Here is a 72,089-nt window from a genome sequence, read left to right on the forward strand (position 1 = left end):
CGACCTACTTGTCAAATATACAAGAAACCCGTGCATACTGCTGAGTTTTGCTAGCAACGGTATGATCAACATTCTTCCACTATAGCTCACACAAAATTGACTCAACTGCAAGACACTGAGTCCAAGCTCCTTCTCTGTTGGGTGTTCCTTCTACTGTTGACGACCCTCTGTGGTACCTAGATAGTGGAGCCACACACCATATCACGAACAACTCCTCTGCTTACACTAACAAGAATTCTTATGATGACACTGACACAGTAAATATGGGTAACGGCACAGGTTTGAAAATCTCTGCTATTGGTTTTGCTCATCTTCGTTATTCTACTTCCAATAACACTCTTGTTTTAAAAGATCTTCTTCATGTTCCTGAAATCACTAAGAATCTTATCAACATTTCTAAATTTTGTCGTGATAATAACATTTTCTTCGAATTTCATTCTAACACATGCTATGTTGTTCATCAGGTTACAAAAAGAGTTATGCTTCACAGAATGTTGAACCAAGTGGTGTTCAAGCTTTGAAGAATCCAAATCCTTTGAAGGATGTTGAAGCCTCTGCTGTGTTTGATGTTGCTGTGATGGTTTAAGCTTTGTTCTGGGGTAGTTTATATGTTGTAATCCACCCTGTAATTAAATCTAAAGCATTAGCATTCTTAATCTTTGTGAAAACAAAATGATTTCAAACTAAGTAAAAACAACCGATTGTTTTGTCGAAACAACCGATTGTTTGTACTTAGGTGTTTTGAGAAAAAAGTTTGAAAAACTGTTTTGAATGGTTAAACTGTTAAGTACCAAAATAACCGATTGATTCGAGGAAACAACCGATTGTTTGTTTTGGGACCATAACAGAAAAACTGTTTTCTTTGACTGAGCTTTAAATGATTTAACTGTTTACGCTCCAGTCATTAAATGCTTTGACCAATCTTTTAATGCAATTTAAGAGTTTGTTAAGATTTGATAACAAACTACATCTTTGAATATATTCAGAAAAACAGATTTAAGAATTAAGAATCTTTGACAAAGTTTTTCTAAGAGAGTTTTTCAAAGTGTTGAGATTGCTAAGAGTTTGTGATTGATCAAAGTGCTGGAATAGGATTCTGCTTGTATTGATTTCAGATTAATCTTCTGTAACAAGTGTAATCCTTGTACTCTGTTGAACAATTTCGTTTCTGTGTTTACTGAGATTGGCTGTGTGTTCTTGAGGTGTTCAAGATCAGCAATCTTAGTGTTGGCCAAGGAGAGTGTGTTTCTTGAGGTGTTCAAGGTCATTCTCTTGGTTGTTGTGTAAGTGATCAAGTGGTGATTGCTTAGTGGGTATCCTCAGGGTTTCTGAGAAGACTGGATGTAGCTCAGGATTTGGAGTGAACCAGTATAAACAACTGCGTACAATTTCTCTATCCCCATCTCTTTAAATTTAGTTTTGTCAATTAATCACTGGTATAAATAACCGATTGTTTCGGTAAAACAACCGATTGTTTTTCCAATTTTGTGCTTTTGCTTTATGTTTTGAAAAACTGAATTCTTAATCAAGGTTTTCTTGAAGTATTTTTCATTCTAAGTTTAAAAGTTTACTAAAATCTTTCTTAAACAATTCACCCCCCTCTCGTTTAAGGCCATGTATTCTAACAAAGAATTCTTAAAAATGGCTTGTATATCTTTTCTGCCTTACAATTTGCTTCTCAGTGTTCTATAAATTCTCTATCTTTCACTGCTGATAAAATCAATGTAAACACATGGCATGAACGTTTTGGCCACTGCAGTTATAAAGTTCTTAAACAAATTCTTTCACACTATAATATACGTGTTTATGATAATATTTAATTTTGCTCTACATGTGTACATGGAAAAAGTCATCAGTTACCTTTCTATACTTCTTTGCATACTTATACTAAGCCTCTTGAACTGATTTACACTGATATCTGGGGATCCTCCCCTGTCATGGCTTCCAATGGTGCTCACTATTATGTTTCTTTTTTAGATGCCTACACTAAATTTACTTAGATTTACATCATGCATAAAAAAAGTCATAAATATTTTTAAAACCTTTAAAGATATTGTTGAAAAACAAACGGGGTACACGATTTGTGCTCTTCAAACTGACAATGCCAGAGAGTATCTTTCTCTCACTCCTTTATTGCATCTCCATAAGATACAACATCGTCTTACCTGTCCCTATACTTATGAGCAAAACGACTTTGTAGAGCGCAAACATCATCACATTGTTGTTGATATGGGATTGACGTTGCTTGCGGCTGCCTCTCTCCCACTCTGTTTCTGGGCTGAAGCGTTCATAACATTCATTCATATTATAAAAATTCTTCCCATAAACGTTTTAAAAGGTGATATTCCATATCATCAATTGTTTCAACATCAACCAGATTATACAAAATTTAAGATTTTTTATTGTGTTTGTTATTTTAGTTTAAGATCAATATAAATTTGTGTTTTGTTCTGCATGTTGTTTGTTTCTTAGATATAGTATTCCACATGGAGGTTATATCTGTCCTACTCCTGAAGGTAAAACCATTATTTTGTGTCATGTGGTTTTCAATGAAACAACGTTTCCTTACTATGCTCATGCGATTAGTATAAAATTGACTCATGCACCTCCCAGGTACATTGTTATGCAACAATGCAATCAACCCTCTTCCACCTTTGTTTTAGATACTGCCTCTCCTTCCAATCTTTCATCCCCTCAAACTCACTCTGATACTCTCATTCCTCCCTCTCCCTCTCCCACTCCTACCGCTCATGCTAACACTCATCCAATGATTACCCATGCCAAAGTTGGTGTTTTAAAACCCAAAGCTTATCATACATCTCTAATTGCTATTCCTTCCCCTCTTATCTTGGTCAAAGCTGTTGTTGCTTCTGCCATGTATGACCGAAGAATATAATGCTTTACTTTCAAATAAAACTTGGACTTTAACCTCTCTTCCTCAAGGAGCCCCATTAGTTGGTTGCAAGTGGATTATAAAACTAAGCTTAATGCAGATGGTTCTCTACAACAATGCAAAGCAAGACTTGTGGCTAAAGGATTCAACCAAACGGAAGGAATTGACTATGTAGAGACTTTCAGCCTTGTCGTTCCTCACACTACCATTCATTTGGTTCTTGTTCATGTTGTTGTCTCTCGCTAGCTCATTCATCAAATTGATATCAATAATGTGTTTCTTAATGGTGACTTCACTGAATGTGTTTACATGCAACAACCTCCTGACTTTACGTCCATGAATCTGCATCTTGTTTGTCACCTTCACAAAGCAATTTATGGCCTGAAGCAAGCTCCTCGTTCTTGGTTTCTTAAGTTAAGTAATACCTTAAAACATCTTGGTTTTCGTTCAACTATAAGTGATAGTTCTCTCTTTGTTAAGTTTTCCTTTACTAACACTCTTTACATTCTAGTCTATGTAGACGACATTTGCACTACAGGTTCTTTTGAGACTGCAGTAAATGGTCTTATTGCTAGTCTCAAATCTTTCTTTGCGCTCAAAGACCTGGGTCCTCTTCATCATTTTCTAGGTATTAAAGTTTCTCGCATTGCAACTAGGAACATGCACCTCTCTCATACTCAATATATCCGTGAGCTTCTTCGCAAGACCAACATGTTGGACTCCAATCCCCAACCAACTCCCATGATTTACTCTATTCATCTTCAACAATCTTCTTCAGAAGTTTTCTCTGATCCTATGTTGTACAAATTTGTTGTAGGTGCTTTGCAGTACCTTCTTGTCACTCGTCCCAAGTTATCATACTCTGTCAACAAAGTTGCGCAATTCATGCATGATCCTCATGTTCATCATTGGCAAGTTGTCAAACGTATACTTCACTATCTTATGGGTATTGTTGATCATGGTCTCATGTTTCATCAGAATTCCTCCTCCTCCATTATTGCTTTCTCCGATGCCGATTGGGGTGTGAATGTTGATGACAAAAAATCCACAACCGGTTACTGTGTCTATTTTGGTTCCAATCTCATCTCTTGGTCCTCTCACAAACAGAAAATTGTTTCACATAGCAGTACAAAAGCTGAATATCGTGCCATAGCTGCTGTTATGATTGCAATCCTATGGCTTCAATCCCTTCTTCATGAGTTACACATTCCCACCCCTGCTCCAAAGCTTTTTTCTGACAATCTTGGTGTTGTTCTACTCAGTACCAATCCTATTATGCACTCCAAATCAAAATATTTTGAGCTTGACTTACACTTTGTTAGAGATCACATTCAACAACAACACATCACGCTTTTGCATATACCTGCTCGTTACCAAGTGGTCGATCCTCTCACTAAACCAATCTCTAGATCCAGTTTTCTATCACTCAGGAATAAACTCACGGTTGTTGTCAAATCACCATGAGTTTACCGGAAGTGTTAACACGGTTGTTAACTTACCGTTATGCAAGGTTATCGTTATGTAACCACTCTTTTTATCTATATATATTTTCCTATCTCACCATTGTAACGTACACTTTTTTGAATACATAGTAAAGAAGTATTTTTTTTCCTTTCTCATTGCATGGCTATCTCTATACTGTAATAAAGAAAATAAAAATAAAAAAATACTAAATAGAAAATAAAAGTAAAAATAATGTTATCGAGAAAAAGTCGCATCGACACTTCAATAACCTCACAAAATCGTTTTCTTAAAAAAAAATATTAAAAATTCCAAACAAAGATGAAATAAGAGTATTTACATGTTAAAAACAAAAAGAAAAAGCAAAGAAGAAAGGAAATTGAAGAAGGAGGAACACAATCACATGTGGCACCGTTGGAGAAAAGAGAACATGGCACGATAATAAGTAATAACTGATCATAATACTTTTCTGTCTTATTCCAGTAATATAGGACCCATCCCCTCACTCAAAGGCCAAGCCATACAATTTTCAACTCAGATTAAAATCAAATATTATATAGGTAAGTTGCATCGTTTGAAGTCGACACATTATTATTCAAGTTGAAAAGGGTCAAAACAAATCCCTATAGTTCCTTCAATTCATCATGTTCAAGACCTTATGCTATAATTTTACCATTTCTAATTCTTATTTCGTTGACCATCCCCTTTTATTTAAATTTTCAAACCAAAAAGGAGAAAGAAAAAACATGTTTCTTGTGCCTAATAAAACTATAAAAGGTGTCTTGTTTTTCAGTTGTCAAATATATTGAAAAAAACACAAAAATTTCACTAAAAATAAGATAAAATTTATACATTTTTATGTATTTAAACTTAACGGATAACATTTGATAGGATAAACTTAATAAATTTTATAACTTTGATATTATATTATTTTGATATTATATTAAGAAAATGAAGTTCACATATACTTATATAATATAAATTGTTTTTGAGGTGAACCAACACTTTTTAATCTTATACTTAAAATGCAATAGCAAACAATACTACTATATTAAAATCTTTTGTCCATTAAAATGTGCATGAAATTTATTTGCAATTATGAGATTCGTCTCTGAAGTACATTGGTTAGAAATCTCAACGATCAAGCTAGGATATAGCTCCTATGGGCACAAACAGCCTTAGCAAAATGAGATGGGTATGTATATAGGTTAATACATCATAAACATATCGAAGAAGCATGAATTGGAAATGTGGTTTGAACACTGATGTTGCTTTTGCTGATTAGGTTGTCGTCATTGATTGAAAATCATAGGGGTGGTTGAACACAAGAAGCAGTGTCTTTTCAACTTTCACAAGCTCTAAGAATTTAGCACTCCATTTATTTTGTGTTGTGTGTGAGAAAAGAAGAAGAATACAAAAGAAAGGTCAGAAAAGAAAAGAAAGTGAGTGATTGCAAAACGCGAAGTTCCTTTAGTAGTAATTTTATTTATAAAAATGGTATTTTTTTTGGCATAGCTAATGAAAGTGTTGTTTATTAAGTGAGGAAAGGGGTATAATTTTGTCCCCTTCAGCCACCACACGCTTCATTATGGCTGTTCGGTGCCATCATAACCAATCCAAAAGTTCTACTCATTTTACCATCTAAAATCAAATTATTTATTATTCAAATGTTTGTTAACATTATCAAAGATTCTAGATATGATGTAAACTCTTCCTCACTCCATTATTTTTCACATAAAAATTTATTTTTTCTGCTATGTATATAATGAATTAGATCACTAGTTTATAATTATTTATTCTACTATTGCATTTTTTTTTTTTTGAAATGAACAAATTCTATTTGTCATAAAGATAGTATATATTTTTAGTATACACAAAAGTGGCACAAATGAATGATATCTTAGGGATGAGTTTCTCTAAAAAAATTAGAAAATAAAAGGTTTATCATTAAATTCAAATTTTAATTTTATACATAAACTAATTTTAATTTAGAGGTTTTTTTTTTATAGTTTATTCTTCTAAGATTTCTACTAAAAAAATTGTTCAAACATGTCTTTAGACTTTTTAAACATATATGATAGATTTTGAATTTCTTATACAAATATGAAGTAGGTATTTTTATAACTTCTAAGTCACTTTAGCTCTCTACTAAAAATATATTACTTTATCTTTTGTTTATAAAGACAATTGGTAAACCATGTTACATAATTAGATATTACCATGTAAATTTTAAATTCAAAATATCTTTCAACAATACAAATTTTGATTAACATGAAATAATAACAGCTAATGGAAACTTTGTTGACTTGAAGGTGAGAACATTTTTTTATATTATTACATATAATCGCATTTAAGATGATTTTTATTGATTTTTTTTTTCTGTTAAAATCTTTATAACAGTAATGAATGACATGTACCAGGTTGTGTACTAGAACCATTAGAACAACACTATCAGTTCTCAAAGATGAATTAGCATCACATATTTGTCAAAGATAGCCCATTTTTTCAAAAGAAAAATTTAGAGATTGAATTTCACATATAAGTTCATCTTTTACTTCATTAATGAAAGTTTATCACCGACATATAGCTCACTTGATACAAAATAATTTATAATTAATCTTAAGTATATAAATATATTAAGTATTTTAAAAAAATTATCATTTACAATAATCTTATTCAGTTTAAACAAAAATTACATGCAGAAATATATAATCTAAAAGAAATAGAGTGAAGTTTAGACTCCAAATAAAATTATGGCCACCCCTAGTAAATTGCAATTGCTATAATAGAAAAATGAAGTGGAGAATATTTTTGGCGAGGAACGAGGAGAGAAGAAGATGAACCCTTTTTGTCTTGGAACTAGGAAAGGACAGTAACAGTACCACTGATCCCAGATTCAAGTACGAAAAATATTACAGAAGTATTTTTAGTTATGATATTTATAAAATTTCTTATATTATTCCCCTATTAATTCTCTTTAATATTTGATAAGATAATATTAAATACTTTAATCTTTAAGATGTCAAATACATTGAATTTTTCATTTAATGTTTTTATGACATATTATAAAGGTTTATAGAGAAAGTTAAAGTAAAAGGAGTATTAATTATTCTATTTAAACACTTGTTTAGAAAATATCTGAATAATTTTTTTTGGGTTCAAATATTAATTTATGTATAGTTAAAAACTAAAAAATTCATCTAATCTCTATAGTTATGTTTTTTTTTTTCTTTTAGCATATGATTAACATATATACCTTTTTAGTTTATAGGCATACTATTTTTCTTTTCTCTTAGTCTTTCGTACAACTAAAGGAATAAAATTACACGCATAAAGGATTACAAGTGCTAAATTTTTTGTCACCATAATATATGATATTAACAAAAGATTGAATAATAGCACAATTATATTTTGTGAAATTTTGGAAGAGTTCTGTTTTCTAGAATCCCGTTTTTAAGAAAATAGTTTAGTTGGAAAAATAGAATTTCTATAAATTTTTAATTTCTTGTATAATTTTCTAATATTTTTTAATTTCAAATTTTCAGCTTGCGGATTAGTCCATTAACTTGTGAGCTAAGTGATTGAAATCCCTTTAATTATTGAGATCCAGCAGGTCAGTTTTTAATGCAGAACATTGTTGATCAAGCTAAATACCATACTAATGTGTATACTCCCACCTATGGATAAAAACACATATTTTTTTATTCCAAAAATTATTTTAAATCTATTATTTTTGTCTGTTTAGAAATAATTAATTTAGCGAGTGAAAGACAATATTTGCATAAATTTGTTTTAAAAAATAACATATTTATTGTTGTTCTTAATCTATAAAAAAAACTTTAAAGTGTGTGGGAGAAAAGTAATGTATAATTTTGAGATAAAGAAAGTATTTTGAAATTAACATGACACACATACCAGGATTCTTGTTCTTGCTTAGAACCAGTGTTTTGTGAATGTAGCAAGAGCGCGGGGCGCAAGATACTTTTACAGATGTATATAATATTGTCTATTACTTCATTATGATGTGGTAGCTAGTATGCATGGTATCACCAACTTTTTTACAATATCATAAGATTCTGAAATTCAATGCTCCTAAATTATAATTATTCCCATCCATTAGTGTTAATCATTAACAATTATGATATAATCAGGACGAAATATTTATTCTCATCTAAACTTCAAATCCTACAATACATGCGTATCTCTATGCCAATTATGGCCACACCTCTTCTCTAAATTTCAGGATATTATATTATATTATGTAATATTAAAAATGATGAAGATTGACGTCATATGATTATTATTAACATGAATATATATAAAAAAATATATTAGATGAGATGAAGAATGAAGGTGAAGTTTGGGAATATTTGTGGGCGGTGGTGGGGAAGTTGATGTTCTAAGGTGTGTTGGAAATTGGAAGCCAGGGAAGAGGAAAGAGAGTAAGGTTAATTGATGTTGTTGGTTTTTTTGTCCCTAAACAAACATGTCACTCTAGCTACTACTACAACATTACTATAATATATATTCCAGTAAATACATGTCTATATTATGCTTTCAGATTTGATTGAAAGTGAGAATAGGCCAAACCTGACAACATTTCTGTTCAGACTTTGTCTTTCCTTTTTCTTCCTGTGTTTGACACATACACATTTCTAAGCTTGTTGAGTGAATATTCGCTTTTGCTGCCTCTTCTGCTATATATTCTACACTTTACTTCTTCATGCATTGGTAATAACCAACCCCTTTAGTTAATGCCAATCAAAATGCCTCTTACTCTAAGGAACAAGCTCAAGACTCTTTGTTCTTCTGTTCATGCCTGGTCTTATGCTATTTTCTGGCGTTTTCATCCACGCAATTCCTTGTAAGCATTTTTTTGACTTCTCTTCTCTTCTATTGTATCACTTGTGTTTGGATATTTACTAGGAAGCACAAACGTTTGACACTCCAAATTATTCATCTGTCACATCTTGGCAAAGAGTGCTTTCACATTTCACTGTTATTTATTTGATCTTTCTCATCGTGGATTGCGGTGCATGTTTGAAATTCTTGTAGGTTGTTGACTGTTGAAGAAGCATACTATGAAGAGCATCTGGGAGAAGAGATTGCCAACATGCATCCACAGGTCCACTTGCTGGGTCAAGGGTATGCTCAAATTATTGTTGTGTTTAGTTTCACTTTTCCAAAATTACATATTTTTCACGAAACCAGTGAGATGAAAGTGGAGATTCGTTTCAATTGCAAAGCCTAAAACAAAGGGCTGATACAGTTTACTTGTCCTATCCAGAATTGTAGGTGAAGCCGCTTTCACGGGAAAACACAGTTGGGTGCATTCAGATGGTCAAACTCATTATTGGAATCTGTCTGGGCAAGATATTTGTGAGGTATTGCTTTCAACTGTTGAGTTTGTGCCATTTATTTCAATTCAGCTTTCGATTGCTCTTGTTTCTTTTTTACCATTTACCACTAAAGATTTTTCTTTCTTTTTGCAGGATGATTCTTGTTTGCTTCAACAGTTTTGCTCTGGAATAAAGGTATTACAAGGAAGAAAATGTATTTCTTAGTTGTAGTTTCAGATTCCATATTTTCCCTCTTTTCCTCCCTTTCAACATTCTTCCAATCTAAAATATAATTATTTTTGCTAAAGTTACCACGATAAATCAAGGCCATACGAAGTATGTTTGTTTGGTTATCTTTGTTCTTCAAAGCCATGATCAATGTATATTGATAATCATTTCTGCTTTGTAGACTATTGTGGTCATACCTGTCAAAGCATTAGGAGTGATACAGTTTGGATCCAGAAATAAGGTTAGTATCATGAAAGAACATGAATTTGTGATATAATGCATAAATGAATTTGTGCTGGCAAGTTTTATTATGATAAAACAAGAACATGGCGCACAATGTGTGCTGGTTTCTGTACTAAATTTAAGTGATAGATGTCGATTTATCAGAAAGTTTTACATGTGAATTTTATTTGAAATAGGAAGTATGCTCTTGATAGTAACATTTTTTGGTCATTGTTAGTTTAATAATTAATATTAATATAGAAATTGTTGTTTCAGCAACAGAGAACATTAAATCTGCCCTTCTCTACACATTATTTAGGTTTACCTATTTAAACCTTGTGAGTCTTGTAACTGTAATCAAAATTATGACATTCCACAATGTCAAAGCTTGACCCCATTGACAATGTATGAGGGTAGTTCTTCATCTGAAAGACTGGAAAGTAGAAGTTTATACTCATGTTTTCACCTGGAAGAGTATCTTAGCATGAGATCCAAATTTTGAACAAACAAAACCGTAGAACTGCATGCCCATATTGTTATGATAGGATGTTACTCGTGTTCAATGCTTTTTACTCATTTCACTCTACCCGTTGAGTGCAGAAATATTCTTGTGGAATAGCAATTTCTTATTCTTATGTGAGCTTCCAGATTCGACATACTATGTAACATTAGCCATTTCGTTGCTAAGTAATGTGCTAGTGGTCATGCCCAATTCACTATACGTGTTCTATTGGTTCAGTATTTGTCTGCATAGTGTGCGCCTTCTCAAATTTTACTAGCTCACTTTATGTTATTTTCATCGTGGCTAATAAATAATTAGTGATCTTGAACATTTATCTACACTAGTTTGTATCTGAGTGCTAATGGATTGTAGCATAAATACTTTCATTACTGCAGATTTTGGAAAGAGTGGAATTTTTGGAGCAAACACAAAGCATGCTCACAGAAATAGATGATGATGATATGGGTATGTTTGACATGTCAGAAAATGCAGTTTTACCACTACTCTACCAAAGTAATGATTTAAATGGGATGTTGGCTTCCGTTTCTTCTGCTAGTCCCAACGATCCCTTCCCTACTCATTATAAAAACTATGAAGATGCAGTGGCTTCATTTCAAGGAGATTCTTCGTATCTTGGTGACCAATTGAAAGGTACCATGGAAGCACAAGTTGTATTGTCAGAAAGGAATAGTACTGATGTTCTTTTGAAGCCTAACACTTCTACAGACAACTTAATTGCCAAAACCCCTTATCTTGGTGTATGTGATGGTGAATTATCTTCTTTTGATTTATTGGAGCAACAATTGGTTTCCAGTGTAAGGGCACAAGATGTTGCAGATGCGTGTTTTACGAATGAAAATGTATTTGCTACCTGCAAACTTCCAGTTCAGGATTCGACATTGGTCCCATTGTGCAGTACGGATGGAGGGTCATTTCAAGGAAAATTACAATATTCAAATCAGTCTAGTGTTGTGACAGACGTTGAATTTTCCTCTAGTTCACATGCATTGCATGGACACTCTGAGAACATAGAGCCAGTTGACATGTCAGAAGAAATTTTGAAGTTCAGCTCCATGGATGATCTTTGCCACTGGTTTGGTCCTTCTTCAGAGGATAGCATCTGCAAAGCAGTAATGACATTGGATAACACCTTTTCTGAATCAAGAGAATTTAATCCCACTTCCTTTGATCTGGTCGGAAGTAGTACTTTAAATGATGTTTTATTGACAGGCCTAGCTGTGTATAATTCAAACTCAGATGGGAATGAAACATCTGTGGTTATGCATAACGCTGAAAAAGGTACCTTGGATGTCATGGAAACTGATTTTAGCTATGACCAAGCCGATGAATGGTGGAGGAATACGCTTACACCAGTGGTGAGTGGTGTTACTGATACTGGCTTTTCTGAATGCATATCACAGTTGAATTCTGATACTCTGCCAGGCACCCGGAAGAGATTATTCTCACAGTTAGGAATTGAAGAGCTTTTGAGGAGTGGAGCAAACTACAATCCCATCAATAGTTCTGTATTTGAGTGTTGGTTGTCACCCAATAAGAGGCAGACAGTAGAATCTTCATCTGTGAATGGAAGTACAATACATTTCACCAACCTTGATAGATCTGGGACGAGATCAGACTTGATGCAACCTCTTTGTGACTTAGGCAGCACAAACAATCTTCCAAGCAAGAAAGATACATTCTCAAAATTACAAGCAACCACTTTGGTTGATGATAGCCATAGCATTAATGTTGGAAAGGCTGTTCCACAACACCCTCAAAAGCCAGAGGAACAAGCAAAGCCCACCAATAAGAGGGCTAGGCCAGGGGAGAGTACTCGACCACGGCCAAAAGATCATCAGCAAATCCAAGACTGTATTAAAGAGTTGAGAGGAATCATCCCCAATGGTGGAAAGGTAATGAAGCTTTAACTGACCTATGCTAAGAATAATCTAATATGGTTTCCAAGAGGACTGTAATTATAAGAACAACACAACATTATATTTTCCTCTGCACAAGATGCAAAATTTGAAATTTCTAAAACTTCCTCCATTTAGCCTTTGTGATTTTAGACATACATTTATAATCTCAGCTACAATCTTTTTGTTGTGCTGCAGACTGTTTTGATACTGACATAGGTTTTCTTGATTTGACAGTGTAGCATTGATTCTTTGTTAGACCGCACCATCAGATACATGCTTTTCTTACAAAGTGTCCTCAAGTATACAGACAAGCTACAAGAACCAAGTGAGCCGAAGGTAACTAATCAAACCAAATTTCTAAAACATTTTATTTGATAAGACTTAAACATGTCAGAATCAGATATGATTGGCCTTGTTTGGATGTTTAGCTTATTGAACAGGAAAATGAAGTGGTTCTAAAAGACAGTGGTGTGGCTGACAGCAAAAACTGTGGCATTACATGGGCATATGAAGTGGGGCACGAAACAATGCTATGCCCCATTATAGTTGAGGACATGAGTCCACCAGGCCAAATGCTTATAGAGGTATGATAGAATTGAGAGTGAATGTTTTACATATCTATCAATATTAATGCTTTGCAAAATTGAATTCATTGGCATTGCTTGGTTGCAGATGCTTTGTGAGGTGCAGGGTATATTCCTTGAGATAATTGATATCATTCGGGGTTTTGGACTGAATATCTTGAAAGCCAAGATGGAAAGAAAGAAGAACAAACTATGGGCACGCTTTATTGTTGAGGTAGATCCAATATTTGACTGCAATATTAGAGTACAAATTACAGCATTTAGATGCTGACATATGAGGTTGCAGTTTTCTTTCTCATTTGTAAGCTTTTATAAAATATGAACACTGCTTTACTTTGTGCAACAGGCAAACAGACACGTGACAAGGATAGACGTGTTTTGGTCCCTTGTCCATCTTCTACAACAAACAAACACCTCTGGCATTGATTCTTCTAATAAGCATTGGGATGCTCTTCATGCCAATAGCCTCAGGTCCTAGAAACAGGATCTGTTTCTGTACATAAATTGTAGATTAGGATACACATAACAAAAACTTAGTTTCCAAGGACATGTTAGTGAAGAATATAATCCAATCAGTCTAAGCATTAATTCTCCAGTTTTTACTCAGTTTCCTTTAATAATTATAATACTCCAATAGAACATTGTCTCCATAACTTGTTGAAATTGTTTACATGGTTGGTTCCTTGTTATTTTGTTTACTCCAGAGAGATTCAAAGCTTTATCTTGTCAACTTTGTGTTTCTAGGGGCCAAAAGTTAGAGTGATCAAAATGAGAATATTTGGATTCTCTTCTACACCTAGGATTTATTGTTGATAAGATTCCTATGTGTCCATGAAGATGTTTAATAAACATACTACGCTACTTTGACAACTTCACAATGAAAGAATCTAGTTTATAATTATAATGTGATAAAATACAATCTCGAAATTGTTTCATCTTTTTATATGGAGTTCACATTTCAACAAAACATTATTTTTCTAAGTTGTAATCTGGTGCAGAATTGTCACTGTATCAATAGTCTTTAATAAATTAGTTGGAACCTATCTCAATTAAGAGCCAAATATAACCAACTTTAAGGGCATATACCTAAAATGATTTGGTGATGCAGTCGTACATATCAGGCAGTAGTTAGATTTATTTACTATTAGAGTTTAATTACTAAGTACTCTTAATATAAAAAAAATTAGAGTGTTAATCAGTAATAAATTATAATTAAAAAATTATTATGTATGATAGTTTGTTGGACGATACTATAAAAGTGTTTTACAGTGAGTTATTTTCCTTTACAAACACCCCTTGTCTTGCAGAAGTAGTTATAGAAAAAAGTTAGACAAAAGATCACATGATTAATGATATGGTTTTTTAGGTAGTGGTTAAATCCTTTTACGAAAAAGCTAAACAATATGCAATGATGAGATGACGAATCATCCAAACATTCTGACACAAACATTGCGAATAGTTAACTAAAAGAGGCAGCATAATATTGGTTAAGAGTAAAGACCAATATTTGGACTTGTTGTAGAAAATGCTGACTCGATAAAGTTCTTTAAAGCTCCTTTGGATCGTTGGTTTGTCTTTCCAAATGGAATTTAGAATTAGAATGTGGATTAAGTGCTCTACAATGTTATGGACCCACATGCATCTCAAGACCTCTGAAAGCTTTGGTTTAAAATGGAAGTTGTACTCATGACCTAATTCATTCACTGAACCTTTTTGTTAACTAAGGAATCTAAGGTATATCCCGTTAGATTGTGTTTCTATTATATATCCATTAGTTAACACGAACAAATTACATTGATCTACTTTGATTTCATTGGATTATTTGAGGAGATATATTAGAGAGAGTTAATTGAGGAGATTTTAATTTTATGAGTTATGAGTCAACTTCTAAAAAAACATGACAATATTTTTAATAAAAACCTTTTAACACACGAGTTTATAGATATTTTTATTTATATATTATCTATTTTGATTGTCTTCACTTAATGCAAGACTCTCAAATATATACTTTAACTTTTACCATCTTTCTCTTAAGTGTGAGTTCTTATTACACATTTCAAACTCTATCGAAATCCAAATATTCTACCAAAAGTCCCTTACTTATATAATAGTTTGAACAAATGATGCTAATTGTTGGGATAACTCAACATTTACGGTTGTAAAAAGGTGTTTAAACACGATTTTTCAAGCAGTACAACAACAATTTTAAAATTGATGTCTATGAAGTCATGATTAAAACAAATTACAATTGCCTATAATTTTGAATATAGTCGACAATTTTTAGGAATAACCATTGTCTATTTTTGTCTTGATAGACGATGTTTTCATCGAAATCATCATCCTTATTCTCTCGATAGGTAAAAATAAAAATAAAAACCTGACACACATAAACAACAATTTTGGTTCCAACCATTGCTTAAGATGTGACATAATTGAACAAATACAAAAAGTGACAATATAGACAATGGTTTTTGTATAGACGACGATTTTGGTATGAACCGTGGTTTATGTGGCGAATTGTTTTTAGTTCAATTTGACTATTTCATTTCATATTTTTGTTAACCTGTATTAACTAAACCTCAGGAAGATCCACGAATATAATAGAAAAACATAGAAATACTCATAAAGTAATAGAAAATTAACCACATCAAATGAAATTATATGTTAATTATATAAAGTGAAAAATTTTATACACTAAAAGCATATAAACTAAAACTAACACTAAACAACATAAGATTTAACAATTCTAATGATCTTCATATCCTCCCAACTGTTTATTGCACTACAATTCAATCACTACAAGAAAAATTGGAATTACATACAGTCAAAATCCGTATGTAATGTAAAAAAAAAAATTTAATTTTTTCATTATTACAAATTATTATTTATATCACTATCTATATTTTTTATTAATCCTAGAGGCATTTTGCACTGGCTAGGACTCGAACCCAAGCCCATAGGACTCGAAACCAAGCCCCAAATAATGTTACAAGCAAACTGCAGCAGCCCAGATTCAAACCCAAGTCTTTCCAGTGACCCAAGAAAGCATTGACCACTAAACCAGACAAGTTCTTTAGTCATATTATCATTTTTATTATACTTATACATATTAATATAATTTATACATGTTAATATAATTTATACATGTTAATATAATTTATACATGTTAATATAATTTATACATGTTAATATAATTTATACATGTTAATATAATTTATACATATTAATATAATTTATACATATTAATATAATTTATACATATTAATATAATTTATACATATTAATAATAATAAAATAAATTATATTTATATTATTATTATTATTAATATTATTCATATTATTAATATTTATTAATGTTATAATTAATATTATTATTAACATTATATTCATATTATTAATATTATTATTAATATTTATTAATATTATTATTAATATTATTAATATTATTATTAACATTATATTCATATTATTAATATTTATTAATATTATTATTAATATTATTATTAACATTATTATTAATATTAATATTATTAATATTATTATTATTAGTATTAATATTCATATTATTATTAATATTTATTAATATTATTAGTATTAATATTCATATTATTAATATTATATTCATATTATCAATATTATATTCATATTATTAATATTAATTTTGATATAAATATACATTTAGATATTTATTGTGTGTGTATAGTAGTTTTATTTGACTTGAGTAATATTACTTTTATCCGGATATAGATAGATAGAGAGAAAAAGGAAGAAATTATATAATATTAATATAACTTTAATACTATAAATACATATATATATTGATTAATATATTTCTTTATTTAATCATTAATTTTTTAAAACTCATGGTTAAATTCAAAATTTACTTTCATATTATATATATATATATATTAATATAAAATTATTTGATATCTTATTTTCAAATATAGGTTATTATAGGTAGTTGTGAAGTTTTTGTTAGATGACTATATAGGTGCTTGTATCTTACACTTCTTTTCTGATTTGAGATTCTTGTATAAGGATTGAAATATCCTTAAAATGTTTTGTTTAATTTTTTTTATTCTTTGTCGATAAAAAAAATCTTATTTTCAAATATTTACTTACATAGATTAAAATTGATATAATATATAATTTTTAAAATATTTTAAATTATAAATTATTTAATCACTTTGTCATTATGATTTATATATTAGTAGAAAGGGTTATTTAGTAACAACTTTTTACATAGATTTATGGAATAATTAATATAGTTTAAACTATAATGATATGCTAACTAGTAATCTGTATTAGAGATTTAATTAATAGTTAATGTAAAAGTCATCATTTTATGTTAAAAGATAATATTGTTTGTTGACAATATTCTTTACTATATATAACACACAAGTAAAACCAACTACCTATAATGAACTTAATTAAGTCAATATGATCGTAAAATAATAATTAATATGATAGTTGATTTTAATGTAATAGGTAATATGATGACTATGAGTATGACATATATTAAATTTGATTCATACTAATAGATAATATAATAAATTATGTTTAGATTCAAGTAGATTATAGATAAATTAAATGTGATTCATATGTTAATATTGTTAGTATCATTAATATTGTTAGTATTATTATTATTATTAGTATTATTAATATTTTTAGTATTAATATTGTTAGTATTATTAATATTATTAGTATTATTAATATTGTTAATATTGTTAGTATTATTAATATTGTTAGTATTGTTACTATTGTTAGTATTATTACTTGTTAGTATTATTAATATTATTAATATTGTTGGTATTATTAATATTATTAATATTGTTAGTATTATTAATATTATTAATATTGTTAGTATTATTAATATTATTAATATTGTTAGTATTATTAATATTATTAATATTGTTAGTATTATTAATATTGTTAGTATTATTAATAATAATAAGTATAATAAAAATCATAATAAAACTAAAGAATTTGTTTAGTGTAGTGGTTAAATTTTCGAATCCCATTCACTGCTAATTTTATTTTATGGTGCTAATATTTACATACGGATTATATCCGTATGTAATTACATACAGAAAAAATCCGTATGTAAACCTGTATATACGGAAAAAATCCGTATGTAAACAGTTTACATACGGATTTTGATTCCCGCTCCATGGCGCCAAAAATTACATACGGATATAATCCGTATGTAATTACATACGGAAAAAATCCGTATGTAATACCTGTTTACATACGGAATTTAATTCGTATGTAAAAATCCGTATGTAATGTTGATTTTACATACGGATTTTGATCCGTATGTAATAATCTGTATGTAATTCGCGTTTTTCTTGTAGTGAATATTAATGAAGACTTAATAAAGATATTTATTTCACACACAACAGAAGATAAGAAATTAATTAATGAATAAATAACTGATGACTCCTTAATTCGGCAAGTGTACCAAGTCAGAAGTAATAAATTGTCCCTAAGGACAAATATTATCGAACCCATAAGGAAATTTCCTAAATTCTCAAGTATAATATTCACTAAATATCAAAAGATGTGCAAAAGTTTGATGGTATCATGAATTTATGTAAGAAGTTAAATAAAAACAAAGTAAACGATTTAGACAATTCAATTGAGAAAATTGGGATTAGGGTTAATCCTTCTCACTCGTCTGTATTTTCAAATGAATAAAAATATATAACATTCCTACTAGATTGACATTGATGCACATAGAAAAATCATTCATATCGATTCCTCGCATACAAAATTATTAAGACTGTCTTCTAAATATCGATTCCTCGCATATTTATAAAAAAATTATTATCATTACAAACATATGTTATAAAACAATTAACATTTCAAATCTATTTCTAGCATTCAAATATGTTAAGCATTATAATTTAGGTCAAATACTTAAAAGTACTTTCCAGTCAAATCTAAGGATCAAAATCATGAATAAAGATTCAAACTTTAAGAATAAAATGATAATATCAATTTCAATTAAGAAAAAAAAAATTATAAATAAGTATCACCTCAATACATAAGAGTTTGAACAAATTACTCCCAATCCAATTCCAAAGGGAAGACTTAGCCACTCATATTGGCAATTACAAGCATGGAAAGAAAGAAAAGAAGATCCAAGGTGTTTCTCCTTAACATCTGCCTCATTTAGGGTTTCTATGTTTGACTATCCTCCCTCTTGTTGAAGATGGATGAAGCTTCTTCTCTACCATGTCTTAGTGTGTGTTTGATGAAGAAAATAGCTAGTTTGCTTTGAAGGTTGTAATGTGTTTTTAGGTTATCTTGTTTTAGGTTAGTGTGAGTTTAATGTTGGCTTTTGCTACATGACCTATCCTAGATGCCTAATCAAGGGGGTAAGATCAAACACATGAAGTGATTAAATGTTTTCCAAAAGATTTTTAAAGTTTTCTCAAGAATCAAGTTATTGCACAGGAATAAATCTGTTTGTTTGGAAAACAATAGGTTTATTTTTGTTTTGCTGAAAGGTTTTTCGAAATTTTGTTAGGGCACCAAAAGTGCAGTTCATTTAGTTATTTCAGTTAAGCTGAGCTGACAGTTTTTCCTGAAAGATAATTTGTTAGTTTTAAATTTAATCTGTTGTTTTTATAACAACTTTTTAACTATTTTTTGAAAAGTTGTTAGAAACTGATTTCTATATAATGAAAGGCTTTTCTCACATGAAATGGTGTTGAGCAATCACGGTTTTAACAAAGATTAAACGTTTTATGTGCGAGAAGAAGTATTGGAATGAGTTTTTGAAAGGTTTTTCAAAAAGATCTTCAAGTGTGCTTGTTCTAAGAGAGCCTTGATCTTGGTGAAGGTGCTGGTGCTGTTCTGCTGTAATTGAGCTACTGTTTTTGAGTTCTTGCATATTCTTTCAGGTGTTATATTTCCTTTATTCATTCTTGTAAAAGGTGTTATGTGTAAGTCACTCCTTGATAGGGTTTTTTGGAGTGCAAGGAATGCTGAAATAGAGTTTTTCAGCTTTAGTTGTATTGTTCTTGTAGAGTTCAAGAACTGTTGTGTGTTGTAATTGATTGCAGCTGGTTTTTAGTGAATTCCACATTGGAGTAAGGTGAAACTAGATGTAGCTCATTATGAGTGAACCAGTATAAAGTGTGCTTGCCTTATTCTTCTCTTCCCCGCACTCATTTATGATATTTTGAATAATCTGTCAAGAAAGAAAACTGTTCATTTAAAATTGAACCTGTTATTTCTAGGTTTACTCAAATTGTTCTTCTTGATCTGGAAAATCTCTTTAATCATAAACAAAGCCTTTTGAATATGAGTTTTTAATTGGTTTAAGGACAAACAATTTCTTCATTAAATCTTGGTTAAAAATTCATTCTCTTTGAAGATTTATGGTGAAAGAACTTGGCTGATCTTTTGGTAAAAATTGTGTTCTTCAAGCTGTTTGAATATCAACCAATCTAGTTCTATTAACTTTCTCTGTTTGATCTCAATTCTAATCTGAACAAGTTTTGATTTTGTTAAAGTGTATTGAAAAATTAATCTGTTCTTTTTAGAATCAATTTGTTCTTTTTCTTCTGATATATTGTAAACCAATTTGTGTTTGCGAAAATTTTATAACTTCAATTCACCCCTCCCCTCTTGAACTTAGGCACTAATAAACCCAACACCTCTGTCCTCTAGGGTTTTGCCTCACGCCTTCTATTTAACCTAATTTGATGTAGGTTAAGTGACATATGACTCAAGCGAGATATTGCTTGCTTAAGCGTGTTTCACGAGAAAACCCAACTTCACTGGAGTGAACTCGCTTGACCGAGTTTGAGAGAGAGCTCTTGATGAGTTTTCAATGTTCCAACTTTGTCTTTTCTCCTTGTCTTTTACTTGTGCATTCCTTCTTTAGCTCTTTATCTCCATATTCCCCTAGATTCTTGAAATTAGCACAAACTTGGGAATAAATAATTCTTATTCATCTCATAATCCAAAACTATGTAAAAAGGTTCAAATTCATAAATTAGAGTGCCTATCTTTTTTGCATGAAATATCACTAAATTATGGAACTTATCAATAACCTTTAGGTACAACCATGTAAGCTTATCAGACTCTGCACTTGGTCGACCTCTCAAAATGTTATATCCATTATATGAGGTAATTAATAAAAAAATACAAGTTAGAGAACATTTAAGTAATTTACATATGTAATTACCAATCCACTATTTGCTTGAGATATGTGAGTGACTTCTTATGCAATAAGTAGAACCACGTAGTAGCGTGATCATTTAGGGATATCACAAGTAACTTCTAGTTATGCCATCATTGAAAAAACCATTACTATAACTACAAGTGATGAAGTAGTAATAATTGACAACTTAAAAATTGTACTTACTCATTAATATAAGGTGAAATATATATGTTTCCCCTTGTAACAAAGCAATTTGTGATGTATGTTTGAGTTTCAATTTTCTTATTTTCCAAAAGATTAATTGATTGGGGATCCATGAATCCATAGACATCCTCTTTTCCCTCATTGATACATACTCTTGACATATAGCTACAAGTATAATTAGTTAAAACATAATCAATGATTTAATTATAAAGTAAAATGAAATAATGTATAAGAGTTTTACATCGTCAATAACTGAATGACCGATATATTAAGCTCCTGGTTGCCAGCTGCAAGCTCTAACACATCATACATATGCATATATAATGGGATGTCCTTTTTTCTTCCAAAAACAATAACATCCCACAGAACCTTCGTTGGGTTTGTACCTATGACCACAACAACATGTAAAAATGCGGCTATAGGATTGTCGGTAGAAATAACTTGCCTATTTCTTTGAGGACTTGGTTTCTGACATTGTTGTTGCAAAAGAAACAATATTTTCAATAAATTAAAAGTACAAATATATTAATACATAAATAGAAATTAATATTTACAATTTATTTTCTTACCGAGGTTTTTGAATACGTAGAACGAAGTTTCTAGGCTAGACTACGAATGTCTGAAATGCTTGTAGCACAGTAAATACCTCATTTGTTGGCACATGAATTGCAGCATTAGCAATGGGTACTTTCTCGACCATGATCTTCACCATATTAGGAGAGAGAACCACATTATGCAATAAGAATACTCTAGAGAGAACTTTGAACAAGTAGAATTGTCTCAAAATTTGGACAACATTTCATTACATAATTCAAAGTTTAAAAATGCATGTACAAGAGACTCCTATTTATAGGAGAAAGTCTCTCAAAACCTCTCAAATAAGAGTGTGACAAGTGTCAGATCCTTATTAGTGCAAATTCTCTCCATTAGGAGAGTGACAAGTGACACGTCTTCATTGGAGTAAACTCCTCTCCATTGAGGGCCGAACATGTGAACCTTCATGTCATTATTGTCTATATTTCTATTTACACCCTTTTTTGTTGTCTATTTTACACCTCCTCTCTCTTCTATTTACGCCCCACTCTACTTTGACCTAAAATACAAGGCCTAAAACTTCCTAACTACTTTGTAAAATTTTTACAAATAGAGGTCTTGTATTCTTGATTCCCCAAAATATCTAGAGTGATCTCTCTAATTTTGAACTTGGGTCAAAAGATCGTTTGGAGGCCCAAATAGACTCAAATAAGCCCAAACTCATAGTAAAGTCTTGATCAAGTGATGAAGACCTGAGAGATAGAGCATTCCCTGACCAAGCCCAACTCTTCAGAAGGATGACCCAGAGCACTAGTCATTACTTCAGAGCCTATCATTTCTCAGAGGATTACTAGGAGCAGAGCCCAAGCCATGGGAGTTGAGCACCAACTAGTCTCTTTGTTTTCAATTTTAGTAGAGTGGGGTCCATATAGCATAATAGGGGGGTGTTTTTATCATTTTAGCTTGTGCCTAGTCCATTAGGGTTAGAAGGTAGCCCTAACAGCTAAAAGCTAGGACTAAGGGGCGACATTCACCTAGGTTAAACCCCTAGGCCGCTCCCCTTTTATGTCTTTTCTACCCCTTCCTCATCTTGCCCCCTAAGGCACCCATTCCTATAAATAGAGTGTCTTGCCTCATGTATTTTCACTTTGAATATAGTAAAGAAAATTTGCTTGAGTGATTAGTGAACTTTGTCTCCTAAATATTTTGGGTCTTATCTTGAGTGTATGAGCATTAAAAGTGACGACTCTTCCTTCACTTATCTTGGAGTTTCCCACCCTCAAAGTGGCGTGATCATCTTCATCTTTCTTCACCATAAGCTTCCTTCATCTCACCTTTTTTTCCATCCTTCCTTGTACCATTTATGTTACTTGTTTATGTTCTTTTTTGTGCCATTTTCTTTTGGTTATCTTCATTCATCCTTTACTTCCATTGTTCTTAATTTTCGCCCTTTGCATCATAATCACCTTATTCTTGTGTTTTTCTCTTTTCCCTTCTGAAGTGAACCTTCACACTTACTTAACCACTTGGTTAAATTCGTGTCCAGTGAGAATCTTCTTAGGGTTCTCACCTTATATTGCTAATCTCAAAATCATAAACAAGAGCAACCAATTAAAATGTGCAATCCTAAAATCAACTCACAGCATCAAGTCTCTAGCTTTGTGACCTCTTTATTCTTGATAAATGGGTTTGCATCATACCCTCCATTTTGAAAGAAGATACGTCCCCAGATCTTGCATGAAGCTCATTGGCTACAACCTTTATTCGTTGTTTTCTTTCCTTTAGGATCAAAAATCCATCTGCAGAAAACAAAAAACAGTATTTGAATAATTTTCTTTATTTAAAGGCAAATGCATTGAGAGAAAAAAATAATTGTGTTGAATTAATCCAATCTCGATCCATGTGCATGTTCTATAATTATCATTGAGGTATTGACTAAATGCATGTCAAATCTCACATTTTTTATTAAAGGTATGACCATATCCCATTTGAGAAGATTCACTTATATTATTACTTCAATAATACATACACTTTAATCATCATCCCTTATATTTCACAATATTTTGCATTGGTCTGTAGGTGACACGAAATGAAAGTGGTGACACAAAATCTCCACAATCAAATATGCACCGAAGATAATACAAAGTGCAATGAACCAAAATTACGTAAAATATATGAAATGTAGATTACAAATTATGGATTAATGAACTAATAAAAAATGACTACTCTTCTCAAAATGTACAACTACAATTCAAGATTCAATATATTTCTTACCGGTACAACTCCTTTGCTTTTTATAAAATATTTGAAAAAACATTTACAGTTGGAGAAGTAGATAAATGTATTAAATATCAAATGGAAAACTAAGGATCTTTCAATGAAAGAATACTAAATATGGATAGTGTTATACTTAAAACAAGAAGTTTCCAAAATATTCTAATTATACATCCAATTCAAAATTAATCAATTCTAATTTTAAAATTAAACTACAATTTGTTAATAATATTAGTATCATAAATAATTTAAATAATAATCTAACCAATTAATCACTTTTAATTTTACAAATTAAACTAATAATTTAAATAAAAATATATTTAATAATTTAATTAATAATCTAACTTCTAATTTAAATAATAATTTAAATAATAATCAAACTAATACTTTAAATGATGATCTAACTAATAATTTAATTAACAATCTAACTAATTAACCAAATTTAAATTTATAATTATAACTAAAATATTATTAATAATAAATATTATCTAATATATATTAAATTCATTAAAAAAATATAATAATGACAAAGAATAAATTAAAAAATTATACTAAAAATCCTAAAAAACTAACTAATCTGGTGGAGGAGGTGGTGAGAGCTGCGAAGGTGTGGAGCATGTGACTGGAGTGCGGAGGAACAACACCCAAAAAAGACAATCAAGACAACAAATAAAACGCAAAAGAAAAACTAAATGAACACAAAACAAAGATAATAAGCAATAAAGGCATTGGAGAGCATAGATAACACACAACGAATACAGTGGAGAAGAAAATGCCAAGGGAGAAAAGTTGAGAAAAACATGTAAATAATTTCATAGACAACAATTCTTAGATCATAAATATCATTATAATTTTTTTTTTTTAACTTAAACGACGATTTTCTTCAAAACCATCACTTATTTTTAGTATATAGATTACGATTCTCGAATAAAATCATCGTTTATATATTACGTTTTTTTTTATAGGTGACCGTTGTTATCATAACTATTATCTATATGTTACCTTAATCCACAAAATTGTCAGTGTTTTTTCAGATAAACTTTGAACCCGTGTTTATAGACGTGGTCAAATAGATATTTTACACTAGTGATTATGTCCATGAAATTAGGAACACAAGATAATAGTGGGAGGTATCTTATATGTCAATTACAATTGATTTGATCAACACTGCAAAATCAAAGTGGTTTTTCCTTATAGTGAGTTGCATTTTTAGGCATAGTAGCTTGTTTGTTTGCAATACGTCTGCAGAAGTTCGAACTGACAAATGGCAAATAAAAGATTACACTAATGGTATTATAATATGGTGTATATATTGTAATAAGTCTTTTAGTAGCTGTATCTTTGAACCCCTTTATTAGAAAAATTTAAAATTATAGATCTAACATGCATGATGTGATATCTATGATTCCCACAAATATCCGGACGCATGCTTTGTACGAATACTTAACTAAAAGTAGGCAAATACATTTATGTTGCTGCAACTCACAATTTTAAAACTTGATTAATTAAGAACAAATTAGGACATGAAGAGAATGGTGACAATAGTAAAACATATATATTTATATAAGCAACTTTTGATAGTTGGATTGACTTTTCAAAAATAGTGCGCAAACACCAAAAAGGAGTTAGATAAGGGCTCTCCCATATATATATTTATACATACCTGTCATTTCAAAAGGCTAAGAGAAGATACGACCAATATGGTGTCCCCATATATTGTAAATTCCCAGAATCCTAATTGGCCAGAAAATTGTTTTAAGGTACAAAGTCCTACTCATGACCTAATTCATTCCGTGTTGCTTCCTATAATTCCTAATTTTGTTATCCATATTTAGACAGCAGAAAAAATGATCTGATAACCGTGCCACTGAGAATCAGGTGACGCCTGTGTGCGGTACAACAGGCAAGCAATGCTAGAGATGGTGGACCAAGTCACTATGCTACTATTAGATTGGATATCAAAGGTGCTACCCCATATTCTGGTTTTAATTAGGTCACCTAAAGAAAATAACTTCATGTGAACATGGCCTAAAATATGTGGAAGTGCATGCCTATGTAAATCAGGGGTGGAAGTCACACCATATGTTTAATACGTTTTTAAATTCATCAAAAAATACTAATGCTTGCATCCACAACTTGTGGCAGACAGCACATAAAAGTTGAACAAAAAAATATCAATTTTGAGTTTTCTTTTTCTGATCAAAATAATTAAGAAAGAAAACCATCTATGTATATATAGAATCTTGTAGCTTTTCTTTTACTATTTGGCGATCAAATATCCTTTGTTAAACAATACGTAGTTGTTTGTATAACAGCAATAATACTCAAATACGCAACATATTGCCCGTTTATAACATACATGTACGTAAAAAAAATTATTCTTGAAGAAACTGAGTAAGTTAATGTGTATGTATATATATATATATATATATATATATATATATATATATATAAATTTTGAAGAAACTGTAAACATGAACATATGTAAAAGTATTCTGACATAGTGACTCTTTGATCATACGTAAAAAAATGCTTAATTAGTGTTGATTGTATTAATTTGATGAGTGTCAGATACACAGTTTTCTGACATAGGACCCATGACTTCTCAAGACAATATTATTCCATTTTGATGTAAGTAATGGCATATTAACTTTACTATTCACCATTACATCGTCAACACTGACAGGATGAGCTGAAAAACCCTTTAAGTTGAGATAATGCATTATCTTGGTTAGGTCAAGTCCTAGCTATTTTTGTTTGATTGATACAACTTGCATTAAGTTACGTGCTTTCTGTTTTTCTGCAGGCACGTGCATAGTATAAATACATTAAAACATGGCCATCTATGCATATATTAGGCACAACAATTTGAATTGGAACATTTTAGTACTGAAAAAGATAGAACAATAGACTTGAGTGGGATAGTGTCAGTGTGCTCTTACACATCAGTTACGTCTTAAGAATAGAATATAAGTCTACCAGCTTATAGAAAGTTAATGGACTCAAGCCCTCCTTTTTTCACTGCAATTAAAAATATTTTTTATTTTATATCAAATTGAGGCATCCAACACTTGTCCTCTTTTATAAATGCAGGGTTACTTCTCTAGCTCTAACAAAGTTTTTGTGTGGCATAAGGCATTTGATTAAAGCCTTAGTCACTGATCTTGGTCTAACAATATTTTCCAGAACCCTTGCTGATTTAAGAGATACACAGCATTAGTGTCAAGAAGATGGCTCGTGGCAAGGAAGCGACAAAAGAAGTAGAATGGAGGATCAAGGTAGAAGAAGATGACACATTGAAGAGCAAGGTGGTTGGTTGCATGTGGGCAGTTACAGCAGGTTTGGCTTTGAAGCTGTGCAAGTTTGTGAAGAAAGCATGGGAGTTGGGTGTGAATGACCCAAGAAAATTCATCCATTGCTTGAAAGTAGGGATGGCTCTTTCAGCTGTCTCTCTCTTCTACTATTGGAAGCCTTTGTATGATGGCGTTGGAGGAAATGCTATGTGGGCTGTCATGACTGTGGTTGTAGTGTTTGAATACACAGCCGGTAGGTACAAATTTATCTGTAACACTTCTTATGACATATATTTCCTTCGTGATATGTAAGCAGTGAGAATCAAATTGCAGGTGCAACGATATATAAAACTGTTAACCGAATGTGTGGAACTTCCCTTGCTGGATTTCTAGGCATTGGTGTACATTGGGTAGCTAGTAGAGCAGGAGAACAATTTGAACCAATAATTGTAGGAGTCTCTCTCTTTCTTTTAGGTATATTCATCAACAAAATAAAGTTTTATGTGCATACATACACAATTAATATTGAATGTGTTACACACTTGATGGTAGCTAATTAATTTCCGTGTGCTTGTTCAGCTTCAGCAGCAACATTCTCCAGATTCATCCCTACCATAAAGGCTCGTTTTGATTATGGTGCTATGATATTCATCCTCACTTTCTGCTTGGTGTCAATATCGGGTTATCGGGTTGATGAATTGCTGGTTATGGCACAGTACAGGATGTTCACCATTATAATTGGCAGCATATTGTGCATAATTGTTAGCCTCGTCATTCGCCCCATCTGGGCTGGTTTTGAGCTCTTTGTTTTAGTCACGGGGAACCTCGACAAACTCGCCAACTCCTTACAATGTCAGTTCTCAATCTTGACTTGCATATTACAATCATGTTATTTTCTTCCACTCACAGAGAATAGAAATTCTTAAAATTTCCCAGTCCCATGAATAATGTATAATTGTGTCGCATGTGTTCCAGGTTGTGTGGCTCAGTACTTTGATGGCAGTGAAACCCCGGATGAAGACAGTGATAAACAGTTGCTAGGCTACAAGTGTGTGCTAAGTTCCAAAGCAACAGAAGAATCTATGGTATACATATACTTGTAACTCTGACTTTTTTCTTTGTAAATTTTTTTATTTATTTTACTTAGATAGTTTTTACATACATGAATAAAAAGAGGTGCAAAGCTTTAAATTACCCTGGTATCTATAGTGTGACTAAACAATAATGGTTACTGTAGGCAAACTTGGCTAGATGGGAGCCTACTCATGGTCGCTTCAACTTTCGTCACCCATGGAGGCAATATGTTAAAATTGGAGCATCAATGCGTAGTTGTGCTTCTTGCTTAGATGCTCTTATTGGATGCATAAACTCAGACAACAAGGTAATATATACCTAAATATCTACGAGTAATGTCTTGTTATTTTTCATTTTCTTCTGTCTTTTGCATTCCTTTATTTATACTATTTTCTTAACAGTAGTGTATGTAATTTATATCTATCAAATCTTCGGAAAAATCTCAAGGAAACCATTCAATTGCAAATCTGGTTTTTTCATATGTAATTGATGTGGTAACCATGTTAATTAACTCAGATTGCTATATGAGTATATACTATTAAAAAATTTGATACATTTACACGAGCTTCATTAGTTTACTTGATTAATTTGAGCAGGCTTCGGATGAAATGAAGAAGAACATGAGAAGCATCTCCTTGAAAGTGGGTGCAGACTGTGCGAGTGTCATAAGAGAGGTAGCAAATACAATGAGGAAGATGAGAAAATCCTCAAAACTTGATATTCGGGTTACAGAGATGAATAGTGCTGCACAAGAGCTTCGAAGTTTATTAAGTTGTTACCCAAACTTGGTTCATAATGCAAAACGCAGTACACAAACAGAAACAGCTCCATCTGATATTCCTCTACCTGCAAAAGTAGAAATCTCACTTATGCAAATTGTTCAAGTTGTAACAGTAGCTTCTTTGCTTATTGAAATTGTTGCACGAGTGGAAGGCATTGTTGAAGCTGTTGAAGAACTATCAGATTTAGCTAATTTCCAACCAGAAATGTGTGTGAAATCCAAACAACATTCACCGGACAGCAAGATCTCCCCAGACCAACAGAATGATGAGGAAACCGAGAGAACACTCCAAATGGTGTGAAGACACATGACGCCATTTGCACATTCTTTGATCCATGAATATATATGAATAGTGTATATGAGATCAGAGACCTAGTCAACACGTGTAAATTTACCCTTCAAAATCCAAATCTACCCTCCTTGTAATTTTGTTTGTCAATCATACATGTGTTCCTAACCATTATGGACCCGGATTTGTATTATATGTTCTTGTTTAATAAGCAATGCCACTTTTATAAGCATCGTTCACAAATCACAAATATCAAAACATTTGCTACGTACGTCAAGATGTTGCATGCAGTGTGTGAAGAGGGATTAGATTCATCAAATTATATCATAAGAAAAAACATAAACTAAAGTCAAAATGATACCATTATTCTCCACATTCTAGCATTTTTGTTTTACCAATTTAGACTCTTAACACCTTTTTTAATTTTTTGAATTTATTAATGTTTAATTATATTACATCAATTTTTTTTTCAGAAAAAAATGATTGAATATATACACACACCTATATACAAGAGACACTAAGGATGTCTTGACCTATTAGTTTGAAAAAGTAAGTTTTGGAGAGAGGAGAGAGGAGAGAGAGCGTGTTTGGTAGTTTCTTGTGGCACATAACGTGCATGCTCCGGTGAAGGAGGGGAGTGATGGCGGATACCTCTTTTTTCTTCACAAACTTTCCTGAACATTTTATGGAGAGAGATCTTTGGAAGGTCTTTCAAAGGTGGGGAAGGGTTCTGGACGTGTTTGTTTCAAGAAAACTCAATGCAAGGAATCAGAAGTTTGGTTTTGTAAGGTTTCAGGGAGTGAATGATGTTCATTCTCTGGAAAGAGAGTTGGATGCAATTTGGATTGGCACCTGGAAGCTGCAGGTGAACCTTCCCAAGTATCAGAGGAAGGATGGACCAAGGAAGCAGAGGAATGAAGGGTTTAGACTCGGGTGGAATCCAAAGCCGAGCACAACGCATCCTAGGGAAGTGGGGAGCATGAAGGGAAAGCAGACGAAACATTTTTCATTCGCTCAAGTCGTTTCTGAGGGCGTAGCCAAGAACGAAACTAGTGAGAAGGTAAGCAGTTCTGTAGGGGACGAGTTAGTTTATCAGATTACAGTGGAGGTAGATCAGGAGTCGTGGCTAGAAGGAAGCTTTGTTGGATGTTTCAAGGAGATTCCTCGCCTGCAAACGATTAAGGAGAGCTTTGTGATGGGAGGTTTTAGCTTAGTCAAACTGAGATATCTTGGAGGAAGATTTGTTCTGCTTTCATGTGATGAAGGAGGGAGTTTGCGAAAGATCTTAGCAGATAATAGATCTTGGTTCGATGAAGTCTTCCCGACGGTTACGCCTTGGGATGGTTCGTTCGTTCCGAAAGAACGTTGTGCATGGATACGCTGCAGAGGGATCCCGTTACAGTTCTGGTGCAACCAGAGCTTTTCCAAAGTAGGGGCTGTGGTGGGGGAGGTGTTGGAGATTGACGAAGCAACGGAGAAAAGAGAAACAATGGAGTTTGCTCGCTTTAGAGTTAAAACAATGGTAAGCACCGCAGTCAACGTGGAGAAGGAGTTGTGCATCAATGGTTGTTCGTGCAAGGTCACCTTCGTGGAGGAGGTGAGTTTCCCGGAGATGTATCTTGGCAAATGGGATGGCGGTACTTATGAAGTTGATACTGAAGCAAGCCCCGATGAAGGAAGTCTAGGGGCTAGCTTATGCGATTCTGTGGGGTCGGAGGACGGGGCTGCCGGAGAAGGAGGAGCGGGCGCCGCTGGGGAAGGAAGGATGGGGTTTGAAGACACCGTCCAGGGCAAGTTGGTTTTGGAGTGCCTTGGGAAGGAGCGCCAGCTGCACGAGGGAGTGGCTCAAGTTTAATTAAGAGGGTCATTGAATGTGCACGATTCCCTTAGTCAGTCTAAGAAAGAGAAAGCGGAATCATTGATTGAGCACGGCTCTTTTAGTTATGCTAAGAAAGAGAAAGTGGAATCATCTTTAAATGATGTGGCAGACATTTCCAAGGAGACCAAGTCAGCAGCTGAAAAGGCAACAAGTGTTTCTGATGCAGGTGTGATTAAATGCAATAAGAATACTCCAATGGGGAGTGACTCCGAAAGGGTAGGAGCGCAGTTTCATGAAGATGGTGTGCAAGGAGTTTATGACCGTGGGCTCTCTTCACCCTTAAAGGTAAACTCACCTTTGAAGGGGTGCTTGGATAGCAGTGCATTGAGTGGGAGTGAAGAGGCGCGGGTTTTTCAAAGTGCACTTCCGAGTTCTTTGAGAAATAGAGGGGAGTTGAATACGTGCTCCCAGGAAGGCGGTTACGAGGGTGTTGTAGATGGATGTGATTCGATACAAACAAGTTTTGTGAGTAGGGTTGAAGATTCCTTAGGTACAAGACCTTCTTTGGATGAAGTGGAACAGTCTGGGGTCAGGGTGGTTGAAGAAGGAGATGTTGGGTGCCTGAGAACACTTGTAAATGTTCATCCAAAGATTTCAGTAATCCACGGACTGTTAGATAACAGAGATTTTGATATGTTAGATGAAATGGAGGAGGCAAGGGGGCTCGAGGTCCCAGCCTCGGGAGAGTGTGGGAGAGCTTGTCCCCCCGGAAGTTTGTCAGCAGGGTTGGGGGCGGGCTTGGAAGGTGGTGCGGAAGGTGGGGGAAATAATGTTTTTTTGAAGGGTAGGTCGGCGGGCTGGGCTGGTGAAGTAGAAGAAAAACATCCCTCAGTGGATCAAGTTTTTTTTGGTTCATCAAACAGGCAGTTCGTCGAATTCTTTATTCACTTCTAACAGTGCCATTGAGAATTGTAACCGGATTTTCTGGGTGAAGACTGATAAGAACGTGGCTACAAGAGTCTGGGGAGTAGGGAAAGAAGCAGGGTTTTCGTTCCCTGGACGTGAAGGCGTAGTGGTAAAGGACATTTATTCGTTATCTAATCAAGGCGGAGTGACTACGAGGAGAATGTGGAAAGAAAGGAGTAAGTTTGTCAATGAAGATTCTTAGTCTGAATATCAGAGGGGTAGGAGGGGCGGTAAAAAGGAATTACGTCAGGGATTTGATCAGCAGGGAGCAGGTGGACATGCTGTGCTTACAAGAGACGAAGTGTTCGGATTTTAGTAGGGAAAAGGTGTGCCTCCTTTGGGGAACCAATGAGGTGGAATGGGTGGAAAACAAAGCGGTTAACAGTGCAGGCGGGGTAATTACGATGTGGAACAACAAGGCGTTTCAGTTGTTCAGTTTTGTGAATGGTAGGAACTTTTCAGTGTTAGAAGGGGTTTGGAAGAGGGGCATGGGGACCCAAGTTACTATTGTAAATATCTATTGTTCTGGTTCTCTACGGGAAAAGAGAGAGATGTGGAATAAGATCAGCGGTCTCAGACAGGGTCAATTAACAAAGGCTTGGTGCATCATTGGAGATTTCAATTCTATAAGAAGGCAGGAGGAAAGGAAGAGCTTGGTTTCGTCTTCTGATTATTCTAGAGAAATAAAGGGCTTCAACGATTTCATTGATAGCTCAGAGTTGGTAGATATTCCGTTGGTGGGCAGGAAGTTTACTTGGTTCAAGCCCAATGGTCTGGTAAAAAGCAGATTGACAGGGTGTTGGTCTCTAAGGAGTGGTTGGAGCATTGGCCAAACAGTCAACAACTGGTCCTAAATAGATCAATATCGATCATTGTGCAATTATTTTGAAGGAAGTCTCAGTGGACTGGGGTCCGAAGCCTTTTAGATGTTTGGATGTGTGGTTGAAGGATAGTAGGTTTAAGAAGTTCGTGAGTTCGAGTTGGTCTGCTTACAAGGTGTCAGGAGGGGGGATTTTTGTGTTTAAAGAAAAGTTGAAAAAGCTAAAAGCAGACTTAAAGGTGTGGAACAGGGATGTCTTCGGAGACGTGAATCAGGCTAGTAAGGAAATCCAGGAAATGTTAGATGAATTAGACTCTCGGGATGATGAGGACGGGTTAGTGGAGTCAGAAAGGGATGAAAGAAAGTCTCTCTTTGCTAAACTTTCTGAGACTAAGTCCAAACAAGAGGCGATTTTATTTCAGAAAGCACGACAGAGTTGGTTAAAGCAGGGGGATCTCAATACAAAGTTCTTTCATTCAGTGGTAAAATGGAGGAGGGCAAGGAACCAATTACATGGAGTTTTCGACAATAAAAAATGGTGTGATAATAAGGAGGAGGTAAAGGCTAAGGTTTGTAAGTTTTTTGAAGAAAGGTTCGCCAGGAACGATGCGTGTCAGGTCAGAATGAATAAGGTTAGTTTCAATACCATTTCGGAGGCGGACAATGATTGGTTAGTAAGAGATTTCTCTAAAGAAGAGGTTAGAGCTGCGATCTGGGGGTGTGATAGTTCAAAAAGTCCAGGCCCCGACGGGTTTAACTTTGGTTTTATAAAATATTGTTGGGACATTTTGAAGAAGGATGTGATGTCGGCAGCAAAAGATTTTGCTGGTTTTGGATGTTGGCCAAAAGGATCAAATGTGTCGTTTATTTGCTTGATACCAAAAGTTGAAAATCCTCAACAGCTGGGAGAGTTTAGACCTATTTCTCTAGTAGGTTGTTTGTACAAAATCATATCTAAGGCGCTTTCCTTGCGTTTAAAAAAGGTGATTGGAAAAATTATTGATATACGACAGTCGGCTTTTATTGAAGGAAGAGGTATGTTGGATAGTGTGCCTATTGCAAATGAGGTTATTGAGGATTACAAGAGAAAGGGAAATCGTTGTATATTTTTTAAAGTAGACTATGAGAAGGCTTATGATTATGTGAATTGGGATTTTTTATATTACATGCTAAGGAGGTTAGGATTCTGTGATCGCTGGATTCGGTGGATAAAGGGATGCTTGGAGTCAGCTTCGGTGTCTGTCTTGGTTAACGGGAGTCCAACTAAAGAGTTCTTTCCTAGAAAGGGTCTTCGTCAGGGCGACCCGCTTGCCCCTTTTCTCTTTCTTATTGTGGCAGAAGGGTTAGAAGGAGTGACAAGGGTAGCAGAAGAGAAGAAGTTGATTGACAGTTTGGAGGTCGGAAATGATAAAGTAAAGGTAAATATGTTACAATACGCGGACGACACCTTGTTCTTTTGTGAAGCAAATACCAAAAGCGTTTTTAATATCAAGGCGATTTTGCAGTGTTTCGAGCTCTCTTCTGGGTTAAGGGTTAAGTTTGCGAAGAGTAGGATCGGAGGAACGGGGATGGACCAGGTCATACTTCAGCGTTTCGCAGCGATTCTTAACTGTGGTACGATGGTTTCTCCTTTCATTTATTTGGGTTTGCCAGTTGGAGGAAGTCATAAGCGCGGTGCTTTTTGGAACGGAGTGATTGAGAAAGTGCAGGCCAGATTAAGCAGGTGGAAGGGAAGAATTTTGTCGATGGCTGGGAGGATTTGTCTGATAAGGTCTGTGCTTTCTGCTATTCCGTTATTCTTTATGTCGTTATTCAAATTGCCTTCTGGGGTGGAAAGGAAGTTGATCAAGATTCAAAGGGATTTTCTCTGGGGATGGGGGCAGACGGAAGGAAGATTGTTTGGGCTTCCTGGAACTTGGTTTGTAAGCCTCGTGAGTTCCGGGGGCTTGGAATCATACATCCAAAGCAGTTCAACTTGGCTTTGTTGGGGAAGTGGATTTGGAGATTGGGTTCGGTTGAGGTAGGCCTTTGGAAGGAAGTCCTTTTTTCTAAGTACGGCGGTTGGAGAGGTTTGGGAGAGGAAGGTAAAGGTAGAAACTGCTCTCTTTGGTGGAAAGATCTGAAGGAAGTTTGGTCTTCAGAGGGTTGAGGGAGAAGTTTCGAAGACAATTTTGAGTGGAAAGTAGGCGATGGGAAGGATATCTTTTTCTGGAAGGATAGATTGTTGAAGGGGGAGGCGCTGAAGAGTGTATATCCTAGACTTTTCTCCATCAGCTCTAACAAAGACTCAAATTTGCAGGAGGTGGGGTCTTGGACTAACGGAAGATGGGTTTGGCAGCTCGATTGGAGGAGGTCGTTTTTCGAATGGGAGAATCCGATGGCGGATCAGTTGAGCCAGCTCCTGCTTGGGGTTGAGGTTGTCCCAGGTGAGGTTGATAAATGGATTTGGAAGGTTGGGGGTCTCCAATTTTTTACAGTCAGCTCTGCGTATAACCTTATTAGGAAGGATAATGAGGTGGTTTCTTCGCCGGTTTTCCGTAATTTATGGGGGTCCAAGGCAATTCCTTCAGCAGGGCTTTTGGCTTGGAGGGTGTTGGAAAACAAGCTTGCTACTAGGGTTAATCTTAGTAGAAGAGGGGTGCAGTTAGAAAGTTTGTGGTGCGTATTTTGCAGGAAAGAGGAAGAGTCTGGTAGTCACTTGTTCTTTGGATGCAGTTTTGCTTGGCGAGTTTGGTGTTTATTGATGGCAAATTCATGAAGTTCTTCTTGAATCATGTAAGAGATGGTGCGGAAGCCATGGATGTGTGTGTGCAAGATCCTCCTAAGAGTGATGTTGATCTTGAAAGTGCATGGTGTGTATGAACATTGGGAGGTTCGGCCAGCCCAAGAAAAGGTGAAGGATGTGAAGTTTAGAGCCTAGAATTCTAGGGAGAAGCAAAGCTTGGCACAAAATGGCACCATAACTTTACTCACAATAAACTTGAAAATACAAGGTGTAGGCTCCTCTTTTTATAGGCTAAAGAGGACCATAATGCAACCCTAATGCTAATCAAAACGAAATGCAAATTTACATCACATGGAGCACATGGCCATGTGGAGAATCCTTCTAGAAAGTGACCAAATCTTTAGCAAATCTAGGTCAAGTCTCATGGAATCAAGTTTATGCTATTTACACCACAACTAATACTAAGCTACCCCTAATGGGCCTTCATGTAGCATAAACAAATCTGCATGGATTCGCTTGGCCATGGGCTTAGCAATTTGGTCCTAGACGCTCCTTTCATTGGCCTAGACGCTCTCCACCTTGAGCTAGACGCTCCTCCCCTTTGGCCTAGACGCTCCTCCCTTAGCCCTAGACGTTATTGACTTGGCTCTTGCCTTTCATGGAAGGGTGTTCTTGGACCTCTTCCATCATCCCCTCCCTCTTGAAAAGGATTTGTCCTCAACTCCAATGCTTTTTGCTTCCTAGGGGAATGATTGTGGCTGGATGGTGTCCATCATCTCCTCCTTCTTGAGAAGATCTATCCTCAGATCTACAGACTTGATCTCGAATAGCAACCTTTTGCTTCGCCAAAGCTTGTCCTCCTGGATCAAACGTCCACCTATAGAAATAATCAAATAAGGCATAAGTGTTAGTTTGCAAATTAATTTTACTAGGTTGCCATTTTTGTTTTTCTTTTGGTTTTGGCAACCTTGGACAAAGTTTCTCTTTTATTGGTTGTGTGTGGTCTCTAATCATCTTATGTATTTTAAAATGTTCATTTGTGGTTACTTTCTCTTTAGGCATAAATCCTATAGGAGATGGTAACAACTTAAAAGGAGAAAGATGATTTAGGCCACTCATAACTTTAAAAGTAGAAAAATAAGTAGTTTTGTGAACTACTTTATGGTATGTTTGCTCATCTCTAGAGTTGTGTGTGCACTTTATGATTATACTAGGCATATTAGAAAGAGCTAGATTTTCAAATGTATTTTGACCATGCGTTTGAGGATGATAAGAATTTAAAGTGTGCAACTTAGTTGCAAGTTTTCCAAAGGAAATCCTCAAATCATGATTTGCGAAATTTGAAGCTCTATTCAACACTATGCTTGAGGATAAACCATGAAGATGTAGCACTTCTCTAGAGAAGAGTTTATCCATAACCATGAAAATTGAATCAAAACCTTTTGTTGTCCTAAGGAGTTTTAATATGAAATTTGTATCTTCCCAAAGATCATTTGCAAAAGGTGAAGGAGTATAGAGTTCATGAGACATTGCCTTGGGTGTAGTTTGAAAACAAGAATTGTACCTAAGGTAATGTCTTTGAACTTCTTTTCTCATGGGGGACAAAAGTTTTCCTTTTAAAAGCTCTAGAGTTTTATCAACTCTAATTTGTCCCATGAGTTCTCCTTCATGAAGACTTTCTCTCTTATGTGTAAGGATAGTCTCGTTGTGACAACCATTGTTTGTAAGGATTTGTACACTTTGCAATGGTTGTCTCAATAAGACATGACAAGTTTCTTTAGGCCCTACTTCACATAAAAATTTGTTTTTGTAGATGCTTATAAAAAACTTGACATTCACTTGGTGATATCCTAGCACATATGAGAAATAATCTATTTCATTTTTATCTATGCAAGCTTCTTTTAAAGACTCTTCTTTTTCACTTAGGCTTGCAAGTGTTCCTTTACAAAAGGTAAGGCTTTGAGGTTTTTCAACAAGACACATATTTTCAAAGGTATTTTTAAATCTTTGGTCTTGTTGAATGACCTTGTGGGAAGAAACACTCTTTTCCCACGCCTTTTGTTCTTCAAGGGTCTTCTCATGCTTTTCTTTTTCTTAAGCTTCCCTTTCGACTTCCTCTCTCTTCTTTTGTATTTTTCTTTCCTTTCTTTCTTTATGGGAAGCAAACAATTTTTCTACCCTCATTTCCCAATCTAGGCAAGCTTCTATATTTTCTTTTCCATGGAAATGTGGTTGGTCTACCCTAACCTCTCTTGTGTTTTCTTGTTCTTTTCTATCTCTTCTATGTCTTTTAGGGGATGCTTGATAATAATCATTTACTCTAATGCTTCCCTCCCCAAAAGAATCATGATCTTTAGAGATATATGCATGAGAAGGTAATTTTTTTAGAATGTGAGACTTCTCATCCTTTGCTTTAGTCAAAATATTAAGTTTAGTCTCACTCTCCAATTGTCTATATGCAATTGATTGCACAGTTTGTGAAACTTCTTTCAAAAGAGTTTTTAAAGATTTTAATTCACTTCCAATAGACTTTGTAGAATGAGAAGAAGAAGATATGGCTAAAGCTTTGTGTATACAAGTATTTTACCTTGAGAAAATTTAGGAAAGTCAAAGAAGGTAGTTTTCCAGGTAAGGGAGGTGAGTCACAAAGGACTACTTAAATACCAAGCCTTTGCCTTAGCCAAAAACTATCCCTCAATGTCTTCACACAAAGCTTTCTCTTAGTAAATCACTTAGAACACAATTAAGTTGAGAAATCAAATGCAAGAAAACAATGCAAGCTAACTAATTAACAAAGCTAGACGAATTAACAAAGCTTAAACAAGACAACCACACATGCAAAGCGTAACTAATTAAGCAAGTAATGTAATTAAAAACAATTAACAATTGCTAATTAAAAACTCTACACTAGTCGGCCTTAGGTGAGGCTTCTTGGACACTTGGAGCCCTTGAAGACACACTCACCGTCTAATCACGTAATTAAAGAAGTAATTAACACAAACTAAGTTGCCAAGAAATTAAGATAACTCCCTTTGTTGATCCTCTTTTTGCTATTGGCACTTCCTTGGTTGTCTTTGCTTGTTGGGCCCTCCAAGTGTTTGTGGTGTTTTGAGAAGTGTTTGATTCTGCCTTTGTCTTTGTTCCCCTTAGAATGAAGGTCTTAATTCTCCAATTCCAGCACCTATCAAGAAGACTAGACCTTACCCAAGTCAAATTTCCACTCAATTAAGCACCAAAAGAGAATAAATTCCAGCACCAAATTTAGAGGCCAAAGAATAAAAGCAAGAAACAATTTAATTGAAGAAAACAGTACCACACAAATGGAGTTAGATTGTGACAACTAGAAAGAGTTCCAAGAATATTAGACAAGCAAATAAAGGTACTCAAATAAAGGTAGGCACACAAAAGAATCCTAAGAATAGCACTAGAATTAGATTACAAAATAAAAAACAGCACCACTGGAAAATTGTTGTGGGCCAGAGAACGTGTTTTTCCAAAATTTATTTTGAGTTGCCCTTTTGGAATTTGCCTCTGAAAATTGATATGCATAATATTCAACATCTTAACTAAAATCTGGATTTGGAATCACTCCAAACGCATGAGCCATTTTCTTTTAATAATATTTTCAATTTCAATGTTCAGTTACGCCAACTGTAGCGCCCAGATTTGCACACTGATTTTAAAATATTTATCATTTTTTTTCTATTGACTCTTTTGAGCTGATTATTTTTTTGTCTTTTCTGTAACAGCCTAATATTGCATATTCCAGAGAATCAAAAATTTCCTATGAGTGAAAATAATTTTCTGGAACAAAACAGCCAGCACAGAGAATGTAAAACAGGAGATTCTGGAAAAAAACTGGAAACAAAAACAGCAAGAGACAAAAATTTAAACACAATGGAGTTTGTGAAATAGAATTTGTGTAGGATCTAAACACAAATATGAACTCAAACTAAAAATAAAAGGCACCAAAAGATCAATATCACAGCAGTTTCAAAGTAAGCAAAAATACCCAAAATCAAGAAACAATCAAGCCAAACAAAGGACTACTATGAATTGATGACATTGTGGATGAACATGACTTGACAAAACATATATGGATTCAGAAATTAAGAGACTCAAGAGCATAATATGAACCAAAATAAAAGTGCAATAAAGACTCAAAAACCTAAAATAAAAACAGCAACTCAAAGGTGTATGGAATCCTATCACAAATTGCACAAGGATTGTTCAAGATCAATTGAACAAAGTGCACCGGTTGGATCTTCCAAATAGCACACCAAAACAAATTAAAATTTAAAAAACAGCAATACAATTATGGAAACAAGATGAACAACATGAAATAAAGAAGAACTAAAAATGAAAAGACCAAGAACAACTCATCTTTGAAGAACCTATGCTCATGATACCAAATGATGGCAAATTCATGAAGTTCTTCTTGAATCATGTAAGAGATGGTGCGGAAGCCATGGATGTGTGTGTGCAAGATCCTCCTAAGAGTGATGTTGATCTTGAAGGTGCATGGTGTGTATGAACATTGGGAGGTTCGGCCAGCCCAAGGAAAGGTGAAGGATGTGAAGTTTAGAGCCTAGAATTCTAGGGAGAAGCAAAGCTTGGCACAAAATGGCACCATAACTTTACTCACAATAAACTTGAAAATACAAGGTGTAGGCTCCTCTTTTTATAGGCTAAAGAGGACCATAATGCAACCCTAATGCTAATCAAAATGAAATGCAAATTTACATCACATGGAGCACATGGCCATGTGGAGAATCCTTCTAGAAAGTGACCAAATCTTTAGCAAATCTAGGTCAAGTCTCATGGAATCAAGTTTATGCTATTTACACCACAACTAATACTAAGCTACCCCTAATGGGCCTTCATGTAGCATAAACAAATCTGCATGGATTCGCTTGGCCATGGACTTAGCAATTTGGTCCTAGATGCTCCTTTCATTGGCCTAGACGCTCTCCACCTTGAGCTAGACGCTCCTCCCCTTTGGCCTAGACGCTCCTCCCTTAGCCCTAGACGTTCTTGACTTGGCTCTTGCCTTTCATGGAAGGGTGATCTTGGCCCTCTTCCATCATTTATGCTACAAATGGCTTGGGATTCTGTTTATGTCTCACATTGAGCCGAAGCTGAACTTTGATCAGTTTAGGCTGAGCTTTTCTTCTGAGACGGGTCTGGTAGTTTGGAACACAATCTGGGTAGGGGTGGTTAGTGAAATTTGGAGTCACAGGAATCGCTTAATTTTCAAAGGAGGAGTGGCAGATGTATCTGAAGTTTTTGCATTGGTACAAGTAAAGGTGTGGTCCTGGGTGTCTACAAATTCTCGGTCAGTTTCCTTCTCCTATTCTGATTGAAGATTTGGAATAAAGAAGAATGATTTGAGCTAAAAAGAGAAAGTTGGACAATCCCATAATAGAGAAAAGTGTCGCAAAATCCAATTTTGCAACAGGAGTATCTTGCTCAAGCGAGATATTCTCACTTGAGCGATAATGCTCCAATAACATTTTTGGAAATCACTGCCTTTCTCGCTCAAGCGAGAATGCGTCAGACAAATTGGGCCTCTTTTTATGTTTCATCACTTAGTCCATCAGCGCAACACAGGAAGCCACCTAACCCTAGTAAATTAGGTTAAATATGGGGCTAGAGGGTCAACCCTAAGTGTCATATTGAGAGAAAAACACCATTATGTGAATTGTAACCCAATTGGGAGAATGGAAGGTGCTAGAAGTATGCATGGCTAATTCTACCCTTTGGGATTTTGGGATTGGGAGTAATCTGCTCGAACTCTTATGTATTGAGGTGATATCTTATATATTAAAATATTCAGTTCTTAATTGATTATTGGTATTGTTTTACTTCTAAATTTTTGTGACAAATTGAGAATCTTAAATCTGACTGAGAGGTATTTTTAGGGTTTGGACCTAAACAACAATACTTAACATATTTGAGTGCTAGAGATAAACTTGAAATGTTAATTGCCATTAACGTCTGAATGTGATTCTAAGTTGTTTTTATAAGTACACGAGAGATCGATATTGACTTGCTAATCAAAATATATGAGAGTGAGAGAGATGGAACCTAATCCTTTTTTTTTTCTTCAATTGAAGCAACTAATTCTTTCTATGTTTTCTTATTATCATTACCAACACAATGATTTCATCACTCTTTCTAATTGTTCTGTTTTATATTTTGTTTATTGTTTTACTTTTTGTTTATTTTATTTTGCATATTTGTTTTGTACTAGCCGGACCTCAGACATCGACATCAGAGATCGGCATCAAACATTGATATCAGACATCGGTGGTTTGGTCGCGATAATGGGTCACGTAAGCGGGCCCTACAAATAGTAATTAGTTAACACCTAGATATGAGAAAGACCTAAATCACAAGAGGGTCCATGCATGTGGTGTGTATAGTACATTCAGGTCTAGCACAAGTAAGCATTCCCTATAGGCGCCAAGGCCCATGAGCACTAGGGTTTCCAGGGAATGTTGCATGCATGCCACGTGAATAATTAGGGCACCTACATAACAGATGGCCCTGCAGTGCTGGTACATGAGTTGGTACCCTGACAGCCATACTGTTAAGATTTTGTACTCCAAAAGAGGAAAGTCCTGTGTGGCGGCTGCTCTAAGATTGTGCAACACGCAACAGGATGCCTTGCTAGTAACCCTAATTCCACTTAAGGAAAGATCCTCGTGGGACAGGGAAGTTGACCTAGATACAACCTATAAAAAGGGTGGTAAGAACCCTAGAAAAGGTACGCCGTTTCTAAGACTGAAACTGTTTTACATACTTATTGTTTCTTAGCCCAGTACTGACTTGATTGTTGGAGTGCAATCAACAGGTAGGGCCCCCTCTTTTTCAAACGGAGCTAATCTCCAACACCCAGACGTGAACACAGAAACCATCGTGAGAAGGAGGAACCACCACCTGCCTCTGAAGTCAACAGTGGCTGAGTCAATTGGCGATAACATTTGGCGTCCACCTTGGGAAGGAGAAGCCACCACCTGCCTCTGAAGTCAACAGCGGCTGAGTCAACCGGCAAGAACATTTGGCGCCCACCGTGGGGCTCAATAAAACTAGGTCTCACTCACAATCGTGTTGAGAGCCACCCAGCAACATGAGGAATACGAGACAAGGTGCATCTGCACTAAAAGGAGGGTTTGGCTGCCAGCCACAACCGATTCCAAGATGATTTGGCTACGTTGCGAGCGAACAATGAAGAACTACGTAGGGCCAATGAAGAGCTATGTAGAGATTTACAACGCATGGGGGAGCGTACGGATGATAAGCGAAATCTGCCCATACCAGTTAAGGCTCGCCCCATGCCCTTTTCCCAGGCAATCATGGACACTGTGATACCAACCAGTTTCATGGTTCCAAAAATCACCTTCACAGGTGTAGAAGACCCGGAGGCCCACATCATAGCCTTCCACACTTAGATGATGATCTCGGGAGGCACCAACGCCATGCACTGTAAGCTGTTCATGGGAACATTCTCAGGCACGGCGTTGGACTGGTTCATCAGTCTCCCTGATGGACACATCACCTCATTTGATCAATTCTCAGCATTGTTAAAGGAGCCATCATCAACCAGGATCCCCCTCTTGTCTCTTTCGATCTCTTCGACTTAAAGCAACATCAAGGAGAGCCTTTGAAAAAAAATTTAAACAAGTTTGGGGCCCTGGTGGTGAAGTTACACACCAAGGACAAAGCTATAATGGTTCACGCCTTCGGGCGAGGTGTGCTACTAGGACCTTTCAGTGATTCCTTGATAAGGTGTCGCCCGAAGACGTTTTGCGAGATCCGTCGTCGAGCTGTAGCCCACAACGATCTAGTGGTGATCTCAGTGGTAACGACATGAAGGAGAGTACATAGAGTCCTCGTCGATTAGGGGAGCTCGGTAGATGTGATGTTTTGGTCAACTTTCAATAAGCTCCAGCTGTCGACCAATCAATTGAGACCTTATGACGGTTGCCTATACGGTTTCGCTAGGGACAATGTGGAGGTGTGAGGGCACATAGAGCTAAGGACAACTTTCACAGACGGCACCGCATCACGCACAGTTAACATAAGGTACCTTGTTGTCAATGCCCCTTCAGCTTTCAAAATCCTTCTGGGTAGACCTGCCCTAAACAGAACAAGGGCAGTAGCCTCGACGAGGCATATGAAGATGAAGCTACCCTTCCTTGAGGGAACCGTGATAATAATCAAGTTTGACCAGAAGGCGGCAAAGAAGTGCTATGAGAATAGCCTGAAGAGAAAGAGAGGGGTGTGCACCGTGACCAACCAACCTCCAAGGGAGGAGGGGGTCACCCGAGTAGAGATCGCCCGGGAAGATCCACCCGAACCTGCAGAGGAGGTGCCTGAAGGGGAGATCAGGGGTAAAAAGTTCAAGCTCAGAAAATCTCTAAGTCAAGAAGTGCAAGACCAGATTGTCGAGGTAATAGCACGACACCTGGATGCCTTCGCGTGCTCTGCCTCAGACATGCCTGCCATCGACCCAGATTTCTTGTGCCATCGCCTCACCATGGACCCTCAAGTTCGACCAGTGCGCCAGAGACGAAGAAAGTTTAATGAAGAGAGGCAATTGGTCATCAGGCAAGAGACCAAGAAGTAGTTGGATACTGGACACATAAGGGAAATCCAATATCCCGAATGGCTAGCCAACGTGGTATTGGTAAAAAAGGCCAATGGTAAGTGGAGGATGTGCGTCGACTTCACATATTTGAATAAACTTGCCCGAAGGACTCATACCCACTGCCCACTATCGACGCCTTGGTAGACAGCGTGTCAGGCTACAAGTTTCTCAGCTTCCTGGATACCTTCTCTGGATATAACCAGATTCGGATGCATCCTAGGGACGAGTGCAAGATGGAATTCATAACTGAACTCTCCTATTACTGTTATAAGGTGATGCCTTTTGGGCTCAAGAATGCAGGTTCAACCTACCAAAGGTTGATGGATAGAGTGTTCGCTCCCATGATAGGGCGAAACGTCTAGGCGTATGTGGAAGACATGGTGGTCACCTCCCAGGTGAAGGACTAACACATTGCTGATTTGGAGGAGCTATTCACCACGATAGCCTAGTACAGATTGAAGCTAAACCCTGAAAAATGTATGTTTGGGGTAGAGGCAGGAAAATTCTTAGGGTTCCTACTCACTAAGCGTGGGATAGAGGCAAACCCCGAGAAGTGCACTGCGATTATAGCCATGAGAAGTCCGATCTCAATGAAAGAAGTGCAATAGTTGACAGGGAAAATGGCCGCTTTGTCCCGATTTGTATCGGCGGGAGGGGATAGAGGACATCCCTATTTCCAGTGTTTGAAGAGAAACAACAGGTTCGTATGGACCAAGGAGTGTGAAGAATCGTTTCTCAAGTTAAAGGAATACCTAGCCAGCCCCCAAGTACTGTGCAAGCCACTGCTAGGTACCCCCACTCCGTTTGAACTTCGCTATTACAGAGCCGGCGATAAGTTCTGTCCTCGTCCAGGAGCATGATCACGTGCAAAAGCCCATATACTTTGTCAACAAAGTTTTGCATGGGCCTGAGGTGAGATACCAGGCCATAGAAAAGGCAGTCCTAGCGATAGTGTTCTCAACGCAAAGGCTCCACCACTACTTCCAAAGTTTCACTGTTATAGTGATGACAGACCTCCCTATTCGCAAAGTCTTACGAAATCCCGATGTGGCAGGGCGGATGGTGTGTTGGGCGGTTGAGTTATCAGAGTTGGATATACAGTACGAACCAAGAGGAACTATCAAAGGCCATGTTTATGCTAACTTTGTAGTAGAACTATCCTCGACATCCACACATCAAGCATAAGCAGACTTCAGACGGGTCCTCTCCGTGGACGGGTCCTCCAACCAACAGGGTCGCGGGGCTGGCGTCATTTTGGAAGGACCAAATGGGTTGTTGATCGAGCAGGCCCTACGATTTGCCTTCAAGGCTAGTAACAACCAAGCTGAATATGAGGCCTTGATCCCAGGAATGTTACTAGCCAAGGAGATGGGTGCTAAGAGTTTGTTGGCGAAGAGTGATTCCCTGTTAGTAACAGGGCAGGTTACGGGAGAATACCAGGCCAAGGACCCTCAGATGGCCGCATACCTATAGTATGTCAAGATCTTGAAAGAGACTTTTGTGGTGTTCGAACTAGTACACGTCCCTAGAGAGCAGAATGCCTGATCTGACTTTCTAGCAAAGCTCGCCAGTTCAGGCAAGGGGGGCAGATAGAGGACAGTCATACATGAGACCCTGAGGACACCTCAAACCAACACAAATTGTACAACATAAGTCTAGCAAGTAAGCACCTCAGAAGGCGTTAAGAGAAGTCACCGGTAGCTGACCCAAGAAATGTTGAAAACGCCAGAATAAGCGCATACAACTTATCAAGGGAAGAGTCATTGCACGTTTGCCTAGTTGAAGAAGGCGAAACCTGAATGACACCCTACAGACACTACTATGTACTTCATGTGGAAGAACATAGTATGTCGTCTTGGAATCCCAAAGCGCTTGGTGTCCGATAATGGCACCCAGTTTGCAAGACAATAGTTGGGCAAACTGTGCACAAAGCTCGGAATAAAGCAGATGTTTGCATCAGTTGAGCACTCCAAGACGAATGGGCAGGTCGAGTCTGCCAACTGAGTTCTGCTCAGGGGTCTAAAGAGAAGACTGGAAAAAGCCAAGGGAACTTGGGCAGACGAGGTTCCTAGAATTGTGTGGGCCTACAACACCACTCCCTAGTCCACCAACAAGGAAACACCTTTTAGTTTGGTGTATGGATCGGACGAGATGATCCCCGTGGAAATTTATGAGAGTTCACCATGCTCCCAGAACTTCGTGGCTGAAGAATCCAACAAAGAAAGAAAGGTGAAAAATCCCTTGCCTTTATACGCCAAGGTTGAGAATAGTATGGTTCCAAAGAAAGTGAACCTCTCCCTTTCCTTTATACGCCAAGGTCGAGAACAGTATGGTTCCAAAGAAAGTGAACCTCTCCCTTGCCTTTATACGCCAAGGTCGAGAACAGTATGGTTCTAAAGAAAGTAAACCTCTCCCTTGCCTTTATATGCCAAGGTTGAGAACAATATGGTTCCAAAGAAAGTGAACTTCTCCATTGCCTTTATACGCCAAGGTCGAGAACAGTATGGTTCCAAAGAAAGTGAACCTCTCCCTTGCCTTTATACGCCAAGGTCGAGAATAGTATGGTTCCAAAGAAAGTGACCTCTCCCTTGCCTTTATATGCCAAGGTCGAGAATAGTATGGCTCCAAAGAAAGTGAACCTCTCCCTTGCCTTTATACGCCAAGGTCGAGATCAATAAAGTGAACCTCTCCCTTGCCTTTGTAAGTCAAGGTTGAGAACAGTATGGTTCCCAGAAAAAGTGAACCTCTCCCTTGCCTTTATACGCCAAGGTCGAGAACGGTAAGGTTCCAAGTAAAGCGAACCTCTCCCTGGCCTTTACACGCCCAAGCCGAGAATAGCATGGTTCAAAATGAGACATCTCCCTTGTCCTTATGCGCCAAGGTCGAGAACAACGAGTAAACTTATTCCTTGTCTTTGTATGTCAAAGGTAAGACCAGCTAGAGTTCGAGCAAACATCTCCTCAAGCCCTATGTGTCAAAAATCGAGAAAGGTAAAGTTCAAGCGGGTTGGTAAAGGAGCGTGCTACTTAGGTAAGGATGAACACCAAAGCGCTGTTAGTTGACAAAACCATTCCAAGGCAGGCAAGATAGCTGACAGCGAATACAAAAGACAAGTTGAAAGAAGAAAAGATCTCATAAATAAAAATACATGTACAGAGTCATCAATTGTTCAGCGGGTTACAAAATAAAGACAAGAAGAGTCATCACCGCTATTCGGCATTTACCAGCTGCCTATTAGCAATTGTCTTAGTTAGCCCAGTTTGGGAAAGATCCATCCCAGGATGCACACAGGCAACCTTGGCCATGGCATCCTCAAACCCTGCTACATAAGACTCTGCAGCGTCTCAGGTCAGCTCATCTTTGGCTTGGAGGAATTGCTCATCCTTCTGAATCGATTCCTCTTCTAGCTTGGCCAATCTCTCCTTCAGTTGGGCCACCTCCTCGTCCCTGCTACCAAGCTTCTCCGTCAAGCCATCCATCACATCCCGAAGATCGGTGTTCCTGGCATAGATCCTCATAGTCTCTTAGGACTTCTCGAACAAGAGCTTTTTGGTCTCTTAATCAGACTTGCGAAGTTCCGTCATCTCCAAGAACATGCCAGTCTCACGACGTTTGAGTTCTTTGACTTGGAGGGCATCTTGGCTAGCTGCTTCCTTTAACTTATACATCTTGGATAGGAGAAGGCTGGATCCAACCAGAGTCTCCCCAAGGTGCCTCGAAATATGATCCAATAGGGGGTCATCCTCCAAGTTCCTCAGCCTCTCCTGGGTCTGGAAGGATTGTAGAGCCTGCTGTAGGAAGGCGGGCAGATCAGCAAAGGGCTCACCACGGTCACCCCCTGAAGCACTCTCCCCTCTACCCTCCTACACCACGATGTCACGGGGAGAGGAGGTACTAGGGGGCACTCTCTATAGAAAGGGGCTTGTTCATCTAAGCCCGATGGCATGGGGACAGCAACATCGGCCTTGCGTTTCCTTCTGAATACGAGGTCAGAGCAAGTATCCTCATCCTCAGAGGGAGCAACCTCGGCTACTTCAGCCACTCCCTTGAGCCTTTTGCCTTTGGTAGAGGGGCCAAGAGCAGAGGGACCTGGTGCAGCCTTCATTTGAGCCGCCATAGCAGCCAATTGTTTCCTTTTCTCGGCGTTAAGCACCATGCCTGCATAAGGAGATGAAAGAACATAAGAATTTAAATAAGCAGTGCACACAAGCAAGAAAATCACTATCAGGAATAGGGGAAAAGGGGGTACCAATATAAGCCTTAAGGAACTTAGGGCTGTATTCGAGCTTGAGCAGCTCGACAGTACTAAACAACGCTCCTGGGTTGGAGAAGAAATTGCACACCTCTCGTTCTCGTGTGGGTATGTCCTCGAGGCATCTGGGTTTCTTGAGCCCAGGTTCCTTCACCCAGTAAAGGGGAAACCCATCCAAGAGGTTGGGGTCGAATTTGCTGCAACGGATTTTGAAGAACTTCCTTTTGAAGCCCTTGTATGATTGCTGGAAGAGGGTCAACAGTACTCTTCCAGCGACCCCGTTGAAGCTCACCCACAGCTTCTTCCATGGGCTCTTGGCTTCGAAAAAATATAGGAAGACAACCACAGACGGCGTATGGCCAAAGTGGTCGCAGAGGACAAAGAAGGCCCTAACGAATGCCCAGCTGTTGGGCTGTAGTTGGGCAGAGGCCACGTTCACTTCGGTAAGGAGGGCACGCTCGACACTAGTGAGGGGTAGGCGAAGGGTAAATCTCTTAAAGACCGTTGAGTAGATGAAACAAAAGGGTCCCTCTGGGTCCGACGACTCATCAGAACAAACAGGTTCACCAATCCTATAGGGCTCGACCTTCACGAATCTATCGTGCTCCTTCCCAAAGACACGAGATTTAGGGTAGTCCTCGTTCTTCTTATAGGTCGCTATACTCGCAAAGGAGGGAGGTTTCCTCTAAAATTTTGTCAGGTGCCCAGCGGTATACAGATTTATAGTCGAGGGGGGAGGAGTTGGGTTTGTTTGAGCCATCTTGAGGAGAGAAGCTAAAAAGAAGAAGGAAAAAGGAGAAAAATGCAAAGTTTAGGGAAGGAAATGTGTGCACTTCAGAAAGAAAAACAGAGAAGTAGAAAAACGAAGAACAATGATCGTAAAATGCGAAAAACATAAATAGTCCCAGAGCAGTTAAAGCATGCCAAAAGTATCGGAATGATAGTACAAAGGCGATGATGAAGTAAAAAAACATACCTTGGAGTGATTATGCTTCGGGGAGTTGAAGTGGGCAAGGGAAGAAGACATAGCGTTTGGAAGGAAGAAATGTTTGGAAAAGCTTAAGAGAAGTAATGAAACAGTAAAAAGAGCGTAAGACTTGAAGGGTTTATTATATAAGAAAAGCGCAAGCGGCAACGAGCCTCGACAGTTGATCTTGTCACATGTACCCTGCTAAAAAAGTATGGTGGAACGTCACCTCAGTGCACTGTGCACGTCCTGTCACTCGTGATGATCAAGAGTGATCAAGAGCTTTGAAAAATCCAAATCCAAGGTGATGGAAGAGGCCCAAGGACAAGTCCAAGTGCAAGCCCAACAAAGAAAAAATCTGGGCCTATCACTAAAGTCATGGTCAAGAAGGATCAAGAAGATTGGAATACTGTTACTGATGGCAGAGAAACCTTCTTGTACATGTTTAAAATGTCATAACTCTAGTGTAGAAGTAGGATTTATTTTTTTTAAAAGTAGAATAGGAAATTTTACTTGTAATTCTTTTTACGTGAAATTTGGTACCTTAAAAACCAACCTTGGTTAAATTAGGGTTCTTTGAACACCTAAATTAACCAAGGCCGGTTATGACTAAGTCTTGGAGAAGAGAGCACATGTTCCATGTGCTTAAAAGCTTTCCATCTCATGCTACATGTGCTAGGTCTCAAATTAAGCACCAAATGCATCACATTTGATTTAGCTTGTATTTCATTTGTATTTGACTCTTCCAATTTCGACCCTCCAATCCTATATAAGGAGGTGCTTGGGTCATGAAATAGCAAGATTATTCTAGAGCAAATTGCTGCCAATTTTTCTCTTTGTCTCCTACCTCTCTAGGATAGACATTTTAATCTTCATTCTTCACCTTTTCCAAGTGAGATGGCCTCACCACTCACTCTCCATTACAAGAAAATAGCAATTTAGTCACCGAATTTAGCGACCGAAAATAAGTGGTCGCAATTTGCAATCGAAATAGCCACCGAATACCCGTAATGTCAAATCTGCGACCGAAATAGCGGCTAACTGAATTATTAATGATGTTAGTTAGTTTTGCGACCCAATCAGCGACCCAAATTGAGAGTGACAAAATAATTGGTCGCTAAAGTGGTGGCTGTTTTGAATAAATTGGAAAAATATATCTACAACCGAATTAGCCACCGATTATGTTTCTTTTTTAGCCACCGATTTTAATTTGGTCACTAAATATTATTGCTTATTTTCTGCCACCGAATTAGTCATTGAATATGTTTATTGTTTAGCCATCGATTTTTCTTTGGTCGCTAAATATAATTGTTTATTTTTGCCACCAAATCAGCTACCAAAATTTATTTATTTTTTAGCCACCGGTTTGTTTGTGGTCGCTAAATATAATTGTTTGTTTTTTCCACCAAATCAGCCACCAAATACATATATTTTGTAGTCACCGAATTTCTTTTGGTCGCTAAATATAATTGTTTATTTTATTACTACTACTAATATTAATAATAATAATAATTCATTTTTATTTTAAAAAACTATACAAGGATCACACTCTATATATTCATGAGTGGTCATGAGTTTGTAATTTCTTAAATTTAAATAAAATTAATTAAATATTATTTTTAAAATATCAGCTCAAATGAAAATTATAAATAAAATTACATAACAAAAAATTATTATTAATAAAATTAATTCTTTAAAAAAAATTACGCCACATAATTAAATTTAAATAAAACTATCTCTTCAGAATAACTTTAGTTTTATAAAAATAAATATATTTTCATAATTAAATTGTAAATAATTTTTTAATTATTAATATTTTTTATTAATAGCACTTTTATCACTTGTTTCTATAAAAAAAGTTGTTTAAATAAAAATTATTAATAAAGATAATAAGTATATGCAAGTTAGAAATCATGAAATTTGTATTAATATGAAAAATAATTAAATGATTAAAATATCCATATTTATTATCATGGATATTTAAATATTTATTTAATATTTTTTTTTAATGTGTATGGCTACCTAGTTTTATTCATTTCTAATAATAAATAATGTAATTAGATAAAATATTGAGATGTTGATTCAAAATCAATTTTATTTTACGTATTGAAAAAGTAAATAATATAATTAGATAAAACATTGGGATGTTGATTCAAAATAATGGTCAATTAGAGTCAGATTTTTATGGAATATTGTCTAATATTATTCAATTGGAGTATACTGGATTTCCAAGTAGTTCTCTTTCAGTGCGAATGGTTTGATAATACTCCTAATATAGGAACCAAAGTAGATAAGAACTATGGCATTGTCCAAGTAAAAGAATCACGGAGATATAATAAAGCATATGATCCATTCATATTTGCACAACAGGTGATGGATTTCCTATGAGCTCTTCTTGGATGTTTGTGGAAGATGGTGCTCCTAAGAGGTGTGGTGACCTTGAAGGTGCATGAAGAGTGTGGAAATGGGGAGTTCGGCCAACCCCTTTGAAGGTGCTGAAATGAAGATTAAAACCTAGAAGCTAGGCAAGGAGTAATGTATGGCACTAAATTGGCAGCATAACAATACTCTATTCAATCTTGAAAATACAAGGTGTAGGCTCCTCCTTTTATAGGCTAAGGAGGACCATAATGCAACCCTAATGCTAATCAAAATGAAATGCAAATTTACATCACATGGAGCACATGGCCATATGGAGAATCCTTCTAGAAAGTGACCAAATCTTTAGCAAATCTAGGTCAAGTCTCATGGAATCAAGTTTATGCTATTTACACCACAACTAATACTAAGCTATCCTTAACGGGCCTTAATGTAGCATATACAAGTTGCTTCTTCTCCCATCCATAGGTTGGCCCAAGTCTCACATCCGTAGCTTGGTCGTGGACCTAGTAATAGGTCCTCTTCCATTATCCCCTCCCTTTTGAAAAGGATTTGTCCTCAAATCCAACGCTTTTTCTTCAACTAGGGGGATGGATGTGGCTGGATGGTGTCCATCATCTCCTCCTTCTTGAGAAGATTTGTCCTCAGATCTACAGACTTGATCTCGAATAACAGCCTCTTGTTTCGCCAAAACTTGTCCTCCTGGATCAAACGTCCACCTATAGAAATCATTAAATAAAGCATAGGTGTTAGTTTGAAAATCAATTTTACTATGTTGCCATTTTTGTTTTTCTTTTGGTTTTGGCAACTTTGGACAATGTTTCTGTTTTGATTGTTGTACGTGTTCTCTAATCATCTTATGCATTTTGAAATGTTCATTTGTGGTTACTTTCTCTTTAGGCATAAATCCTATAGGAGATGGTAACAACTTGAAAGGAGAAAGATGATTTAGCCCACATATAACCTCAAAAGTAGAAATACAAGTAGTTTTGTGAACTACTTTATGGTATGTATGCTCATCTCTAGAGTTGTGTTTGTCCTTTATGATTATTCTAGGCATAGTAGAAAGAGCTAGATTTTCGAATGTATTTTGACCATGCCTTTGAGGTTGATAAGAATTTAAAGTGTACAACTTAGTTGCAAGTTTTCCAAAGAGAATCCTCAAATCATGGTTTGCGAAATTTGGAACTCTATCCAACACTATGCTTGAGGATAAACCATGAAGATGTAACACTTCTCTAGAGAAGAGTTTATCCATGAAAATCGAATCAAAACCTTTTGTTGTCCTAGGAAGCTCTAATATGAAGTTTGTGTCTTCCCAAGGATCATTTACAAAAGGTGAAGGAGTATAGAGTTCTTAAGACATTGCCTTAGGTGTAGTTTGAAAACAAGAATTGTACCTAAGGTAATGTCTTTGAACCTCTTTTCTCATGGGTGACAAAAGTTTTCCTTTTAAAAGCTCTAGAGTTTTATCAACTCTAATTTGGCCCATGGTTCTCCTTCATGAAGACTTTTTCTCTTATGTGTAAAGATAGTCTCGTTGTTACAACCATTGTTTATGAGAATTTGTACACTTTGCAATGGTTGTCTCAATAAGACATGACAAGTTTCTTTGGGCACTACTTCACATAAAAATTTGTTTTTGTAGATGCTTATAGATAACTTGACATTCACTTGGTGATATCCTAGCACATATGAGAAATAATCTACTTTATCTTTATCTATGCAAGCTTCTTTTAAAGACTCTTCTTTTTTGCTTATGCTTGCAAGTGTTCCTTTACCTGAGGTAAGGCTAGGTTGTTCAACAAGAAGCATGTTTTCAAGGGGAGAGTAAGTATATTTTAATCTAATTGTAATTCATGAATATGATCTAATTTTCATTTATCATTTTGACAATATGTTTTGAACATAGTTTTCACTAGCAAATGGACCTTCCAATGTTATCTCACGAATCATCAAGCAAAAATATGATGAACCTAGTCCCACTTGGAAGAAGGTTCGTCTTGAGCTTAGGGACAAATGGTTTAGAGAGTTTAAGGTAATTTGAGTTATGATTACATTTAAAATGATATTTTATTTTTCTACAATGTTTGTTTTCTAATTTATTTTACATGCAGAAAGAGTATAGGTGGGATATGGAACAAGACCAACTCATTAGATCCATTTTTGATACAAAAGCCTCTCGTATATTTAAAAATGCTATGAGTAAAGTTAAGCATGGTCAAGATAAGGGGACCTAGATTCCATCACTTGTTCGAGCAACCTTGGACCAGCATTGGAGTTCTACAGAATTCCAGAACAAGAGTGTTATTGCCAAGGCGAATCGGGCTGTTGAGAAGGGAGCCTTAGCCTACTGTGGTGGTTCCATATCTACCGCGGCTCACTTTGAGAAAATGGTAATATTATTATATTTCTTCTCTTTCTATATTTAATTTAACTACAATCTATTATATCTTTTTATTAAATTTATGTAGACTAAAGAGCTTGAATGACAACCAACTACTTGGGAGGTTGTAGAGAGAACAAAAAAATTGAAGACTGGACAATGGGTCAATGACAAGACTCGCGACCTTGCGGTATGTTTAAAATTTAAGTTATATTTAATTTTTACTATATGTTTTCTTCACAATAATCAATTTGACTTCATTTTCAGGAGAAATATAAGAAACGTCTAGAAGAAGCCCGACAACAGCAAATGCTTGAAAGCGCATCTTCACAAAACTCTCATGTTGCCTCAATTGATGAGAATGAAATATACATCGATGTTGTTGGAAGTGGAAATAAAAAAGGGAATGTTTATGGTCTTGGTGTATTGAGCAAAAGGTTTAATAGTTCAACAAGTGCTAACTCTGCTACTACAAGTCAAGTTCCAATAGTCCATCAAATAGAAGAAATGCGTGAGATTATTCAAAAGCTAAATGATGAACTTATGACAAAACGGGTCAATGAGCGGACACTTAAAGAAAAGATGGAGCTATTGATGAAAACTCATGAAGAGCAAAGTGAACGCTTGCGCAAACAAGATGAGCAGATGCAACTCATCCTCCAACACATTCAAATGAAAAATCCCGCATCAGGCTCTTCAGATCTTACTACCAGTGGACATCATAAAGGAGACCACATTAGAGATGACAATTCAGAAGAAGATTAGTTGTATGTTGAATTATATCATAGATTTGACTCGTTTAACTAGTTTTCAACAGTTTTAGTTGTGTAGTACGATTTACCTTTAATTTGAGTACAACTCCTTCTTAAACTATGTATTTGAAATTCATTCCAATTTAGCTTGATTGAATTTTGAGTATCTATAAGCAGGTTTGAATTTGTTTATAAAATGGTCAAAATACCATTTTAAATAGGTATTAATAATACATATAAAAATAGCCACCGAAATTGATTTGGTGGCTATTTAGCCACTGAAATCAAATTTGTCGCTATAGGGGTCTCCATTTAGCCACCAAATGATTTATTTTTAGCGACCGAAAATGGTGGTCGCTATCACCTTCTATCTCAGCCACCAATTTAGCCACCGAAATTTGGGTAGCTAATTTGGGTTTTGAATTTTGGTGACCAAATTTTCTGCGACCGATTTAGCCACCGAAATTTTGGTTGCTAATTTGGTTTACGAATTTTGGGACTAAATTTATCTGCGACGAATTTAGCAACCGAATTTTCGGTTGCTAATTTAGTTTCTAAATTTTGGTGACCAACTTCTTTGCGACCGATTTAGCCACCGAAATTTCGGTTGCAAATTAGCGACCACTTTATAATTCGGTCGTTAAAGACTTTGCGACTAGGGTTTTCGCTTCCATCTTAATTTGGTGACTATTTCGGTCGCAGATAGGTTTAGCGACCGATTATAGTGCTTTTAGCGACCGAATTTGGTGGTCGCTAAAAGTGATATTTTTTGTAGTGACACCTAGCATGCACTTTCAAGGAGTCCACCACTCTACGTGAGTTCCTTGCTCATTCTCTTCCATGAATGCTTTAGCCAATTCCACCAAAGATAAGCTACAGATGAACGCACTCCTCCATATCATGAGCCTAAGTTCCTCAAGAGCTAAGTGTGCCTTCTTCTTCTCATTTTAATTTTGTGTTGTTTTTCATGATTTCGTGTTGTTCATCTTGTATCCTTGATTGTCTTGCTGTTTTTGCATTTTAGTTTTGATTTAGATGCTTTTGGATAAATACAATCGGTGCAATGTGTTCAAATTGTTCTTGAGCCTCTAAATTCAATTTTGTGTAGGATTCCTTTGAGTTTTGGTGTTACTGTTTTAATTTTGCTAGATTTGAGTCTTTCTTGCAATTTCAATCGATTCATATTGTTGTGTTTGAGTCATTTTGATTTTTGAATCCATAGATGTTTTGTCAAGTCATGTTTCTCCTAAATTGCCAACATTTCTATATAGTACTTTTCTTAATAATTTTGGTTCATTGATTTTCTTTTTGAGTCCAGATTTATAGTTCTGTTTTTGATTTTTTGGTGCATTTTAATATTTAGATTTGAGTTCATATTTGTGTGATAGATCCACACAAGTTCTTATACATCAATTCTATTGTGTTTTTGAAGTTTCTTAAAACTGTTTTTAATTCCAGAATTAGGCTTCCTCTGTTTTTGATTCTGCGCTAGCTGTTTTTGCTTATGAAATTAAAACTCGTTGGAGAAAAAAATATGAAATTCTGGATCTGAATAGTTTGAAGTGTTAGAAAAAAGTGGAAAAAGTAAGTGAAGCAAAATTCAAAATATAAAAAAAATGATAAATCAGACACAAACAGTGTGCAATTTTGGCGCGAAAAAAAGAAACGGTGAAGCATCATCAGATTTGAAAATTTTATCACAATTAATTGGTGCATTCTTTTAATGTGATTCCAGAGCCAAAAGTTAGTTAAGATCTTGATCTGTTTGTGGTTAAAAATTCAAATTCAAATTTGAAAGATTTTGCTCAGCATAAATCAAGTAAGTCACCTTTTTTGACACCTTAATATTCTGTAGTACTGTTTTGATTTTGTTAATCCAATTCTAGCGCCATTCTCTAGGTTCAATTTGTGTGCTATCCATTTGTCGAGTACCTTATTTTGTTTGCTTGTCGATATTTGTTCAATTACTCTTTCAAGTTGTCATACATCAACTATCTTTGTTGTTTTCCAATTTCAAATTAATTTCTTTTTTTGCTTTAACTTTTGTTGACCTCATTTCTTGGTAGATAAATAATTCAAAGGTGCTTGTTAAGTTTGGAGCTAACATCTTTGGTGAGAGCTTTATCACTTAGTAGGTGCTGTTTTGAATTTCTAAAGTTGAATATCCTTGAGAGGTTGAGCAAGAGAGCAATAACAAGTGAGTTTAAACACTTACACAAAGAAGGAGTGTCAAAAAGAAAAAAATGATTACATAGAATAGGAATTTCTAAATTTTTTTGTCAATTCAATTTTCTTTATATTTTATTTGAGTTGTAACTCGCAAAACCTTGAATACTTAGTGGACTAATTGCGTATTAGACGGTGAGAGTGTCTTCAAAGGTTCAAAGAGCCAAGAAGCCTCACCCTAGGAAACGTCTGGTTTACAAGCTTTCTAGATAGAAATTTTTATATTGAAGTGTTTAATTGCTTTGTATTGCGTAATAGAAGGTGAATGTGGTTTCAATGGTTCTAAGTGCTTAGAAGCCTCACCTTAGGATACGTCTAGTTTAAAGCTTACTAGATAGCAATTCTTTTCAAATTGTATTGTTTAATTACTTTGCTTTGTTTAATTGTTTTGTATTGTTTTTCTTAAAATTGTTTTCATTCTTGATTGTGCTCTAAGTGAATTACTTAGAAAAAGATTTGTGAAAGTCTTGAAGACTAGAATCTGGCAAGGAAAGGCTTGGTACTTAAGTGATCCAAGTGATCCACCTCCCTTTCCTGGGAATCTACCTACATTACTCCACCTATTTTTCTTTTAGTAAATTGCTTTTAACACATAACTTTAACCATGTCTTCTCATTTTCATCATTCTAGTGAAAGTGATAGAGAGTCTATTAAAACTCTTTTGAAACAATTAGCACAAAACTTTCAATCACTTTCATATAGAGAATTGCAATATGAGTCTCAATTCAAAGAGAGGGATGAACATTTTTCTTTGATAAAAGAGTTGAAATTAATTAAAGAAAGGGATGAATAAAATAAATCAAAAAAAAATTCTCATGACTATTATCAACCACCCCATAGGAGAGCTAGAAGAGAAAGACAAGAAAGCACTAAGGAGGTTAGGGTAGATCTACCTTATTTCCATGGAAAAGAAAACGTAGAAGCTTGCCTAGATTGGGAAATGAAGGTAAAACAATTGTTTGCTTGCCATAGAGTGAGTGAGGAACGAAAGGTACCCGTAGCCACCCTAAGTTTTCAAGGTAATGCTATGTATTGGTGGACTGCCCTTGAGCAAGATAGGCGCCTTCATAAGGACCCTCCCATAGAGTATTGGAATGATCTTAGGGGAGCCTTAAGACGCCGCCATATTCCCTCTTATTATAATAGGGAGTTAATGGACAAGCTCCAAAGACTCCAACAAAAGACTATTAGTGTAGAGGAATATAGGCAGAAAATGGAATTATGGAGTCTAAGACCACTACCATAGCAAGGTTTTTGAGTAGACTCAATCTTGAGATTAGAGATAGAGTTGAGCTTTTACCCTATAGAGACTTAAATGATTTAATTCAACTTTGTATCAAAGTAGAACAACAAAATTTAAGGAAAACTTCAAGTCGTAGGGAAGGTTCATACTCTAACTCCTATCCCAAGAGAGAGTATAAAAGGGAGGAAACTTTAAAACAAAGATCTAAGGAAAGTCCCAAAAATATAGATAAAGAAGTGATAACCCCACAACCCCGTAGCCGAGATAAAAAAATGTTTTAAATGCTTTGGAAGAGGTCATATAGTTGTCCAATGCTCAAATAGGAGAACTATATTATTAAGGGGTAAGGATGTATATAGTAGCCAAAGTGATGAAGCTAGTGGGGAAGAAGAAAAAGAAGATAGTGAAGGGGTTTATCCATGTGAGGGTGAATTAATGATGATTCGTAGAACCCTCAACAATCAACCTAGTATGAGCTAAGAGACACAAAAGGAGAACATTTTTCACACAAGGTGTAAAGTTTTTGAAAATGTGTGTTCCCTCATTGTGGATAGTGGTTCTTGTTGCAATTGTTGTAGCGCTAGGATGGTTGAAAAGTTTAATCTACAATTAATCCCTCATCCTAAACCTTATAAACTTCAATGGATCAATGAAGATGGGGAACTAACTGTAGATCAACAAGTGAAATTCGAGTTTTCTGTGGGGAACTATAAAGACAAAGTTTTGTGTGATGTAGTGCCCATGGAAGCTTGTCATATTTTGTTGGGTAGACCTTGGCAATTTGATAAGAAAACTATGCACAATGGTCTTACCAATGAGATTACTTTCACTCACAAAGAAAAGAAGTTTGTACTTTATCCCTTATCATCTTCCCAAGTGATAAAGGACAAAGTGCAAATGAGAAAGAAAAAAAAAGAGGAAGAGAAAAAAAAAAGTAGAAAAACAAGAAAAAGCCCTTAAGGAAAAAGAGGCGTGGGAGAAGAGTGTTCCTTCTCACAAGGTCATTCAGAAAGAAGACGAAAAATTTGAAAATAAGATTAAAAAAATACTTCTTTCTTAACAACCTTCAAGCCTCCTACTTTGTAAAGGAATACTTACATGCATTGCCACACTTACTGAGACTTTCAAAAGATCTTGATGACATATTCTCTAAGGATGGCCCTAGTGGACTTTCTCCTTTTAGAGGAATTGAACATCAAATAGATTTAGTTCCGAGAGCTAGTCTACCAATAGACCGGCTTATAGAACTAATCTTGAAGAAACTAAGGAGATAGAATCACAATTGCAGGATTTGTTGGATAAGGGTTGGGTTCAAAAGAGCCTAAGTCCTTGTGTTGTACCTGTCTTGTTGGTGCCCAAAAAAGATGGCAAATGGAGAATGTGTTGTGATTGTAGAGCCATCAATAACATCACCATCAAGTATAGGCATCCAATTACAAGACTAGATGACATGCTTGATGAATTGCATGGGTCCACCATATTTCCTAAAATTGATCTTAAAAGTGGATATCACCAAATTAGAATTAAAGAAGGTAATGAGTGGAAAACTGCTTTTAAAACCTAATTTGGACTATATGAGTGGTTAGTGATGCCTTTGGGGCTCACTAATGCACCTAGCACTTTCATGAGGCTAATGAATCATGTCTTAAAGGATTGTATAGGTAAATATGTAGTAGTTTATTTTGATGATATTTTAGTATATAGCAAAAATCTAGAATCTCACCTTAAGGAAGTTCTCCTAGTGCTTAGGAATAATAGTTTGTTTGCTAATAGAGATAAATGTAATTTTTGTGTTGATAGTGTAGTATATTTAGGATTTATAGTTAAGAAAAATGGGGTACATGTTGACCCCGAAAAAATCAAAACCATCCAAGAATGGACAATTCCACAAAATGTAGGAGAAGTTAGGAACTTCCATGGTTTAGCAAGCTTTTATAGAAGATTTGTGCCTAACTTCTCAAGTCTAGGTACACCACTCAATGAGTTAGTGAAGAAAGACGTTTCATTTTGTTGGACCAAGAAGCAAGATTAAGCCTTCAAGAGGCTAAAAGCTCAACTCACTAATGCACCCATTCTAGCTTTACCAAATTTTGCAAAAACTTTTGAGCTAGAGTGTGATGCTTCAGAAGTAGGCATAGGTGTTGTGTTGTTGCAAGGTGGACATCCAAATGCTTACTTTAGTGAAAAACTTCATGGAGCCATTCTCAACTACCCCACCTATGATAAAGAGCTTTATGCACTTGTGAGAGCCTTAAAGACTTGGGAGCACTATCTAGTCTCTAAAGAATTTGTCATTCATAGTGATCATGAGTCTTTAAAATATTTGAAAGTTCAACATAAGTTAAACAAATGACATGCAAAATGGATGGAATTTCTTGAACAATTTCCATATGTTATCAAATACAAGAAGGGTAGCACAAACATTGTGGTTGATGCTCTCTCAAGGAGACATGCCCCATTTTCAAAACTTGGAGCCCAAATTCTTGGATTTGAAAACATAAGTGAACTCTACAAAGAAGATCATAATTTTGCATCCATCTTTGCTAAATGTGAACATAGAGCACAAGGAGGATTTTATGTGTCTGAGGGGTATCTTTTTAAAGAAGGAAAACTTTGTATACCTCAAGGAACACATAGAAAATTTCTTGTAAAAGAATCTCATGAAGGAGGTCTCATGGGCCATTTTGGAGTTGTTCCCGCCGATTGACCAGGGTCGTCTTTGTGCATGGCTTATCCTCGCGAGCTAGGGCACCTTCGTTCTGCACCGTCTGTGAGTACCTGAAAAGAAGTGGACAAAGGGGTGCCCTCGCGGCCGTTTGCACTCCGACGATCAAGTCAGCTAGCGAGAAACATCAAAGGGACACACCTCCGTATCGAAACACCGTGAACGGATGTTCTGAAGGTGGTCAAATAACTGAGTAGTTAATACTTTTTTCCCTAATTGCATGTGCGTACAGTGGGTGCGCCGCAAAACAACTAGGGTTTTTTGTGTGTAGAACTGAAAACTTGGATCAAAACTCCGATCCTTGTCTCGAACGTCTAAACCCCCTTTTAAACGTGTAAAGCGTCTTAAAGCGCATTTAAAGCGTATAAAAACGTTCAACGCGTTTAAAACGTTTAAAGCATTTAAAGTGCTTTAAAGCGTTTGAAACGTAAACTAAATCAATATGTACCTTAGCGAACTTTCAGGAGAACATTGATGTTCCAGTGATTACTGCCACGTGTTCTTCTGACTTGATCGCTATTCTATGTGGAGGGCCTTACAGCGTCGTAACCCAACTTAGGGATAATCCATCGTGTAAGTCCTCCTTTCTCGAAGTGCATCGGGCGTAAGGGGGTGACTTTCTGGGTGCCAACTCATGCACCCCAACCTCTAGTCACTCGCCCAGGGGAGAACCACGTGCATGGTACGAGAGAAAGGTAGATACGCTCCCAGGGCGTAAACCCTAAACCCTAAACGCCTCATCTTGGCGTCGCCTACACCTGGCGACGCCTCAAGCGGTCAACCTGTTGACTTTCTCCCCTTGGGCCCCCTTTAGGGGTCCAACCATATGTTGACTTTGACTTTGGTCAACGCCCGGGGACGGGACGGTACAGGAGTTTATAACACTCTAGAGCTTTTAAAAGGAAAATTATTTTGGCCGCATATAAGAAGAGACGTTCAAAGACATTGTTTTATATGCATATCATGTTTAAAAGCTAAGTCTAAAACAATGCCTCATGGACTCTATACTCCTTTACCTATTGCAAGTGCTCCATGGGAAGAAATTAACATGGATTTTATTCTTGGACTTCCTAGGACTGCAAGAGGTTTTGATTCCATTTTTGTGGTTGTGGATCGTTTTAGTAAAATGGAACATTTTATTCCATGCCACAAAGTGGATGATGCAAATAATATCTCTCGACTCTTGTTTAGAGATGTTAGAAAAGATGGCTTTAAACTAGAGGGGGGGTGAATTGTTTAAAGGGGTTTTCGCAAACTTTTCAAAGCTAGAATGAACTTATTTCAGAAACCAATTGATTCAGCAATTTAGTTACCCAAAACAGCAAGCAAAACAGTGATATCAGGAAAAAACAAGCGGTTGTTTCTTCAAAACAATCAGTTGTTTATACTAGTAAACAACAAACAAACTGAAATTAAAGAGTTAGGGATAGAAAGATTGTACACAGATGTTTATACTGGTTCACTCCAACTAGAGCTACATCCACTAAGCAATCACCACTTGATCACTTACACCACAACCAAGAGAATGACCTTGAACACCTCAAGAAACACACTCTCCTTGGCCAACACTAAGATTGCTGATCTTGAACACCTCAAGAACACACAGCCAATCTCAGCAACACACACAAATGAATTGCTCAGCAGTTTACAAAGATTACACTTGTTACAGATGGAAATCTGAAATCAATACAAGTATAATCCCTATTTAGCACCTTGATCAATCTCTCAACTCTTTAGCAATCTCAGAATACTTTGAAAAACTCTTGGATTAAAACTTTGTTCCAAGATTCTTAATATATCAAAATTGTTTTTCAGAATATATCTAAGAATATAGTTTGTTATCAAATCTTAACAAACTCTTAATTGCATTTAAAATAGATTGGTCAAAGCATTTAATGGCTGGAGCGTATTCAGTTAAAGCATTTAAAGCTCAGTCAAAGAAAACAGATTTTTTGTTATGGTTTTAAAACAAACAATCGATTGTTTCCTCGAATCAATCGGTTGTTTTGTTACTTAACAAAATACACCATTCAAAAGCAGTTTTCAAACTTTCTCAAAACACCTAAGTGTAAACAATCGGTTGTTTCGACAAAACAATCGGTTGTTTCAACTTAGTTTGAAAATCATTTTGCTTTGTTAAAATTGAGATGCTAATTGCTTTGAGATTTAATCTAAGTGTTGATTACAACATTGAACTACCCCAGAACAAGACTAAAGCCAACACAGCAGCAACAAGCAAAGCAGAGGCTTCATCATCCTTCAAAGGATTTGGATTCTTCAAAACATTGAACACCACATGGTTCAACAATCTCCCCCTATTTGATGAAGACAAATCCCTGATGCTTGTGTTGTTCTTTGATTAAATCTGAGGCAATTCTTGCACTAGAACTTTGAACAATACATTGAACTTCTGATATTTTGTTAGCATACAGATAAACAATTAAAGCTTAAAACATTCAATATCAGAACCAAATAACATCACTCAAACTGTTTTTAACAATATGAAAAATAGAAACTTAAAACACATTGAAAACACAACATATATCTCCCCCTATTTGTCTTCACAAATAGACAAAGATAAGAGATAAAATAAGACATTGTTCATATTACATCAGAATAAACCAGCAACAGCAGAAGGAAAGAAATTTTAAAAACCAGAAACGAGAACAACCAAAAACAATCGATTGTTTCTGTGGCCAATCAGTTGTTTTTCTCTTAGTCTTCTTCATCAGCAAACTGTAGATCAAAGATTTGATTCTAGACAGCTTCAATCTGTTCGTCCAGTGTCATAAACCTTGTATCCATGTTGTCAAACCTTGTGTCTATCCTCTGAAAGTTACTAACACACAGATCATGAAGGCTTCTTTGATTTTCAGCAAAGCTATCTAGCCTCTCCATCATTTGCCTTTCAAAAGATGACATTGTTGACATACTTTCTCTTTGATAACCATCAGCAGCACTAGGCCATGCATCTTGAAAATCTCTAGCTGGATCTTCATCCATGTCAGCAGGTTCATCTTGTTCAAGATGAGCAGCACCACTTGATGAGGCACCATGAGCACCATCCTTACTTAACCCTTTTCCCCCTATTTTTGTGAAGCCCATTTTGCTGAGTGATCCATTTTTCAACTCTTGAGTTGACTTGACCAGCTCAGAAGTTTCATCTTCAAGATTAACTTCAAAATAGAGTAGAAACTTAGATATTAAAACAACATAGGGATAATGGTAATCGGCTAACCTCATAGCTTTTTGCATATGTTCCTTGATTATGTGAATCCAATTAATCTTCACTTTCTTGGTGATGCAGAAGATATAAACCAGATCTTCTTCAATCAACACAGAGTGGTTGCTCCCCCTAGGAGTTAGGATCCAAGTTACAAATAGAGCAAGCAATCTCTCATCAAGCTTCAAGCCTCCAACCGAGCAAGTGCTAACTTGAGATTGATTGTTCTTCAAGCAACTTTTGTAGAACTGAATCTTGTTGAAATCTTCTACCACACCAAGGTTTCCTTTGTTGATTCTTAATCCAGAAACTTAAGCTCAGCTACTGCAGTCCAAACCTCATGGGTTATCTCCAACTCCATGCCTTTCACATGAGAGACTAAGTTGTTTCCCTCAAACTTTAAGTTGGTGTAGAAGACCCTCACCAAATCTGGATATATGTTTCCTTTGAGCTCCAGAAAATTTCTGAGTGACTGGTCTTTGAGAAGCTTCCTCACATTGTCAAGTTTTTGACTCTTCAGCCAATTAAAGCACACAACCTTGGGGTTGTTTATCTTCTTAACACTTGTTTCATATCTATACTTCTCAATGAGATCAATGTCACCAGAAAACCAGCTTTCAAGCCTTCCTCCAGACCTCACAGCTCTGGTTTTGACTCTTTTAGCAGTGGGAGGAGTTGATTCCATGACAGCAGAGACGAAAACTCACTTCGCAGAGAATTTCAAGAGATGGTGCAAGAGATATTGCAAGAGATGTTGCAATTGGTTGTTCTTGTTGAAAGAAATCTGCACCTGATTTTATAGCAGTAAGAGAATCAATTTGAATTCAATTTCATTCAATGGGTACCTGATTTTCAGAGAGAGGATTTGACTCTGTTCTGCACTGAAAAATGTCAGAAAAAGCTGAAAATCACATGGTCTTCACATGTGATCTTTGACTAGTCATTAAGGCTCTTGAATTTCCAAGATTTTGGAATATATTCCTTTATGACATTTGTAACTCTTTTCTGAACGTGATCAGCCTTCAACACAGATCCTTTGACCAAGATTCTCCCTTAGAAAAATATCTGCAACGGCTAGAAATTCAAAAAATTAGTTAAATCAATTTCTTCACAGTGCTGTCAGACTCAAAACAATCGGTTGTTTTTCTGCAGCAGTTAAAAAAAAACTTGATTTTGTAACTATTAACCATAAACAGAAACAGAGTAAGGCACATGACATTGATTGAAATACAATTAATCATAAGAAAGAACTTTGAAACTGAAATAGAGAACAAATAAAAGGAAGGTCTTATCCTTGTGTTGTTTCTTCAATGAGTCAATTGCTTGTTGATCAAGAAAGCTTCTTTTCACTGTTTTGACCTTTTGCATATCATTGATTCAGCTTCAATGACTGCCTTTTTCTTCAACAGTTTGATCAGATGACTCTATTCTTCCTTTTCTCTTCATTTTTCCTGCATAATCAAATACAAGTTGCAAGATTTGGTCCCCTTATAAATTTGGGTCCATTTGGCTTTTCTTTGCTGTTAGAAACACCACATCCCTTAGGAATCCATTTCATAAAACCTTTAGGAACATAATATTTTCTAATTTTGCAGAATCTAACAGAGTGACCTTTCTTTATGCAGTAAAAGCATGTAACAACCGGTTGTTTCGTCTTAACAATCGGTTGTTTTTCTGATTTTCTCAAAAAAAACAGACTAAAGCCAGCACAGCAGCAACAAGCAAAGCAGAGGCTTCATCATCCTTAAAAGGATTTGGATTCTTCAAAACATTGAACACCACATGGTTCAACAAGAGATGTGGTAAGACTTCATGGACTACCTGGAAGCATAGTGTCCGATAGAGATCCAAAATTTATAAGTCATTTTTGGAGAACCCTTTGGGCAAAACATGGAACCAAATTGAATTTTTCAAGTTCTTGTCATCCTCAAACGGATTGATAAACCAAAGTTGTTAATCGATCTTTTGGTACTACGCTTAGGGCAGTCATGAAAGGCAACGATAAATCTTGGGATGAGTATCTTCCTCATATTGAGTTTACATACAATAAAGTAGTTCATAAAACTACTAATATTTCTCCATTTGAGACTGTTTATGGATTTAATCCTCTTACTCCTTTAGATTTGTTGCCACTTCCTAATCCACAAGAATTTGTGCATAAGGAAGGAATAACAAAAGCTAAATTTGTTAAGAAAATGCATGAAAGGATTAAAGCACAAATACAACAGCAAACTGAAAAATACACAAAAGATAACAATAAGGGGAAGAGAGAGATAGTTTTTTAGGAAGGAGATTTAGTTTGGCTTCATCTTAGGAAAGATAGATTTCCAACTAAGAGGAAGTCCAAACTTAGTCCCCAAGGTGACAGACCCTTCCAAGTCCTCAAAAGAATCAACAACAATGCATACATTCTTGATTTACCTGAAGAATATGGAGTTCATCATACTTTTAATGTTGTGGACTTAATGCCTTTTGTAGGAAGTAATGAAGAAGAAGAAGTATAAGCATTGGATTTGAGGACAAATCCTTTTCAAGAGGGAGGGGATGATGGAAGAGGCCCAAGGACAAGTGCAAGCCCAACAAAGAGAAGATCTGGGCCTATCACTAAAGTCATGGTCAAGAAGGATCAAGAAGATTGGAATACTGCTACTGATGGCAGAGAAACCTTCTTGTACATGTTTAAAATGCCATAACTCTAGTGTAGAAGTAGGATTTATTTTTCTTAAAAGTAGAATAGGAAATTTTACTTGTAATTCTTTTTAGGTGAAATTTGGTACCTTAAAATCAACCTTGGTTAAATTAGGGTTCTTTGAACACCTAAATTAACCAAGGCCGGTTATGACTAAGCCTTGGAGAAGAGAGCACATGTTCCATGTGTTTAAAAGCTTTCCATCACATGCTCCATGTGCTAGGTCTCAAATTAGGCCCCAAATGCATCACATTTGATTTAGCTTGTATTTCATTTGTATTTGACTCTTCCAATTCCAACCCTCCAATTCTATATAAGGAGGTGCTTGGGTCATGAAATAGCAAGATTATTTTAGAGCAAATTGCTGCCAAAATTGTGTCAATTTTGCTCCTTGTCTCCTACCTCTCTAGGATAGACATTTTAATCTTCATTCTTCACCTTTGCCAAGTGAGATTGACTCATCGCTCACTCTCCACACCTAGCATGCACCTTCAAGGAGTCCACCACTCTACATGAGTTCCTTGCTCATTCTCTTCCATGAATGCTTCCACCAATTCCACCAAAGAAAAGCTATGGATGAAGGCATTCCTCCATCACAAGGTGTTTGATGAAAGGCTGGTGTTGTTGTTGTGTGTGGGTGGGATCTGGGTAGATTAAAGTGTAATTCACTCCCTTGTTGAATCTAAAACTGATGTGATTTAAAACCTTTTTGAAAATGGGTGCTTTTCTAACCAAGTGAAAAACAACCTCTGGTTTTTTCGAATCAACCGATTGTTTTACTCTTAGAGGTTTTTGAAAAAAGTTGAAAGTTGTTTCACTTGGTTGACTTAACTGTCAAACCAAATCAATCGATTGTTTCATGTTTTCAACCGATTGTTTCTTTGAAAATCCTAACAGAATTCAGTTTTGATTCGTGAATCTGTCTTAAATGATTTCTAACCGAATAGGCTCCTGCTTTAAATGTTTTTAACCAACCTTTGGAAGTATATATAGTTTGTCATACGCTCTTGGAAGGTAAGAAACAGTTTTGAGAATTCAGTTTGGCAAATTTGATTTCAAGTTTTTAAGATTCACATCAAGCTTTGGATTTTCAAGTGAGAGTGGAATAGGATTGCAATTGTATACTTTTCAGTTGTGCTTTGATCAGGTGTAATCCTTTCTCAATCTTCTGTATTTCTGTAGTTGTGTTGCCAAGGAGTGTTATGTGTTCTTGAGGTGTTCAAGATCAATACTCTTGGTGTGGTTTGCCAAAGGTAGTGTGTTTCTTGAGGAGTTCAAGGTCACTACTTTGGTGTGTGGTGTTTGTAATCTGGTTTTGATTGCTCAGTGGATTACCCAATGGTTTCTGGGGACTGAATGTAGCTCTTGGTGTAAGAGTGAACCAGTATAAATTTGTTTGTGTGATTCTCTCTTTCCATGATCTCACATATATCTGTTTTAAGTTGTTTTTATTGATTGCTGATAAAAACAATCGGTTGAATCGCAAAAACAACCGGCTAATTTTCTGGAAATCAACTAAAACAGCTTTGTGCATTGCTTTCCTTAGTTTCTTTATTTGTGATTCTTCATTGGCTTTCATTATACCTTCAAATTTTTCGAAAATCTTTCATAAACAATTCACCCCCCCCCCCTCTCTTGTTTAAGGCCATATATTCTAACAATTGCATCAAGAGCTTGGTACTTAAAAAATACTCAAGTTTGATCCTAAAAATCTTTTTTCTTATGGCTGAAAAATTACCCTTTGGGGAGGGCGCATCAATAAACAGACCACCTTTATTTTGTGGTTTGAATTACAAATTTTGGAAGGTACGTATGAAGATCTTTGTTGAATCTCTTAATAAAGGAATATGGGATACAATTGAAAATGGCCTTTTTATTCCTAAGTTTGAAAAGGATGGTGCTTTTTATTGAAAAACCTAGGTCCCAATGGATTGATGCAGAAAACAAAAGAGCAAAGTTTGATTGCATTGCAAAAAATATTATCATGAGTCTTAGGTTCATTCTTGTTTAATTGTTGAGTTGTGTGCACTTTATTTCAAGAGCTCTTTAATTTCTTGCAATTTAAGTTTCTGTTTTAGAATTTTAATTGAGTATTCTTGCTGTTTTTTCTTTACACCAAGTGTTTGTGGAAAGGTTTATGGCACTCATAATTCTTATGAGTATGGTTGCTCTTTTGGAATGGCATTATCCTTCCTAGAGTATACCTTAAGCTTCCTTTCACTTGTTACAATTTGTGATGTGTCTTTTAATTTTTGAATCATGTCAAGTTTTGTCTTAAGTCATGTTATTCCATATATGTCATTACTTCTAGTAGTACTTTTATTGTTTTGATTGTTTCTTGCTTTAGTGTCATATAATTTTCTGAATTGATGTTGATCCTTTGTGCATTTTCTTTTTAGAATTGAGTTCATACTTGTATTCTAGACCTATACAAGTTCCAATACATCTTTTTCTATTATGTCTTTGCTAGTTCATCATCCTGTTTTTTATTCCTATTAGGATTCCTCTGTTTCTGAAAAAAGTGCTTACTGTTTTTCCTTATTGCAATTGATTTACGTACTGTAAAATTCTGAAATTCTGGATTTGAGATATTCAAAGTGTTAGAAAAGAATAGAAAAAAGAATCATTCAAAAATATGAAGTACACAAAAAATGATAAATAAAATAAAAAAAGTGTACATTTCTGCCGAAAAAAAATACGGTAATCTGGCAGTGATTTTAAAAAATTTATTTCTCTCAATTGGCTTACTTTTTTTAATTGATTCCAGTGCCATTTTTGAGTTAACATCTTGAAGTTTCTGTGGTAAAAATTTCATAATCCAGTTCGCTCTACAACGTTCCAGTTAAATCAGTGAATATCAAACACAGTTTGCATAAAAAAAAAATTTCCAGTAGCTAAATTTTTTTTGTTTTCTTCATCTACTCTAGTGCTTTTCCTTAGGTAATCTTTTGTGTGCCTACTTTTCTCATTGAGTTCTTTATTTTCTTGATTGTCTTTCATTCTTACTCTTTGAGTTTGTCTTACATATAGTATTCCTTTTGCAATTACCTTTCCTTGCTTATACCTTTTCTTGTTTGTCTTTATTGTTTCTTTGGTTTTGTGGTGGTTTGCTCTTAAGATTGGTGTGCTTGCTTTGACATATTTCATTTGAGGATTCCAAGGCCTCAAGATCAGATTGGTGCAAGAACATTATTTCTTTGAGAGTGATATCTTTTCAGCCTTAGTTCATTTCGGCAGTTTCATTGCCAAAAAGCTCACTGTTTTTGCTAATTTTGTTTCTTAACTTGTTTGCTGTTTTTGTGTGTTTGCTGTTTTTTTTATTTGCAAAATGGCTGGCTATTCAAGTGGTGCATCTTACAAACAGCATTCTCCTTCCAAAGCTTCAGTCCTTGGTGAAGAAGAACATAGAAGAAGGAGGCATCACCATCATTCTCATGAAGAGAGCTATAACCGTGACCAAAGATATCACCAAGTGTTCAACATTGCTTGTAAAAAAGTCCCTAGTTTTAATGGTGATAGTGATCCTAATGTGTATTTAGAATGGGAGACTAAGGTTGACCATTATTTTCATGTGTATAAGGTCCAAGATGACCAAAAACTTAGATTAGTTTCTTTATCCTTTTTGGGCTATGCCAAAGAATGGTGGGATAAAATTGTAATGGACATTATATATCGCAAGAAACCTCCCGTGGTTTCTTGGAATGCTTTGAAAGAGTGTATGCGCGCGAGGTTTGTTCCTCCTTCTAGGAAGGAACACTTGTTGAAGTTCCAAAGGCTTCCTCAAGGACATAGGATGGTAGATGAATACTTTAAAGATTTTGAAACAACTTTGACTAAAATGAATATGCATGCTAATGAAGAGTCAAAGATTAAATGGTTTGTACGTGGTTTGAAAAGAGATATTAGAGATTTTGTAGAATTAAAAGAATATTCTTCTTTAAAGAGCGTGTTTCGCAAAGCCATCAAGGTAGAATCATATCTTTTGAACAAAACTTTCAAAAATACTCATGATGATGATTTCTACAACTCTTCTAGGAAGGATGCAAACAAAATTTCTCCTTCCAATTTTTCCAAACAAACCATGTTTCCAAACAAAGTTTCTACTACAAATCTTTCTACTCCTAAGTCACCTACCAAAACTTCAAATATCAAATGTTTTAAATGTTTAGGTTTTGGGCACATAGCTCTTCATTGTCCACAAAAGCAAATCTTAAAGATCAACAAGGTAAAACAAGACCTAACTCACCCACCTACCACAAGTAAACAAGAAAAAGACAAAGAAGGCCAAGTTGACATGGGTCTTATCCTTTCACCTCCAAGGTGTTTTCCTTCCTTATCTTTTTCATTACCCAAGGTTCCTATTTCACCACCATCTTGGTTAAAAAATGTTAGGGATGATTTTTTTCATACCTCCTAATGGTTGTCACCATTTAAGAGGTCTTTTTCCAAAACATCACATCATTCCCAAACAAATTTTTCCAACTTGGTCGA

The 72,089-nt window shown here is 35.8% G+C and overlaps 3 protein-coding genes and 1 pseudogene across 4 annotated transcripts; all 4 read left to right on the forward strand.

The window, feature by feature from the left end:
* Positions 1–8,703: 8,703 nt before the first annotated feature.
* LOC137816958 (transcription factor bHLH157) lies at positions 8,704–13,806 on the forward strand. The gene is made up of 10 exons (XM_068620151.2): positions 8,704–9,218; positions 9,410–9,499; positions 9,642–9,738; positions 9,847–9,888; positions 10,103–10,162; positions 11,041–12,558; positions 12,799–12,900; positions 12,993–13,148; positions 13,237–13,362; positions 13,495–13,806. The coding sequence occupies exons 1-10, from the start codon at positions 9,109–9,111 to the stop codon at positions 13,624–13,626; spliced, it is 2,433 nt and encodes an 810-aa protein (XP_068476252.2). The 5' UTR covers positions 8,704–9,108; the 3' UTR covers positions 13,627–13,806.
* A 13,173-nt stretch (positions 13,807–26,979) lies between these two features.
* Positions 26,980–30,002, forward strand: LOC137816959 (aluminum activated malate transporter family protein). Of its 2 annotated transcripts, none has more exons than XM_068620152.1 (6): positions 26,980–27,882; positions 27,963–28,103; positions 28,209–28,481; positions 28,605–28,714; positions 28,867–29,010; positions 29,300–30,002. In XM_068620152.1, the coding sequence occupies exons 1-6, from the start codon at positions 27,567–27,569 to the stop codon at positions 29,783–29,785; spliced, it is 1,470 nt and encodes a 489-aa protein (XP_068476253.1). In that variant the 5' UTR covers positions 26,980–27,566; the 3' UTR covers positions 29,786–30,002. The 2 variants fall into 2 exon arrangements, with proteins under 2 accessions (XP_068476253.1, XP_090161383.1); XM_090305257.1 differs by having other exon boundaries at positions 27,061–27,882; positions 27,963–28,078.
* Positions 30,003–35,755: 5,753 nt separating this feature from the next.
* Positions 35,756–36,136, forward strand: LOC137816977 (uncharacterized). The gene has a single exon (XM_068620170.2). It carries the CDS (start codon positions 35,756–35,758, stop codon positions 36,134–36,136), a length of 381 nt encoding a protein of 126 aa, XP_068476271.2.
* A 15,983-nt stretch (positions 36,137–52,119) lies between these two features.
* On the forward strand, positions 52,120–55,505 carry LOC137816976 (uncharacterized; annotated as a pseudogene).
* Positions 55,506–72,089: the final 16,584 nt, after the last annotated feature.

Source organism: Phaseolus vulgaris, chromosome 7 (genome assembly GCF_051622355.1).
Source record: "Phaseolus vulgaris cultivar YP4 chromosome 7, ASM5162235v1, whole genome shotgun sequence".
Classification (NCBI taxonomy): Eukaryota; Viridiplantae; Streptophyta; class Magnoliopsida; order Fabales; family Fabaceae; genus Phaseolus; species Phaseolus vulgaris.

Coding starts and splice junctions, on each gene's coding strand:
- LOC137816958 (XM_068620151.2), top strand. CDS start 9,109: ATGCCAATCAAAATGCCTCTTACTCTAAGGAACAAGCTCAAGACTCTT. Junction 9,739..9,846: donor CTGGGCAAGATATTTGTGAG/GTATTGCTTTCA, acceptor TTCTTTTTGCAG/GATGATTCTTGTTTGCTTCA. Junction 9,889..10,102: donor AGTTTTGCTCTGGAATAAAG/GTATTACAAGGA, acceptor TCTGCTTTGTAG/ACTATTGTGGTCATACCTGT.
- LOC137816959 (XM_068620152.1), top strand. CDS start 27,567: ATGGCTCGTGGCAAGGAAGCGACAAAAGAAGTAGAATGGAGGATCAAG. Junction 28,104..28,208: donor AGTCTCTCTCTTTCTTTTAG/GTATATTCATCA, acceptor GTGCTTGTTCAG/CTTCAGCAGCAACATTCTCC. Junction 28,715..28,866: donor AAGCAACAGAAGAATCTATG/GTATACATATAC, acceptor TGGTTACTGTAG/GCAAACTTGGCTAGATGGGA.
- LOC137816977 (XM_068620170.2), top strand. CDS start 35,756: ATGGCGGATCAGTTGAGCCAGCTCCTGCTTGGGGTTGAGGTTGTCCCA.